This window comes from Ictidomys tridecemlineatus, unplaced genomic scaffold (genome assembly GCF_052094955.1).
Source record: "Ictidomys tridecemlineatus isolate mIctTri1 unplaced genomic scaffold, mIctTri1.hap1 Scaffold_4331, whole genome shotgun sequence".
NCBI classification, from domain to species: domain Eukaryota; kingdom Metazoa; phylum Chordata; class Mammalia; order Rodentia; family Sciuridae; genus Ictidomys; species Ictidomys tridecemlineatus.
Genome location: NW_027522803.1, coordinates 569 through 69,121, shown reverse-complemented (window position 1 = coordinate 69,121; position 68,553 = coordinate 569). Strand labels below are relative to the sequence as shown.

The 68,553-nt window shown below is 63.9% G+C and overlaps 1 protein-coding gene across 1 annotated transcript; it reads left to right on the top strand.

The window, feature by feature from the left end:
* Window positions 1-23,399: 23,399 nt before the first annotated feature.
* LOC144373567 (anoctamin-1-like) lies at window positions 23,400-61,805 on the top strand (the record flags this gene model as incomplete). Its single annotated transcript, XM_078036588.1, has 12 exons — window positions 23,400-23,623; window positions 31,229-31,564; window positions 40,053-40,151; window positions 40,831-40,982; window positions 42,160-42,214; window positions 44,846-44,897; window positions 46,949-47,014; window positions 47,492-47,547; window positions 50,796-50,837; window positions 56,703-56,767; window positions 57,423-57,557; window positions 61,645-61,805. Coding segments are annotated over exons 1-12 (1,327 nt in total), but the record flags the coding sequence as incomplete, so codon positions are not given.
* Between the last annotated feature and the right edge of the window lie 6,748 nt (window positions 61,806-68,553).

Here is a 68,553-nt window from a genome sequence, read left to right as displayed (position 1 = left end):
TCTAGACCCGGAGGAGCAGGACAACAGGATCTGGCGGCCACTCCTTCCTCTGTGACCGGTGGCCTGGTGCCAGGGACCGGGGGACTCGGGGCTGCCACACGCTGCCCTGCTGGGCCCTCGCCGGCTGAGCTCTGCCGTGGGGACCCTGAGCAGGCTGGGTGGGGGAGGGCGGGGTGGCGGAGACGGGAAGGAAACAGGGGCTGCCTTCCGGCGGCGGGGCTGGACCCTGCCCAGCTGCGTGGCAGCTGGATGGACATGGTCTTGGGTTCAGGTCTGCGAGCTGCTCGTGACCACCCACAGCCAGTGGAGGAGAGCCGGGGAGCTCCGCCTGCCGCCTGGTCCTCACCCCAGCCCTGCGCGAGTTTCCTGGGGCTCAGGTAACAAGTGGCCACAAACCGTGGCTTCAGGGGACAGAGGTGTGTCCTCTCGAGGTGGAGGAGCGGGCGGTGCAGGGCCACACTGCGTCAGAAGCTCCGGGGCTGCGCCCGGCCTCCTCCAGCTTCTGGGGCTCAGAGGTCCGCAGCTTGAGGCCCAGCTCTGCAGCCTCCGATTCCGCCTCCCTCGGCCTTTTCCTCTGCTCGGTGTCTCCTCTGTGCGTCTCGCGGGGACATCTGCCATTGATCGAGGGCCCCCTTGGGTGGCCCAGGCTGGTCTCGTGTCAGAGTCCTGAATCACAGTCTCTGCGCCCTGATTCCAAGTGAGCTCCCAGTCACGGGGCCGGGGGCCAGGGCCACCACTCGGCCCCGTGGTAACACAGCTGGTCAGTGACATGGCTCTCAGGGTCATGAAGACACAGAGGCTGGGGACCCTCCTTCTGCTGCCTGGCTCTGGCGGTCCCCTGCGCGAGGCCTCTATTCAGTGAGCAGATGACTACAGATGACTCCTGGGACCTCCCACCGCCGCCCAGGGCCTCAGTCCCAGGCGCCTTCCCACGGAGGCCCCAGGGTCACTGAGACGGAGACCGTGCTCAGAAGTCACCCGCGGAGTCCAGCTCAGGCCCCGGGGGGCTCCTGCCCACGGCACAGCGGGCAGCCTGAGAGGAGCCCGCGGAGGCTCAGGGGCCGCCCGGGGGGGCCTGGGGGACAGAGCTGGGAGCTCGGGGAGAGGAGAGTCCGCGTTTGGGATGACTGAGGCCCGTGCTCCGTGGGGAGACCCGGGGAGAGAGCTGGCCACCGGGACCCCCACACTCAGCGGGAGGCCAGGAGCGAGAGGGGGCGGCAGGGGGGCAGGGGCAGGGGGGCAGGGGCAGAGGGGCAGGGGCAGAGGGCTCCGGGTCCGGCTTCTGGAAAAGCTGAGTGAGGACTCGGGGCGACACCCGGCTGCCGCTGGGTGTGGGGGGTCTAGAAGAGACATGGCTTTGCCCTTTTCCCGCTGAACAGTGTCCTGATTTCACCGCCTTCTCTAAGGTAGTGGCTGAGGCACTAGTGCGTCCAACTTGATCTGTGAGAAGGCATCCGAGGCAGGTGGGGAGAATTCCAGACACACAGACGACCACGATCGAACGAGTGTGAGCTGCTCTTTAAACAGGCGACGACCTTGGGAGACACAGATCCTCAGACCACCCAAAGTCGCAGAGAGAGAGAGATGGGGGGAGAAAGGGCAAAATGTGACTTTTTTCTTAAATTGTAGCGTGAGATCTGCCATCTGACGTTTAAGATGACCATGACAAGTCAGGAGCATTTTTAATTTGGTCAACTTAATGTCCTGGTTATTAACAAGTGAAACCTAAACGCTGTGCTCTTCTTCCATGAGAGGGTGCATCAAGTAGGCCGTCTTGTTGTTTGAGTTTTAAGGAGCTAAAGTGTCACGGGAAGAGGCATTTTGACGACCAAGGCAGGGCGGAGGTCACTGGGGCAGAGCTGCGTAGCGTGAGACATGAAGGGGGTCAGAGGAACGCGGCGCGGTCAAGGGGAAGGTTCGTGGAAAACCTGAAATCTGAGCTCGTCTCAAACAGTGGTCCGGCTTTACTTATGATTTTTGTTGGTGGTTGTGAGACAGACGTGGCCACAGGCTGTACCCTGACAGGACACACACGGGGTCGACCCACTACAATTTGATCCCATTCTGCGTCAAACACGAGGTGGGGTTGCACCGGCCGTGTGTTCACGTACAGCATAGGACCGTTGTGTCCACTCCCCGCACCTCTCAGGACGGCTGTCAGCAAGCCTGGAGCCCACGGGCACTTGCCAAGTGTCCAGGAGACGCTGGCTCCATGTGGACTGTCCTCACGGGCACCTGCCACCGGTCATCCTGGTGAGTGGCACCTGCCACCAGTCATCCTGGTGAGTGGCACCTGCCACCGGTCATCCTGGTGAGTGGCACCTACACTGGTCATCCTGGTGAGTGGCACCTGCACTGGTCATCCTGGTGAGTGGCACCTGCCACCGGTCATCCTGGTGAGTGGCACCTGCCACCGGTCATCCTGGTGAGTGTGGTTGCTCCCACTCGCAGGTGGGGGATGAGGCCATTCAGGAAACGGTCACTTGTCCCTCCCGTGCCCATGGAGAGAGCGGGAACTGTCCCTCCTCGGATGGAGAGGGCGTGACGCAAGGCGGGGAGTGAGGTCTGCCTCTGGGGGCTGGGTCTGGGGTTGGGTCACAGGACATGGACGCGCCTGTTCCAGGAAGCCTGGTCAGTAGAAGGGGCTAGAGCTGTTGAAAAGGTGGACAGGCGGTCACCTGGAGGCCTGTCCTCCCAACGAGGAGCTGCTCATGTCCCACATGGCCTCAGGAGGCACAGCCTGGGAGCAGTGGGCCGAGAAGCCCCATAACCCACGGGTCCCAGGAGTCCGTCGCCTGGATCCAGGGCTCCTCGGGGCTGGGGTGGGGCTCCGTGGTCCAGCCCCTGCCTAGGGTGTGTGAGGCCCTGGATCCCATCCCAGCGCCTCCAATACAAGGAAGGCTCCTCTGGGCCTGTGCAGAACCTGGGAGGATCCAGCCAAGTCCCAGCAACTCAGCCGCACTCCAGCACGGAGGCCGACACCAAGAACAGCAGCACCGACGACCAGCACCCAACTACCCCCAAACACCAACCTGAAACTGCTGGGCAGGTAGGGAACCCCGAAAACCACGGCCCGCGGGGGGAGCAAAGCCAACCAATAAGAACAGGCCCAGAAATAAGTCAGATGATGGTCCCGAAGAGAGAAGTTTGCAATCACCAAAAGCATGCTCCCTCACTCAGGAAGTAGAGGAGGGCTGGGCTGGGGCTCGGGGCAGAGCGCCCGCCTCCTCGCCTGCCTGGGCACTGGGGTCCATCCCCCAGCACCAGAGTTCTTCAGGACAGAGGGACATGGCGACAGAGAGATCCGGATCCACACCAAAGGACGGAAAGCATGAGACACAGGAGGAGGAGAAAAGCAGCAGGGTTAACGGATGACCGTGAGCACAAGATCACACACAGACGTCCTCGCGTGTCCGACCTCCGTGAAAGACAACGGAAGCCAAATAGTAGTCATGTATCACAGGGCTTAAGACACACATGGAAATAAAATGCACGGCAACCCAGGATGAGGGAGAAATGGGAGCACGTTGCTGAAAGATTCTCAGACTCCATGTGAAGTGGCAGGATACTGAGGGCAGCCTGGAGGAGTCAAAGTGCATGGTGCAAACACAGGAGCAGCTACAAATAAAAGTAAAACAAAAAGGTAGAGATAACGACCCAGCAGTGAAGATAAAATGAAATAATCAAAAATATGCATTTGATACAAAGAGTATTTTGCTGGGGCAGCTCAGGAAGCTGAGATATGAGGATCGTGTGTTCAAAGCCAGCCTCGGTAAAAGCGAGGCACTAAGCAACTCAGGGAGACCCTGTCTCTAAATAAAATATAAAGTAGGGCTGGGGATATGGCTCAGTGTCCCCGAATTCAATCCCCAGTATCAAAAAATTAATATATGTTAGATTTATACTCAGCTTTATTAACAATTACACTAAATGTAAATAATCTACATATTCCAACTAAAAGGCAGAGACTATCCATTTGAGTCAAAACGCAAGACCCAATAGTTGTATGCTACCTACAAAAGGGACAGAGAAAGTTGCGTTGTCAGGACTACCAGGAGCCAAGTCTAGAATACCTTGAGCACCAAAATAAATCATGGCAGTAACAGATTGCAACCTGTTGGGTAAAAGCAGTAACCTATGAACCCACATGGAAATAAATCAACAGGAGTGGAAGCAGCATGTGAGGTCATAACGTTCCTCCACAGGGAAATCCTCCGTGGAGCCTACAGCTAGTCTTGAGAGGGAATGCTTCGGGAGGAACAAAATGCCTACCAGGTCATAAAGTTCCTCCCATAAACTTCTTGTTAGTTACAGAGTTCACAAACAGTGGCTGGTCTACAGCCTTAAAACCTGTTAAGTCACAAATGAGGGAGAAAGGCAGAAAGTAAGAAGACGTTCACTCCAGTGTGATGTAACGCTCCGTCCTAGATGGAATCCTGGACCCGGAAAGTCCTGCTGCCAAGGACACCATTGAACCATTCATGGGATTTGAATATAGCCTTCGTATAGACCATGATAGCACATAAGTGTGTGTGTGTGTGTGTGTGTGTGTGGTGCTGGGGACTGAACCCAGGGCCTGTGCATACAAGGTGAGCCCTCTGCCAACTGAGCCATATCCCCGGCCCCTTACTGTATTAACATAAATCTCCTGATTTTGATGATTTTCCTGGGACTAGCTAAGAAAATCAACTCCTAATTCTACTCATGGTTCAGGAGAAAAGAACATGGAGATGCTTACAGGTAGAGGGGTGGGTGAGGCCAGAGAAGATGGACTTTGAAAAGAGCTAGAAAGAAGGCAAGAGGAAGGTTGGGAGTGGGCAGCCAGAGGGAGGGGCGTCACCAGCAGGACCCCTGCCGGCCCAGAGCCCAGGCTTCCCGCGCCCTGCAGGAGCCCTTCCGTCCCCTTGAGCTCACGGCCCAAGGAAAACCACCCCAGACAGCCAGGCGCAGTGGGAAGCCCAGGCCTCGAGAAGCTGCCCCTCCTTTCCCTTTGGTGGAAGTCCAACTCAAACATGCCTGGAGGCTACATTCTGGAACTTTCTGGATGTTAGAAAGCTGCTTATGAAGAAAGAGCTCCAGTGGGAAGCCCCTGCACCAGATCCCGGCCTCAGGATTCCACTGTTGGTGGCCTGAGGGGCACCCACCCAAGAATGAGGGCGCCTTCCAGGCACCAGGGCAAACACCCGCCAATCAGCGGAGCTTCCAGCTGGGCTGGGCGCGACCGAGACCCTGACACCACCTTCAACAGCACAGGGGAAGGGTTCCCAGGGAAGGCCTTTGCTCCCCAGGTCTCGCCCCCACACCGGGGTCACAGGCATCCTGAGATGGACCCTGCAGAGCCAGGACAGGCCTGCGTCCTGGGATGCAGAAGGCCCTCAGGACGCACGAGCAGGACAGCGCGGCTGTGGGAAGCCGAGACCTCTGTTCACTTGGGGACTGGCCTTTGGAGAGCAGGGAGTGCACTTCTCCCGGTCTCCGCTGGCTTGGATCCCTGCATCAGGCTGACTTGGAGGACTGCGTCCAGAGACCAGGCCAGGGAGAGGGGCAGGGAGGGGTGCTCTGTCCCCGGATCAGTGCGACGCCAGCAAGAAACACGGATGCGGGGAAAGACCGGGCGCCTGAGAAGCCTGCGCAAGCCCCTGTGCGGAGCCGGCGGGCTCTCGGGGCTGCCCCCCCTGCTCCTGGGTGAGCGCGGGGATCGCTGCAGAGCTGCGTGGAGCTCTTGTCTGCTGGGCTCCCGGATCAGCGTCCAGGACAGGGATGGACAGACCACCGCTGCCGGGCCTCCACGGGCCCAAGGCTCCGTTGGAATGGAGGGCGGTACTGAACAGCCACCGCAGCTCCGGGACCTCTGGACTTGTGTAGTGGGCCCAGGCGAGAGCTCCGCAGAACTTACCTGGGCAAAGAACACGGAGAAGACACAAGAATGTGGAAGAGCAGCTCAGGCGCTCGGAATCAGGACATAGGACACACCCCTTTGTCGTTCCGAGCTTCTCCCGGATGGTGGCCCTTTAAGGTGGATGAGGCCGTACAGGACGCTTCAAGAAATGGCTGGTGCCAGGTCCCAGGCGAAACCCAAAGGCGCCTGGGCTTCTTGCTGCGCCAGGTCCCCAGGGCTTAGGGGTCAGCTCAGGACGAGATGCCGCCCGAGCGCCAGAAGACAGCGATGCCGAGTGGGATCCCGGTGGGGTCCTGGGGCAAAGGGAGGCTATGAGGCCAAAACCAAGAAAGCCTGAGTGAGGGGCACAGCTCAGGAAGGAGCTCGGGCATGGGGACAGGGACACCACAGCAACCCAAGACCTAGTGATGGGGCAGGGGCCGGGTGAGAGAAACAGGCCCCTCTTTTCTGTGTATCTGAAGCTGATCTAAAAGCAAACCAAAAAAGGCTTTTATTATATGCAGAAATAAGAAGAGTGTTTGCAACAGGTCGGTACTTGCTGAGGATGTGAGACTCTGAAAGTGAGGACAGGCAGGGGCCGGAGGTGGGCAGGGACCAGGCAGGGCTCCTCCGCGGTCGGGTGAGGAAGACCCAGCTTTCCCACAAGGCAAGGCCGTTTGCATTTGACTCTCACTGGAAACAAAGGGCATGACTTTCTGTACAGTTGTTTGGATTATGATGACTTCTGTTTGTCACTTGCCAATCCATGACATTCTTTGAAATAATTCTGATGAGCATGAACAAAATAATAATAATAATAATAATAATAATAAAGGACTGCACAGGAGAGGCAGCCCTACAGCCCTCAGGAGGCCAGGCCGGCCTTTCCCCTGGAGGCCCAAGGGAGACCCACCTGCTCCGCCCACCGATGCCACCAGCCGGGCTCCCAGGCAGCTCCTGGCTGGAAGCACATTTTGGTAACAAAACTGAGTCTTTGTGCAACAAATGTTTAAATAATAACCAAAGCCGGTTCCAGATGCCACCAGCCCCGGCTCAGGAGCCTCCCTTGCAGAAGTTGCATTGAATCTAGGTATCCAAATTAAAAATAAAATGACTTTCCAAATATTTTGGTGCAAATAGAAACTTTCCGTTTTATGAGATATTATTTTTGTCTTCCTTCTGTGCTCGGAGTAAAACAAAATGTTAAGGCTTAATTCCATTTTATTTCAACTGTTTAACTTTGCCCTGAACTTTCACATAAACACTCACCCAGTGGATGACCGGGTGGATTTGAAGTTTTGAAACATAGTAAACATTCTCCTATTTAATAATCTATCTAGTTTCTATAAACTGTATCAATTTATTAGATGTTTCAGCTTCTTCTGAGGTTGAATACAGTTTAAGGGTCACACAGAATTTTCTTAAAATCAGTTGCATCTTTTTCTTCTCGATTTTTCTTCAAAGATCGGGATGGAGACATGACCCGTCCCTGTGCTGCGCCCAGCCGAGCTGGTAGTTAGGCAATGGGGCGGGGGGGCATGGGTTATTGATCAGGCGTTGGATTGAAGGTCAGGAAGCCCAGGCCTGAAGTAAACTTTGCCGAGGTCCCCGCGTCTGTCCCTGCGTCTGTCCCCGTGTCTGTCCCTGCCTCTCTTTTCCTCCTCTTCCGAGGGTCTGGGGAGCGGTTCCCTCTCCCGCCACTGGGTGCCGTTTCCTGCCGGGGACCTCGCCAGCTTGGCGGCTGGTCTCTGCTCATGAGGAAACTGTACCTGGGGGCCTCGCGGACACACAGAAAGTGGACAGACAGGATCCAGTGTTGCCAGCCGAAACAGGTTCTTCTGCCTCCCCGGGCTCCGCCTGGTTCCTCTGGGCTGTGTGCCCTGTGGCCTCTGGGAACCTGCTTCCCGGACAGGCCAGCCCCTGTTTTCTCCCTGAGCCACAGCGGTTCCTACAGCCACACCACCCTGGCGGCCTCTGGTTGACTTCTGGTGGCCTGTGCGGGCAGCTGGCGGTGATGCCTGGGAGGCGAGAAGCTGGGGTTCACAGGGTGCCTGAGGCCGGCGCGGCAGGCAGGCCACGGCCAGGCCACGGCCAGGCACAGCCGGGACCAGATTCAGCCCGCTGCCAGCTCCTTGTCACTGCTTCCCGTCACCCAGCGGAAGCAGCAGGAGTCCTGGGCCCAAGGCCAAGGGCTTTGCCCCCGACAGGCAGAGTTCAAATTCTGGCTCGGAGAAGTGGTTCACCTCTCTGTCCTCGGTTTCTCCTTCCGTCAAAAGGGACCATAAGATCCCCGCCGCAGAGGGTCTCCAGGTCGGCCAAGAGACCCAGCGTGGCGGGCAGGGCCTGTCACCTGGGGCACGTGGCAGAGGCTTGGTTGGTGACGTGAACTGGGTTCCCGGAGCTGCTGCGGTGCTTGGGATGGATCCTAAAATATCGGCCTTGGAGTCGCCTCCCCAGATACACGCTAAGAAGGGATGGTGGGGCCGTGCCAGGGAAGGAGGAACCAGCCGTGCGCTGGCCTCGCGCCCACCTCGGCGGCACTGACTCTTCCTGCGGATCTGGCACCAGGCGTTTAGGAAAGACGTCGCCATCCCTGACCGCGTCTGCAAAAAGCACGGACAAGTGGCCCGGTGGCGACTTCTCCAGAGCAGACCCCCGAGACCCGCCCAGTGCCCAGTGAGCGGACTCCATCCCCATGGTGCGCGGGGCTGGCCAGCTGCAGGGTTGCTCCAGCGTCCTCCTCCCTCGACGGGCAGCACCGTGGGCCACGCCGCCTCAGCACCAAGTGCTGTTGCTCACGGAGCCCTCCCGCTGCACCCAGCCACCCCAGGCCCAGCCTCTGTCTCTGATGGCCTCCACCCCCCACGCACCTGGGCAAGGGTCAGCAGCGTCCTGCCTTGGGCCTGGGCCCTCCCCCCAGCCGCCTAAGGCTCCTCCTCCGTCTTCTGGGACACACAGTCGTGTCCCCTGTAGGCGGCTCACATGCGCTGACACTTTAATCTGTACTTCAAGGTCACCATCCATCTCCCCTGAGGGGTGGGGGGCAGGGTGGACCCTGAAGTTGGATGGCCCTCTCAGGTGGGGACCCAGTCTGAATCCTGCCCTCTGTTTACCAGCTGTGTGGTCAGACAGGTGTCCTCACGTCTCTGACCTTGATTCCTCTGTAAAATGGAGGGGCCACGGGGCTCTGGGGAGTCTGACGGGGGCATGTCGGGCGCTCATCCCCGGAGCTGCACCGGGAGCCCCCCGAGAGGCACCACGTGAAAGGCCACTTCTGCTGCCCCACGGACTGCAGCCGTCTCTACTGGGGTCGGGCAGACATTCATAAAGGTGCCAGAGGGCAGTTCCCACAAACAAAGCAAGTGCCTCTGACAGTGACCAGCAGGTCACATGGGGAGCGTCATCCCGGCTCCGTCTGTGAGACGCCCGGGAGGTGGCTCTCTTTGTGGAGGGCCTGACTGTCCTGTTTGTCCTTAGACACTTAGCATGGCGGAGCGTGTGCGGAGCATGTGCTGAGCACGCGGGCCCTGGGTCCCTTCCCTACGTGTTTGGGGTTCCGTTTGTTCCTGGTCTATAGGACAGTGGCATTTCGAGTATTCGTCTCGCCTTCAGTGACCTGCCCAGCTGTTGGTGGACCCTGGGTGGCCATCAGAAGTGGGGGCCCCACGTGTTTCTCTGGGTGGTTTGTGCCTCCTTCCCGATCCAGGGCTCTTCACTCATTTTTCTTGCTTTATGGCGCGGGGCCCTGCGCAGTGTCCTGGGAGGTCTCTCGTGAGCTCGCCGGCTTGCATCATGAACAGGCGTAAAGTTTTACCAGATGCTTTGTGACGCCTGTCCCGGGGGTGGCTGGTTCCGTCCTGGGCTGTATTGAAATGTCCGGCCAAGCCTGCATTCCTGAGGTCAGCCCATGCGGGAGGTCGCTGCCCACTGCTGGGGTTGGCTGGCTGAGGTGCGTGCCAGGGTGTGACGTGGGCTGGTGACGTGGGCTGGTGAGGACTGAGTGTGTCCTTGATGTCCTGCTTGGGTTACAGTGATGGGGACCTGCTCTGTCCCTGTTCCTGGAAAAGTCTGGCAGGTCATTGTTCTTTCTTCCTGGGATGTTTAGAAATCCCCTTGGGGATCTGGGTCCACCTCGTCCAGCTACATCCTAGCAGACCTAGGTGCCTATGGGGATCCGACCACCTGATGGGCCACCGTGTTTCCATCATGTCCAGTCCAAAATATTGCTGGGATGATTTAGAAGAGTATCACTTAGTCTCCAAACAGTTGAGGGTTCTTTATAGTTGGCTTTTTGTTATTGGTTCTGTTTCTGCCGTCATCAAAGGACATGTTTCAGATTATGGCAATGTGTTGTGCTGGCCTGCTGGCCTGCTGGCCCGCTGGACTGCTGGACCGCCATGAGCTGATGCCACAAAAGGCCTAGGATTTGAAAAGACTGCATATTAGGTTGTTTTCATCTATTTTCTTGCCATTCTACCATGTGACCGACCATCATACTGGGGAACGTGTGCCGATAATTTAGAGTTGTTGCATCTTTCTGTTGAATGCTGTAAAATTATAAAAAGTCCCTTTTGACGTTTAGTAAAACTTCATATTCTGAAGTCTGATTTACTCGCTCTGAGTGTACCTGAACCAGCTTTCTCTGGATCATATTTATTTGCATGTTATGCATCTTTTTCCTCCTTTGACTTTTAATCATTCTGAGTCTTTTTTCTTTTTTTTTTTTTTTTTTGGTACTGGGGATTGAACCACTGAGCCACATCCCCAACCCTTTTGTAATTTTCTTATTTTGAGGCAGGGTCTCACTAAATTGGCTAGGACCTCTCTAAGTTACTGAGGCTGGCTTTGAACCTCCTGCCTCAGCCTGGGATTATAGACGTGCACCACTGTGCCTGGCTTCCTTCTGCGTCTTTATTGATGAGTGTAAATAGTGTATGGTTGAGTATTTACAAACCTTATGTGGTCACTGTCCTTTAATCAGCATATTTAGCCCATTTATATTTATTGTCATCATAGCCCTATGTGGGCTCACGCCCACCACATGGCCTCCTCTGTTTCCAGAGCTCCAACTTTCCCAAGCCTGGTGCCTCTAGTCTGTTCTGTCTTACCTCTCCTTCCCTCTGAGCTTCCATCTTCGTATTTTCTGCTGGCCTGTCCACTCTGTCTAGCCTGCGGCTGTGCCTGTCTTCTGAATGTTCGTTTCTGGCCATAGAATCCCCGTTGGGTTCTGTGTGGTGCCAGTTCTCTGGTGAAACCCCCCACGCGTCCTTGACTTTCTCCAGCAGGTGACTGGGTGTGCGAGGACCCTGACGGAACTGGATCTGCCCTTGGCCTCTGTGGTCCTTCTGTCTGTTTTCCTTGATTCTCAATAATCTGACTTTGCTTCCTGATCTGTGATTTTTAATTGGTGCGTGAAACACAGGGCGGCTGAGTGGTGTCTGCTCCTTCCTGCAGGACTTTGGAGGTGGGGGATCGGGTGGGCAGAGGGGCAGGGAGGGGCAGGGAGAGTGCCCCGGGACGCCTGGTTCCCAGCCCCCCAGGCCCTGCCGCCCAGGGACAGTGGCCTTGCAGCAAGAGCACATTCCAGCAGAGCGGTGCCACCTCTCTGCAAGATAAGCTGAGTTTGTGCTAATGCAGGTCTTCCCACGCGGTTGTGCCCTTGGCGGGAAGTGGAGCCGGGCCCAGGTGTGGCGTTACTGGTGATAAGGAAAACACCCGTCTCCAGAGAGCCCCTTGTGAGTCTCTGAAGAATGGGCTCTGAGTGCCCCCCCCCCTCCTCCTCCTCCTCCTCCTCCTCCTCCTCCTCCTCCTCCTCCTCCGGAACCCTCGTCCTGGAGAAATCCGAGCTGGCGCGCAGACCCAGCCTTTCTTTCCTGTTGGTTACTTTCTATGAGTCAGGACCAGGTCACAGCCTGCACCAAGCTCTGACCCGGGAGAGCCCTGCCGGCCGGGGCGTGTCCAGCCCTCTGTCCCCCAGCTGGGCCTCCCTGTCTGAGCCTCCTTCTCCTGTTTCTCTCAGTTTCTCCTCTTTTCTTTCCCTTGCCCTTTCCTCCCTCGCTCCTCTCTTTGATCCCTCCTCTTCTTTGTCTGGGGGAGGGATCCTCACGCTGCGGGGAGGGCTGCCCCCGCCCATCTTGCCTCCCCACGGGGGGGGGGGGGGGGGGGGGGGAGGCTGTTTCCCAGCACAGCCAGAGGGCTCTCCTGCCCAGGAGGATTTATGGCTCGAGGAGGGAGGAGCGGAAGAGCCAGGCTCCCTGTGTTCTGGGGAAGATGTGCCTGGTGCTGGGGTCTCGCAGCCGTCCCTGGAGCAGCAGAGCAGCGACCCCGGCCAGCCCCACACTCCTGCTCCAGCCCAGCCCCGTCCTCCCCTGCCCCCGTCCCTGTCCCCCAGGGCCGGTTCTCTGGCCCCAGCACAGATGAGAAGGTGACGGCTCCAGAGGCCAGATGCTTATCTCAGGAGCAGGTTCCCAGTCCCTGGGTGGCCCCGGGGCCCTCACCCTGCCCCCCTTTGTTCTCTGTCCTGGTGGTGCTCTGGAGAGACTTTGGCGGGATGTCCTGCTGCCCTGGTCTGACGGCACCAGCCCCCACGCGGTTGTGCTGGCGTCTGTGGCTGGGGTCGAGGTCAGAAGGGCAGGTCAGCCCAGGACAGAGCAGCAGGAGATGAAGGTTCTTCCTTCCTCTTCCTCTAAACCTCTTCCCTCTGCTGTGGGAAGTTCTCCTGCCTCCACTTCCCCAGAGGTCCACGGGCCCGGCGCTGGGTACGTGGCTGGGAGCAGGAAGTCACTCACACTGTAGTGTGAAGAAGGAAGTCACTCACACTGTAGTGAGAAGAAGACCAATCGCTGGCTTTTCTCAGTGGGGAGTGGACGTCTTAGAGCTGTTGACTCTTGTTGGCTCTTGAAGAAACAACAGGATGATGGGAAGCGGTTCCCGGGAGGGGGTCTCCAAAGCCCTGGCCGGCTCTGGCCAGTGCAAGCTGCTGACGCCAAGTGCCTCTTGCTGGGCCTGCTGAGCTCCTCCAGCACAAGGAATTCTGAGAACACATGGCTGAGAGCGGCTTGGGGCTGGGCCAAGGGCAGGGGCGGCAGGAACTGGGCCTGCCCGGCTGGACAAGGAGAAGGTACAGGGAGTTTTATGAGACAGTTGGACTAAACCGTTGATTTATCATCTTATTTTATTTATTTTAATGTGAAGGATGATCCTGTGTGGCTTCAGGGCTGGTCTCCCTTGAAACAGGCAGAGCTGCGCCAGGACCGAGCGGTTCCGGGGAGGTCTCCACCGAGGGCAGCCCTGTGCCTGGCCGGGCTGTGGCCGACCACACGCTCCCTGGGGTCCTCGGCTGCATGCAGACCCTGGGCCCTGCCCTGGCCCCCTGAGGGCCAGCTGCCACCAGCTGGTCCTGTCAAGCCAAGGGGACGCCTCGGAGGCCTCCTCCCACCGCAGGAGGCTGTGCCCTGCCTGCCCTCGAGACCCTGCAGGCCTGGTCCCCTTCCCTCGGGCCCCCTCCCCCACGGCCACCACCCCGGCCACCGGCTCCAGCCTCACCAGCCACCATTGCCCACGGCTCAGGCCTCCCCTGGCCACAGCCTCCACTGAAGGTGTTCCTCCTGCAGCCTTCCCAGGGCCGCCTCCTTCCTCAGCCTCGGGCCCCTCTTGCCCTCCCCTGTCGGCCTGCGTCCTGGGCTCCCCTGTGCCCTGGTCCCCACCAGCGATGATCCTTCTCATGGGCCTGTTGACCCTCGGGTTCTCTTTGGCCGATTCTCCTCCGGAATGTGGGCCTGACTTCCCTGTGGTCCACGGTGGGGGCCTGCCTCTGTTCTGGGCCCGGCCTGTACAGGTATCAGGTGGACCAATGGCCGTCCATGGTATGAATGAATGAGAGCCTGGGGCCAGCTCTGGGTCCCTGGCCCCACAGCCAAGTGTCATCATCGGCTGCTACGACAAGCAGCACCCCCGCCCCGCCCAGCGCTGCGCTCACCTGAGCCCGCTGCCGCGCTCACACCTCGTGGCCCTCACCAACACCCGGCCGCCGTCCCCTGCAGGGCTGAGCTGGAATCGGGTCCCAGAGCCTCCGCAGCTCAGCCAAAGTGGCCTGGGGCATGTGGGGCTCAGGGAGGAGGCCTGTGCCGGCACCCGACATCATGTCTTTGGAAAGTTCCAGGCCCACAGAGGGCCACGCTGCCGACTGAGCAGCTGCTGTGCTCAGGGCCGCCGAGTGCACGGGTCCTCTTGCATTTGGTGACCCACGGGGAGGGAGGTGGCAGCCTGGGCTTTGACTGTGACTCCCCTGTCATGGCACAGCGAGGACCCCTCTCTGCAGTGGGGGTCCTCGCTGTGCCACACATCAGGTCAGAGGTCTGGCCAGGCCCTGCCACTGGGACATGCCACTCCACAGAGAATCAAAACACCCCAGAAGCCACCAGCAGAGCCGCCTGTGGACAGGAGGGACCAAGTGTCAGAGACGAGCCAGCCCTGGGAGATTCTGTCCAGGCCAGGCCACAGGAGCGGTCAGAGCAGCCAAGGACGCAGTGCGAGGGCCCACACCAAGGAGGACACAGCAGACAGCGCCTGACTTCAGGGGTGACGAGGGGAGCCACCCTCCCAGCCCACCCCCTGCCTGCCCGGATGCCATCGCCTCCCAGAGGTGCCCAGCCGTTGGGCGGGGGTGGAGTGCTTGCCTGGCACGAGTGGGTCGGATCTAGGCCCAGCGCCCACACGAGACGGTGCCACCTCCCATCTTCACGATCCTCAGTCACATAAAGACGGAGTCCTGCTTGTCAAAGTCCCAGGCTCCCCTGTCCTGAGAGGTTGGGCATGTCCCCTTGCAGAGAGCCTGCCCTGGCGGGGCCCACATTCTGGGCACTTCTGACCCCACTGCCCTGCTGGGGTCACCTGGTTCGATGCCCACGGTGGTGAGGCCCGCCACTGCCTGTGGACGTCCGTGTGCCCAGCGCTGGGTGTCAGCTCCTAGTGTGAGATTTGCCATGGGCCCCGGGTAGCAGACGCCCCCTGGCCACCCAGGGATGCAGGTCAGCCTGGCTGCCCATCTCGCGCCGGCCACCTGCCCCACGTGCCTGCTCAGTCCCTCCCTGCTGCAGCCATCAACGCCCTCACCCCGCAGCCCGCTTCCCAGGGACCTGCAGGGCTCGGCCGAGGGGCCACCCCCTGCGTGGGCCTTGCCTCTGAACCTGCCCACTTCTGAGGCCTGCTGGCCGGTCTCCGGCTTCCTGGCGGTCTGTCTTCCCTTCTGTGTCCACGGTGGCTCACTGCTCAGTGGTGGCACACAGTAGGACCTTAGTAAGCATGCTGGTGGCCCTGAGAGTGGCCAGTCCTACCAGGAAGCCCGGCAGCCCGGCCTGGCAGAAGCCACCAGGCCGGGAAGGCCCCGTCCACCTGCTGTGAATGGGACTTTTGTGGTGGCTGCCACCAGCGGCCTGCACGGCTTTCCGGGCAGCGCCACCAGCTAAAAATGTTAAGACAACAACCCGGTCCTGCCCCTGGGGAGCCCGCTGGGGAGTAGGAACTGACCTGTGGGGGACGCACTCGCGGGCTGCAGCTTGGGGCTTGGACCAGCACCAGCTCCGTCTGCTCTTCCAACCACCTGCTGCGGCCCAGCCCCGCTGGGTCCTGAGAGCGGGCAGGAAAGGACAAGGCGCCCGCTTCCCAGGGAGAGGAGAGGAGCCTCAGGTAACAGAGGAGGGCCGGAGTGGCCAGAGCCCCCAGGTGGCATGGCCAGCTCGCGGGGTTTTGTGGACCCAGGGAGAGGGCACGGTAGGAGGCGGCGGCAGGCTCCTGTCCACCCGCCTTGTCTGCCCCAGGGCACTGCTCCCGCAGCCTGAGTGGCAGGTGTCCCAGGGGTGACGTAAGGGAACAGGGTCCCCATCCCAGGAGGGGCTGGTGGAGGGGAGCTGCCCTCAGCCAGAGCTCAGCAGACCCTGCCCCGTGCCAGGTGGGGCTCAGCGCCTCTCGGAAAGACCGTCTGGTGTTTGGCTTCTGGCCCTGGGACCCCTTGGTGGCAGGCTGCCCTCCTGGCCACCCCAGGAAGCCCTTGCCCAGTGGCACAGGGGCCTGGGCATCCTCGGCTCTCGGGTCCCTCTTCCCCTGGCTTCCTCTTGGGGAAGAACGGGGCCAGGTCGTCCCTGACCAAGGCGGTGGCTTCCTCTTCTGAATGTGCCTGGGAGGGCCTGCGTGTGTCCGCAGAGGGACAGAGGAGGACACTGTGGCTTGTGAGGGTCAGGGGAGGTTGGGAAGCCGCGCGGTCCCAGGGAAGGAGGCGCCAGCCTAAGTGAACCTCTGGATGCTCTGGCCCAGGGTCCCGCCGGGGTGAAACAAGCCAGCTCCCCGAGGGGCTGGGGAGCAGGGGACGTGGGCTTTCCAGAAAGTCTGGCTCCAGACGTAATGGCTCACGTTCAAGAACAGGGAGGCCGAGTCCCCACAGAGCCCTCGGCAGCCACGGGGCGGGGGCCTGAGCCACAAAGCCTGTGGCCCTCGGTTCCACGTGACTAGGAGTCTCAGAGGTCCAGGCAGTGACCAGACACTCCAACCCCGGCAGGCAGGAGCCTCTGGGCGGATTTGGGATCCACCGTGAGCAGGGAGGGCACAGGCTTTGGTCCATCCTCAGCTGTTTGGGGATGAGCTGGGTGCATGCAGGCCGCGTGCACGCCTTCTCGGGAACTCCGGGGGACCTGGGGTCTGGTCCTGGTGTGGGTGGCCAAGGCACGTGAAGGCAGTGCCAGCTGCCCGTCACCAGTGCGCCGGCCCAGACGCAGTCCTCCACGGCCCCCTCCTCCAACACTGCCCTCCTGTGCGGGGTCCCCGGTTCCAAACACCTGGCTCCGTTCAGAGCGCAGACCCCGAGGCTCCCTTCTGCCATCTTTTGGGGCATGAAAATCTCGAGCCACAAAATCGTGGTGAAGCAGCCCAGGCACCAGCCTGGGAGGGTGAGGCGAGTGGACAGAAGCCCCAGCCACAGAGTGAGTGGCACAGGGCAGAGGAGGACAGCGTCCATGGAGAAAACCAGCGTGGGGAAGGGGAAGGCCAGGGTGGGCCGAGAGGGTGAGCAAGGAGTGAGTGGGTGGGTGGGTGGGTGGGCGGTCAGTGGATGAACAGGTGGACTCTGTGAATGACAGGTGTTGATGGAGTAGCCCCCGCTACTGGATCTCCCGGGGGAGAAGCCTGAGACCCCCCTTCTCCTGGCCCCACCTGGTCCCGACTTGCGCCCAGGACCTCTCTCCTGTCCAGGGATGCAGGCTGCCAGGGGGCCAGGCGTGGAGGTGCCCCCTGCGCGGGCCTTGCCTCCTTCCCTGCACACTTCTGCCGCTGCTGGCGTTTCCTGGCTTCCTGGTGGTCTGTCTTTCCCTCTGTGCCCTCGGTGGCACCTCCACACGGATGGCGCTTGACTCTGGTCTCGGTGTCTTTTCAGCCATGGAGAAGGTCCGTGTCCCAAGCTGGGCCTGGAGGATGCTCTGTGGCACCCAGGAGTGCTCCCCAGGTGTGCTCCCCAGGTGTGCTCCCCAGGTTCTCCCCTTTCGCCATCTGGGCCACCAGCTGTGTCATCGGGCATGTTTCATAATTAATGACGAATCTGTCAAGGTATTTTAGGAACGTGGCTCCAGTTGGCCTTTGAGTCAGGTGGTTTTCTCTGAATTTGGGCGGCACAAGTAAGATCTGCTAAAGTGGCCACCTTTCCCCCGTGTTGGCTGCAAGCCCACAAGTGACACGGTCGGTGGGTGTTCAGCTGCTTGTCACCCTTCCCCTGGTGACCAACCTAAGCCCTAGGCATTGCAGAAACCTTAGAAAACTATACAACAGAAAGAGGAGCCGTTCAAAATCATTTTTTCTCAAATAGTAGTCCCCGGAGAACGGCGGCCTCTGACCACGTGTGGCTCTGAGCCCTGGTGGTCTGAGCCGTGACCTGCGAGGTGAGAGTCAACGCAGGATCCAGAGCCCGGGAGACGAGGAGCGGAGCAGCCTGTTCCCGGCTGTGGCACGGAGGACGCGGCAAACGCTCCTTTCCGTAACAGGTTGTGTCAGGGCGCGATCTCTTGACCTGTGGTTCTACGCAGGATGAAGGGCCGTGGACTCTGGAAGCTGCCGGGGCCGGCCTTGCTGTTGGCCCAGCTGCTCCGCGGGGCCCACAACTTGCTCCTTAGAGCGCAGGCGTGCGCCAGCAGGAGGGCGAACCTGGGGGCTCTGGTTCTGACCCTGTCTTGGGTCCTGGACGTGGTGGGGCAGCTCGGGGCTCATTGTCCTGTTCGCTTCCTCCACACCCATGGGGCCACCAACACAGTGCCCCCTGAGAGCAGCCTGGCTGCAGGACAGAGACCCCCAGACCTGGCAGGGCCCCCTGAGACCACAGAGGCTCATGGCCAAGCAACAGGGACGTGAATGTGCGTGTGATGGAAAGACCCTGCGTGGCCCCGCGGTCACCTGGGGGTCTAGTCTCACTCCCCAGAGAGTTCCAGGATGCCCTGGGGTACAAGCCTGCCAGTCCCACCAGGGGCTGTGCTTCACTTGATCTTTGCCGGGGAGGCCGACGAGGTCACGTGTCGGGGAGATTTCGCTCTGGAGTGAGACTGGCAAGGTGGCACCTGTGGTGTTGGCCGTGGAGATGGTCTTTAGGGAAGCTGAGGGCTTCCTGGCCACCTGCCCAAGAGGCAGAGCAGGGCAGGGACACTCGGCCCCCGGAGGGAGCAGGGAGGTGGCGTGGGTGACAGCGGCTCTCGCGGGTTCACATGCTCTCGACCGTGCCGAGTCCTGAGCCCTGTCCCAGCTCACGGCCTTGAGCCCGGGGCATCCTCAGCCCCTGGAGGGCCAGGGCCATGCCCTTGCAGCGAGCGGTCCTCAGCCAGGGCGGGCAGGCTCAGCGGCAGGTAGGCACGGCCTCTCCAGGGAGGTGCCAACCCAGAGGAAGGGGCCGGCGTGTGTGGCGGGAGACCCTGGCTCTCCTGGAGGGAGTGGTGGAGGGGACGGCAGGCGAATGGCAGGGTTCTATTCTCCCAAGTCCTGGGGACAGTTCCAGGGGGCCGTAGTGTGAGAAAGGCGGGTGGCTTCCCCTGCTGCAGGCAGAGGAGGTGACGCTGAGGACGCTCGAACCTCTCATCCCTCCTCCACGGGAAGGCCCCAGAGGGCCACACGTGTGGCCGTCCCCCAGGCCGTGCTCACCGCCTCGCGACTGTTAGTTAATATTTGCAAAGAGCTTAGCACAGCGCTGGCTGAGGATCCTCTCTCTTCAGCTGCTTGTGAAGTAAATAAACAAACAGAAAAGTACCCGGGCCAAGGCTGGGAAGGGGCTAAGAGTCAGAAACGAAGCAGAAAGATGGCCGGGGCAGATGGCACCAGGTGCCCGCTGGAGCCAGGACCGGGGCTGGCGGAGCCGGGGGCAGTGGGCCTGAGTCCCACCGAGGCTCCCTGAGGGGGAGGGGCCCTGCTGGACTCCCACCTGCCCTGCGCGTGTCCCTAAAGCTCGAGGAACCTCAGGGAGCAGCCTTGGCCTACGGGAGCCCACGGAGACTGCGGAGGAAGCTGCCCCTCCCAGGCAGACGGGACTGGCGCCTTTGGCTGTGTTCCAGGGCTGGGCTGGGGAGGCCCACGGAGCCTCCCGTCCAGCTGCAGCTGGGCAGCCTCTGCTCTGACTCACGCGGGGAAGGAAAGGAGAGTGGCCCAGCGTCCGGCCGCTGAGTCTCAGGGCCGACTCCAGGCCCCCGGGGGATCATCTCCACCTAGGTCGCTTTCAGCCCCTTATGTCATCCACCTGTTGGCACGGTTCCCTCCTGCATGGGATGCCACCAGCAGGAGGGTGTGGGAGCGGAAGGCCGCTGGCGCTCCCTCCGGCCCTGAGTCATGGGCAGCTCCCTCCTCCCGAGCTGCGGTCCCAGCCCTCCGGCTGCTGAGCCCCTCTGAGGACAGGTCTGTGCAGGAGCTGCCCCCTGCAGAGGCGGCAGCCAGGCTCCCCACGTCTGCCCCAGCCTCCACGGCCCGGGGCAGCCTAAGGTCTTGCCCACAGCCAGGAGATCTGCTGGAGCAGCAGGCCTCAGCTGGGGCGGTGCCGCCGGGAACATTCGACAATGTCTGGGGTCCTTCCTCACCCTGGGGCTGGGGGGTAGGTCCTGCTGGCATCTAGTGTGGGGGCGGTGGCCCTGGATGCCCTCCACTGGCCGCCCCCAGGGTCAGAGCTGCCGAGGCCACAGCACCACAGTCCATCTCCACTGGCACTTCCCTGATCTGGGGCTCGCCATGGCCAGGGCCTGACAGGCCTTCACATGCCACTGTACCCAAGAAGACACGGCAGCCAGCCGCGGCCTCGTGATGGGGCCCCAGGAGCTGTTCTTGCTGAGGTCCGTGGCCTTCCCCATAGCCCTGCACCCCGCAGACACAGGGTCCTTCCAGCTCGATTTCTCCAGCCTCCCCGAGTCGCTGAGGCCGGGAGCGCTCAGCTGTGAGCCTGGGCAGGGTGGACAGGGCAGAGGAGGGCTCCCCCCTCCAGGTCCCGACCAACGAGGGCTCTCTGGGGCGGCTCTGTCAGTCTCGGCTCCTGCCTTCCGTGTCACTTCCCGCCTGCCCCACAAGGGCTATTAAAATGCCAGCAAAGACAGGTGTCATTTGGTGCATGGAACCAAATGCCACCAAAGGGCAACATGGCGAACCGGTGGAGTGTGAGAGCCAGAGCGTCCCTTAGGTAAATGCACCCTTATGACAAATCAGACTGTGGTTTTTTTAACAAGTTGGTGAGCGTCCCTTTGGATTTGGGTGGTGGAATACCTGGGTCTGGAAGCAGAGAAGGCAGCGGGCCCACCGCAGGCAGCCAGCGGCCAGAGGGGGGAGAAACCCAGCAAGCTGCAGGCAGCCCCTCCCGAGACCCAGCTCCGAACAGAAGGGGCCCCAGAAACCACCACAAGCAGAGGCGCCGGACGTGGAGGGATTCTCCTCTCCCTTCCTGATTTGGGAGCTATTCTTTGACCTTTTATTGGTCCCCAAGAATCCAGGCCAGGGTCACAGGTGTCCTGGGGTCAGAACTGGTTCTTTCTGGCCTTGCCAGGCAGAGGCCACCGCATTTCCTCTGCATTTGCTGGAGATCACCACCCTGCCCACCTGGGGGCGAGGAAGTGAGGGCAGGGAGAGGATGGGGAAGGGACAGGCTGGAGGCGGACAGGTATGGTCCAGCGAGCAGATGTGGGACGGTGGCAACGAGAGGCCACGGCTTCCTGGCCCGGGGCACAGGCTGGGGAGGGGCAGCCGTGCCCGAGGGACTGGCTCCCAGCTGGCAGCCCCCATGAGGGCCACTCTGGCCCCAGAGTCCTCCCAGGGCCAGCAGTCCAGGGTCACTTTCAAAACACTGGGGCAACGAATGCAGCCAGGGCTGGCCAGGTGCACACATATACAAAATAGATACTGCACACTCACACTCACACTCGTTGTTTGGGTTTGCAGTGTGGGGACAGAACCCAGGCCTCGCACAGGCTAGACAAGCAATGACCACTGCGTGCCACCCCCAGCTCTGGCCAATTGTATTTTTATTCCTTTTTCAAAAATGACTCCTCATAGATTTCTGAGTTTTTTTTCACCTGAACATAAGAGAACAACAGTCCAGTAGAGTTATACAGTGTTGGTTGTTCCCCAACCAGGGGAGGAGGACGCAGTTATATAATCCTGTGTGTGTGTGTGTGTGTGTGTGTGTGTGTGTGTGTGAGAGAGAGAGAGAGAGAGAGAGAGAGAGAGAGAGAGATTCTCTCTTGCCCTGAAAACCTGAACTCCACAGGCCAGTCTCCCTGGCATGGCCAGGGCCACAGAGGACTGCTTCCCATAGGATCTGGCCAGCTCGGGGGCACTCTCCAAACCGGTTGTCCTGCTGTCCAAGATGCAGGCAAAGGGCCCTTCAGGGCCATGCGGCACCCTGGCCTGGCCAGCCTGAGGACCAAGAGGCCTTCTTGCGCCTCTCCAAGTGCAAGGAATTTACAAACTGGGTCTGAACCAGAGCCTCAGAGACAGGAGCAGGTAGTTGGTGATGTGGTGACAGCTGTAGCAGCACCCGCCACGGAAAGCAGGCTGCGGGGCTGCAGCTGGTGCTCATGTGGGGGGCAGGAAGCTCCTGCAAGGCCAGACCCCACCCATCGCCCCACCCCACCCCATCCACCTAGATTCTACCCTGGGAACCTTGGCCCGAGCACTCAAGGCCTTGGAAGGCAACTTTACAATCACTTCTGGGGGCCACACACATTCCTTTTGGCCACTCGACAAGCACTGGTTGACCGTGAGCTGTAGGAGGACAAGATGGAGTCAGGAAGAACTGCAGGCCCGGAGCAGGTGGCTTCTCTGGGTAGTGAGACGGCGAGGCCTGACCGCTGTGGGGGGGACGACAGCCCACGGGAGGCGATGTCTGAGCACACCAAGCCAGTGTGGGCCTGGGCTCCGATGGAGCCTGGCTGCTGTGGGTGGGTCTGCTCCTCCGGGTGCAGGGAGGGAGGCTGGGACACCTGCAGGGCCGGCTGGGTCCCCGGTGAGAGAGGCCCAAGCCACGGTCTCTTCCTCAGGGAGGCAGTAGAGCCCCACGCAAGCAGCCCTGGCGGCCCCAGAGGGTCAGGGTCCCCTCCCTGGCCTGCGTGCGCAAGTCCCCTCTGCAGTGGGGGTGGCACTCTGCCTTAGCAGACTGGGTTTGATGAGAAGGTGACACTTTCAAGTTATGGAAGGGACCGCATGAGCCTGGTCTCAGAATACTAAGAGCTCCATCAGGAGTCCCAGGTACTGCTGGGGGAGGGGGCAGGGGTCCCAGGTACTGCTGGGGACAGGGGTCCCAGGTACTGCTGGAGGCGGGGGCAGGGGTCCCAGGTCCTGCTGGGGACAGGGGGCAGGGGGCACAGGTACTGCAGTGGACAGGGGGCAGGGGGCACAGGTACTGCAGTGGACAGGGGACAGGGGTCACAGGTACCACTGGGGCAGAGAGGATGGTGGTGGGAAGAAACCAGTGAAGGTGTGTGTGGTGGAGGTGAAAAGCCACAGCTGGCAGGCGTTTGCCAGGGGTGGAGAGCAAGGGGCAGGGAGGTGTTCCTGGCCTCAGTCTCAGAACTGTCTCCCCTGCCCAGCGTTTGCAGCTGGCCCGCGCGGGGACTTACATTTAAGGTAGGGCTACAGAAGTTCCCCGCTGGTCTGAAAACCCTTTCCACCCTCAAAAAAAGAAAAAAGAAAAGAAAATCCAAAGGGGCACTTACCCCGGATAAAAATAAAACTTGGAGGGGCCCGCAGGAATGGAATACCTTCTTCCTGTGTTTAAATTTCTACGGAAAATCTGACCCGCGTGGCCGCCGCCCCTGCCCTGAGCGGGCGGAGTGCGCTTATATCTTTAAGGAAAGGAGTCAGGCGGGCGTCCAAGTTCCCGACCAGGCGCGGGCGGCCTCGGCACCAGCAGCCAGGTGGCGGCGCGGTCGGCCCGGGGGAGGGTCGGGCGCGCCCCGCACGGTGCGCGGCCCGGGCGGGCGGGCGGCGGGCGGAGCGGGCGGCGGCCACGTCCCCTGCGGCCGGAGCGCGGGAAGGCCGGCCCCCTGCGAGCGCGCCGCGAACGCTGCCGTCTCCCTTGCAGAGGCCGCCGGGGCCGTGGATGGGGAGGGCGCGCCGCCCGGCGGTCCCAGCGAACAGGCTGCCACGATGAGGGTCAACGAGAAGTACTCGACGCTCCCGGCCGAGGACCGCAGCGTCCACATCATCAACATCTGCGCCATCGAAGACATCGGCTACCTGCCGTCCGAGGGCACGGTGAGTGCGGGCGGCCGCGACCGGGCGGGGCGGGCCGCGCACCTGCGCCGCGCGCCCAGGGCGGCGGCCGGGCAGCGGCGGCGGCGGCGGCGGCGGGGCCTTGCGTGGCTCCCGGGCGCCCTGTCGGTGCCGCGCGGGGGGCGCCCACCTGCGCACGTGCGCCAGCCGGAAAGCCCTTCACGGGCGCGGCGCCCACCCCCGAAACCCAGCGCCCAGGGACCGCGTCCCCACTCGCAGCCCCCAGCCTGAGCGCATGGCCCAGGGCAGGTGCTGGGACCCTCCCCTCCAGGCCCGGGCCAGGGTGCCGTTGGGGGCCGTGGGGGTGGCGTTAGGGGACAAGGGCGGAGGCCGGGTTGGCAGCCGCCAGGCCCCACCGGCGGCCCCACCTGCCAGGACGCGTCCTGCCCGGGACGCTGAGCCCCGCGCGGGAACTCTCAATGCCCACGGCAGCCGGCGGGCACGGAATTGCTTTCTGTGAGCCGTCCGGCGGAGGCAGGAGTCAGGGCGCTGGCGAGAAGCAGGTCACGTGTTTGGGGACCCCTTTGCCGAGCTCCTCTCTAGCCCCATGACACTCCCCAGGGTTGGACCCAGCAGTTCACAGGGATCCTCTGGGGGCAGAATTCTCCCAAGAGGAGTTTGACTTACAGGACTAAAGTTTGCCGGGAGAGGGCTGTGACCGCGGGAGGGGGGGGCGGGGCGCTCGCTGGGACCTAAGAGCAGAATCCCCCTCCCCTCCCGCCCTCTGCAGCCCCCTTCAAGGCTCCTCCCAGACTTTGCCCAGGACCTAGCCGCTGCCGCTGCCGGAGATGGGGGTTGTCCTGGCCTGTCCCTCTAGCCTGGGGGCTGGAGAGCTTGGGGAGGGCCCTGTGCGAGGTGCAGGGCGGGGCATGCGCAATGTCAGGAGTCGCAGTCTTCCCGGGAAGGCCAGACCTGGGCTTTGGTCAGACCTGGCACTGTGGGAGACCCAACCCTGGGCACCAGGTGAGGGAGGAATTCAGGCTCCTCCTGACCTGGGCTTGCAGACAGCAGCAGGGAGCGCCCAGCCGGGAGTGCTGGTGGAGAGCTGCTCCGCTCACCTTAGAAGCTTTTGAACAGAGCTGTGCAGGCTGCACAGGCCCCTGGGCACCACAGAGTGAGATGGGGAGGGCTCTGCCCTTCCGGAGCCTGAGGAGTACAGATGGAATGTTACCCATTTCCCGGGACAGTGACAAAGGACAATTCTGTAGTGCTGGGCCAGCGCTGTGTCTTGGCTTGTTTAACTCACAACAAATGTGTGGGGTAGGTGCTGTTACCATACCAGGACACTGAGGCCCAGAGGGGACGATGACCTACTCTCTCACCAGCTGGGCAGCAGCTAGGGAGGGCCTCAGAGACAGGCAGGTGGCACAGGAGGGCTGGCTGGGCGCGGACATCCTGGTGGGGACTCCAGGCAGCCAGCGCAGGATGATGAACAGACCAAGGTGTTGGGAGTGTGGACGCACACGGCTTGATGGGGACTTGGTGTGGCTGAGAAGTGGAGTCTGAGACAGTGGCCCCTGGCTGGCGGTTCAGCTCAGGGACCACTTGCTTATCCCCACCCAGCAAGCATCTGTCTCCCGGACCAGGTGAGGTTCCCCACGTCCAGAGAGGCCGCTCAGCCCTGTGCTCGGGATTCACAGTCCAGAAACATGAGGGTGGGCTCGGGCCAGACCAGCGAGCCTTTCTTGCACTTACTGTCTTCACTGGGCTTGGAGGACTGTGGACGGGCAGCAGCTCTGGGGCCAGGGACTTGTTGGGGCAGGGCAGGCGGGATGATAGGAGAAGCCTCCGGGGTGCCCAGCACAGCTCCGTCTAGCCAGTGCTGCTCAGTCCTACCCAGAGCTGCTCAGCAAAGGGGGCTCTGTACAGGCACCCATGAGTGGGCATGGGATGCATTCCCATGGCTCCTGTCCTGTCCCCCATGTGCATCCCAAATGTGCACATGTAGGCCACAGAATAAGTCCCTCCCCTCCAGGCTAAGGTTTCCCAGACCCTGTGTGTCTGCCTTCCTCCCCGCGATCAAGGGTGGAAAGCCCGCGTGTCCACACAGAGGCAGGAGTAAGAAGGAATAGCGCTAAGGCCCGAGGCAGGTGGAAGCAGCGACGTCATTAAGTTTGCTTTACATCAATCCTTGAATGTCTTCACCTTCCAACCACTGGCCACCAGCAGCCTGGGATCTGTGTGCTCCAGTGAGCCATTCGCCCAGAGACACCTGGCGCAGGTGTCTGCCCACCTGCTGAGATGAGCGCTCTCACTGCTTCTCTGCCACGGGGTGGCCTGTTACCAGGTGTGCCCAGAGGTATAAGTCCATACGCGGTGCTGATGACCTCATCTAAAAAACTTCCTTGAAATCAAAGTGGAGTTGAAACCCACGTTCCACTCCAGGCTGAAATTCCAAGAGCCTCAAAACCAAAAGCCGACCGCGGGTCTCTGGTTTCATTGCTCTTCGTTTTCCAAGACGGAGAACACGGCGGACTCCCTCGGAATGGCCTTCCTTTCCCAGCTGCATGAGCTCAGCTCCGGGGCCCAGCGGCAGGGACAGTTGACCGGGAGGACCCGGGGGTCGAGCTGCGGACAGGGCTCCCTGGTCTGCCCTTTCCCCACCTTTCTGGAAGTGGCCGGTGGGCGAGGTGGGCCAGCTGCGGCCGCCCTTTCTGCCTGGTTGTGCTGCCTGGGACGGGGCTGTCAGGATGTGCCTGCTGTGAGGGGACCTTTGTCCTCCTTGCCCAGCTCCTCTGCTCCGCTCTTTTCCTGTCTTTTCTGGGGAGCTCTGCGCTCAGGAGCACTGCCCGCCCCAAGTACCCAGCAGTGACCCTGGGACGTCTTCAGGCCCCACAAGCATCCTGGGACCTGGTCAGGAGACGTTTTCAGCCCCTCCCACACATCAGAACGGAGGCTCCTGGTGGGGGGTGTCCGTCAGCCGCCCAGCCTGGCATCTGCTGGCCCCAGACCCAGCGCCTGCAGTTCGTCAGGCTCCCTGCATCCTGCATTCCACAACCTCGTCTTCAGTCCCAACCATGAGGAAGTCCCCAAAAGGTGTCCCAAGGGCACCTGCCTGTTCCTAGGGGCAGGGATGAGAGATTCGGAGCCTCTCCCAAGCTTCAGACCCCTGTTCCTCTCACTGCAGTGTTCCTCTGCCTTCTTGTCCTGGTCTCCCCACAGCCACACGGCGCTGGGCATCTTCCCTGGACCCTGCCTGTGCCTGGCTCCCCGACTCCCCGAGCCAGCTTAGAGTGGCCCCAGGGGCCACCCAGGCTCTAGAGAGCCCACACTTTCTGTCTAGTGGTTGCTGTCCACTAACCCTAACTGAAGTAGGCTTTTTCCTGTTTTATAAAACTAAAGACCTAAACAGACAAAGCAACTTACCCAGGACCACATAGCAAATCAAGGATGAGGTCCAGCCCCGGGGTTCCCCAACAGGGCTTAGTCACTGCTCCACCTTTCACTTGTGGTCCACTCTGACCATGAGATTATTTTCTCCTGTCTCCCCCTGGTTCGTTTTTTGGGCATGTGACTCAGTTCCCAGCGAGACCAAACTTCTGTTGAGGATTCACTCGCTGCAGGGCCTATTGTAAATTCTAAAATGAAAAGTAAGACATGGGGGCTGGGGAGGTGGCTCAAGCGGTAGCGCGCTCGCCTAGCATGCGTGCGGCCCGGGTTCGATCCTCAGCAGCACCATATACCAACAAAGATGTTGTGTCCGCCGAGAACTAAGAAAAAATAAATAAATGTTAAAATTCTCTCTCTCTCTCTCTGTCCCTCTCTCTCACTCTCTCTTTAAAAAAAAAAAAAAAAAAAAAAAAAAAAAAAAAAAAAAAAAAAAAAAAAAAAAAGAAAAGTAAGACATGGAATCCTCCCAACACCCCTGGGGGAGGGTCCTATCAAATGTGGGAGGTCTTAGGAATGTGGAAGCACAAAGAGGTTGAGCCCCGTGTCTGGGGCAGCACAGCTCCTGACAAAGCTGGTCTTTGAGCACAGGAGGGTGATGTCATCCTTGGTCAGGCCTCTGGCTCCCTCTCCCTCCCCAGGCTGGGAAGTGCCCCTGCGGTGGGCAGCGTGCTCCTCTCTGCGGCCCCTATGGACAGGCAGTGCTGTCTATACTGAGCCAGGGGTCCTGGCGGCTCCTAGGGACTGTCCCTGCTCTGCTTCGATGGCTGTCTGCACTTCCCCCTTTCCCTGCGAGCTGTTTGCTGACTAGTTCAGTGTCCACCACCACCTCTGCTGACCAGGAGTGTCCCATGGGCCCCGTAGGCACCGAGCTGATTGGTAGCTGGGTTCTGGGTGCAAGTGTGTCAGGGCAGGGCTCAGGGGCCTCTGTGGGTCGAGAATGTGCAGCTGGTGGTTCCCAGGTGGCCCCGGCACAGCAGGCCTGCGTTGGTCCTCCCTGGGTCCCGGACACAGGAGGCCCCACAGGGGCCCTAGCTGGCCCCACAAGGCTGAGAGGGAGGGGGCACGGGGCGGGTACACGTGGGGCCAGCACAGGGCCTGGGAAGGGTGGGAAGAAGGAGAGGTGGGCAGGGGGACAGAAAGCACAGGCCAGACCCCAGCCGAGCCCCGGGGGGCCACAGCGGGTGCCCTCAGCGTCCACACTGCCCTCTTGCCCTGCTGGGTGTGCCCCTTCCCATGCACCATGCCCACATCTGGCAGGGCCTGGCATTGGGGTGGCCTTGTGCCCACTGCACAGGGAGGAGGGGACAGCGACTCCCAGGCCGGCTTGGTGACTGTGCCCTGACCTTCATGTTGAGAAGGCGCCTCTGCCCTGGGCCTTGGATGGAGCAGGTGACAGGGATAGCCCCCAGGCACTGTCCCGGCACGTTTTGGACCTGCTCCTGCTGAGCTCTGCAGGGTGGCCGGGTGGTCATCAGTTCAGCTGTCCCTCCTGGCCGGGGAGGCAGCTTGGGTACCCTCCCCGTCCTGCAGAGCCAGACCTGGGGCTCAGAGGGACCTGGCGCCTCACCCAGGCCTTGGAGCTGGAGAGGAACCAAGTCCAGCCTGGGCCTGGGCCTGGGCCTGGGCCTGCCCAGAGGGACCCGCAGCCCAGGGTTGCCTCAGCCTCCCTGGCCTGCACCTGCCTGCTGTGGGTCCTGCCCCCACTTAGCCATTGCCTTCTGGCCCCAGCAGCAGGGGACGGAGGTCAGTGCAGAGCTGGGCACTGGGTGGCCAGTGGGGCTTCAGCACCTGGGGCCACCAGGTGGGCAGCCGGGCTGACTGCATTTCCTGCGTGAGCCTCAGTTCCCTGCCGGTCAGCAGCAGGACCTGATCATGGTGCCCTCCGGTGGCTTGAGGGGACTGGGTGGGATGGCAGGCCCGTGCTGGGAGGTGACCCCGAATCCTGCTCCATCAAGGGCTGGAATGCCCCGTGGGGACGGTTTTGAGGCTGAGCTCAGTCCTCCCCTGCCCCATCCCCTTGGGGCCTCCTCGCCTGCTGGCCTGGGCCTCGGGCCCCAGCGTGAGCTCCAGTGCCCCTTGCTGGTGGCAGGTGTGAGGCACTGTGGTCTCCCAGGTGCACAGTCTGTCCCTGGGCTGGGGCTTATCTCCTGTCCTCAACCCCCCCCCAAGCCACCTGCCCACACAGGTGTGGTCCTGGCCATGGACCACATGAGCACCTGGGAGGGTCCCCCACAGGAGCAGGGTGGAGGGTCCCATGCTGTTGCCGGGTCCTCTGAAGGTGACTCTGAGTTACGTAGAGCAGACGTGACGGACAGTTCCAGCCTCCTGCTGGCTTCAGGTGGTGGTGAGGCCCAGCCTCCCCTGGAGGCAGCACCTGGACCAGGGAAACTGAGATGCTGGGGGCCCGGGGCCACCTGCCCCAAGGAGGCAGGAGGCACAAGAGCCTGCCATCAACCCGACTGGAGGCTGGGCAGACCGGGCCTCCACCTGCCCACCACCCCTTCTCCGCGCCCTGCAGCCCAGCAGGCAAGGTCCTCAGGCCCAGTCTGTCCTCCCTCTCCCTGTGGCCCCACCCGTGCCCAGTGAGCCAGGTTCTGGAGACTGTGCGGACCCCTGTGCCCTGGGCCTGCCGCCCTCCGGCTGCAGCCAGGTCCCCAGCCCTCCACCCGGCCAAGAGCTGTGCAGCGTCGTGCACGGCGGGGAGCCGTTCCGGGGTCCAGGGGCCTGTACCTGAGGACTCCCCTCATTCCCAGGGAGGCCTCCTAGGTGCTGTGTGGCCAGTCAGGGCCAGGGCCAGGGCCGCCTGCTGGGCCGTGGCAGAGGCTGAGCTCTGTGAGGAGGCAGCCTGGGGCCTTCCCAGCCTCCTGCCTGGAGCAGCGGGGGCCTGGGATGGGATGGGGGGCCCTCAGGGGGGACGGGGGGCAGAGGGGGCTGGGGGCTGTGGTGGGGAGCACGGCAGCATGGCGGGATGGGGTACAGTGGCCAGTGGGTCCCAGAGGGGAGCAGAGGCTGCAGGCTCATCCTGGACAAGGGTCTGCTCACTTCTCCTCCAGCTGCTCTGTGCCCTGGGGAAGGGACGGCTGGGTCTCATGCAAGCTCAGGGGCACTCCAGGGCACTGGTCAGCGCAGGCTTCCTGGAGGAGGAGGCCAGCTGAGTGGGGGGCACTGGCAGCACCCCTGCTGGCCGCTGTGCTGGGAGGCCTGCGTCCACCCTGCGCGGCCCTGGCCCTCGTGGTGCCGAGAGCTCTGCAGGCTGCACCAGCTGGCCTCACCCCGAGGTCCTGAGCCCAGCGCGGCGCGCAGCTGGCCTGTGCTGACGCCAGCAGAACCCGAGGGCCCGGGCGTCGCGGTCCTGAGACCACGGCTCCCAGCCCGCCTGGCGCTTCCACCTAGCTCTGCCCGACGCCCTCAGGTCTTCGGACCAGGCGTCTGCAGGAGGCACAAGAGCCCTTGCTTCTCCCCGAGGGCAGCCTCTGGGCTGGGCATGGGTGGGGGCCTCGACGCCCCAGGAGCAGCAGAGACCCAGCGTCTTCCCCTCCCTCTGGGTACCGTGCCCCAGACGAGCCGCTGCCCACCGCAGGCCTGTCCTCTGGGCCCCTCCTGCCGCCTGCTCTGCCGTCCATCTGGGGACAGCCTCCTCGGAGCCGGCCAGCGCCTCCCCTTGACCTGATGGCGCGGTGTCGGGGGTCAGAGGCTGAGATGGCGCCTGCAGTTACCTGAGGGCCGCTGCCCTGCCTGACCTCGCTGGCCTGTGCCAGGTCCTTCCTAGAAGGTGGCCCTCTGCAGCTTTTTCCGTCTGGCCGCGCCGTGTCCCCAGGGACCCGAGGACAGGGTGTGGCTGGCAGCCAGCGGGCCTTCTAGAATGTCACCCCGCCCCTGTCCTGGTGTGGCAGCCCCAGGACAGAACCTGGCTCTCAGCAGGGGTCTTCTCTGTGTCCAGGGGGGTGGGCCCCGAGTCCCTGAGGTCGAGTCCCACGGCTGGCAGCCCTCCTAGGGGCCGGACCACCCAGCACGGCATTCCGTCTCGTGGGGCTGCTCTGCGCTGTCATTTTGGAAATGACGAGGAGACACTGTCCGAGTTGGGGACAGACACTGGCCCTTCCTGACCCTTTCCCGTCTGGGGGCCGTGGGCGGTGGCCCCCGAGGGCCCGGCCCCGGCCAGCCAGGTGACGGCCGCCTCCTCTCCTCCCCCCGCAGCTGCTGAACTCGCTCTCCGTGGACCCCGACGCCGGGTGCAGGTTCGGGCAGTACTTCCGGGATGGCCGGCGCAAGGTGGACTACATCCTGGTGTACCACCACAAGAGGCCTGCGGGCGCCAGGGGCCTGACCCGGAGGGCCCCGGCCAGCGACACGGCGCTGGGTGCTCGCCGCGTGAAGCAGGACCACCCGCTGCCCGGCCAGGGGGCCCCGGTGGAGGTGGACGCAGCGCCCGAGCCCCCTGTGGACTACCAGGAGGACGACAAGCGGTTCCGAAGGGACGAGTATGAGGGCCACCTGCTGGAGGCCGGCCTGGAGCTGGAGCGCGACGAGGACGTAAGGACCCTCCTGGACGGGGCGTGGGTGGGCTCTCCCGGCCCTGGGCAAGGGCCAGATGACAGTGCCACTGTCGCCACCCAGGAGGGCAAGGAAGAGTGTCTGTCAGCGCTGGAGAGCCCCGGGCCACCGGCCCAGGCGCCTCTGCTCTGTGCCTGCGCTGGCCTCAGAGCCGTGACCCGCGGGGGCCAAGCATTTCCTGTGTCTGTCGCTGCCCAGGGAAGGTTGTCCAGTCAGAGGGACAGAGGATGAAGCTGTCCTGGTGGTTTTCCTGGGTGACCTTGACCTTTCTCTGGGCCTCGGTTTCTGAGGTTGTCAACTGAGGAGTCTGGGTCCCTGCTCTGAGACCCATGATCGGGTAACTCTGTGCCCTGGATACCCCCCACCCCGGCCCAGCCAGGCCTGGCTGCTGTGGCCGCTGCAAATGCAACCACGTGCAGAGGGTGGCCTGGCAGCTGCTGCCTTCAGTGGTGATGACTGTGTGCTCCTCGGCTGATGTCTTAACCTCTCTGTGCCTCCCTGTGTGTGGGTGCCCTTGATGACCTGAGCGGGGGACGGGAAGCCCCTGCCCGGCTGAGCTGTCCCTGTGCAGATTAACCAGAAACGAGCAGAAGTCTCCAGCCCAGGCCAGGGGTGGGCCAGGAGTCCACAGCTGACGTGGGGAGCGGCCGAGGCAGCGTGGGTGTTGAAAACAAGGTTGGCTTGGGGTTAAGGGTCCTCGGCAGGAACTGCGTGTCCTCGAGTGACGAGTGCTTTTGGTTTGGTGACAGAAAGCCTTCAGAGCATCTCCACCCAGGGCTGTCCACCGGGGAGCCAGGGAGCCTGCCGGACACTGGGTCTCTCTGGGTCCACTCCTCCCGGGCCCGGCTGCCTGCAGGTGTGTGCGGGGTCCTCTCCGGGAGGCGTCCAGGTGTGTGAGGGCCTTGAACCGTTTGCCTGGCTCCGGCCCCGATCTGAGCTAATGAAGTTCAGGGAGCTCCTCCTGATGCTGAGGACTGTGGCCAGCACAGGTGAGCGCTGGTCCTCGGTCCCGAGCACCTGGGGAAGAGCCCCGTCTCCCCATCAGGACTCGGGGCCTCTGTGTACTTCCGTAGAGAAACCCACAGGGTGGGCCAGTTTCCAAACCCCCGAGGACCCCAGGCTCAGACCCCAGGCTGGAGTCCTCGACCCCGGCTGCTGGCATTCAGCATTTGGCAGCACCCCTGGGCTCTGCCTGGCCAGCTGACACTCCCAGGTGGGAGAGCCAGAGTGTCCCCGACATGGCCAAGTGTCCCTGGGGGCCAGAATCCCGCCCCCACCAGTTGAAGGAACCTGGCTTCGAAGGCAAGGAGAAAGAAGACCCAGAGGGGCCCAATGGTGGCCTGGCTCAGTGGCCTGGGGGGGGTGTCTCCAGGTGCAGGAGCAGCCTGGCCTCGCTCTCTGTGGGGTGCCTGTGTGTGACGACAGTGTGGCCCTGGATACAGCGGGCTGAGAGGTCACAGGGACAGGGCTCGCCTTCTCATTGGGGCCCCCACGACTCAGCATGTGATTCTGCCAGAAGGTGATCTGGCTGAAGGGACAATGGGGGTGGCTCTCAGGGACCAGATAACAGCTGAGTCGTCTCTTGCGGTGACAGACGGGTCTCCCCCCAGCTCTGGGGTTCTGTAGTCTAAAGTCTAGGAGTCGGGGCCCCAGGCTGCAGGGAGCCCTTCCCACCGTGCCAGCTCCTAGTGGCCTCACAGTCCTTGGCTGCTGGCCCCATCTCTCCTGTCCCTGCCTGGTCTTCACAGGGCCTCCCTCTGCTGGGTCTCCTGTGCGCCCTCTCCTCGTTCTGTTCAGGGCCACACTAGTCCAGTGTGACTTTGTCTTACCTTGGCCACATCCGCAAAGACCCTGCTTCCAATGAAGGGCACGGTCACAGGTGCCAGGGTCAGGGTATCTATGGGGGATACCGTGCAACCCCCCACCAGCTGAGCACCGTGGGATGGGGGCGTGGCTGGGGTGGCCCAGGCACAGAGGTGGCAGCCAGCCTGGGGGAGGCGTGGCCCCAGCAGGGCAGGGGAGATGGGTGGCCTGGGGCAGCAGCGGGGCCAGCTTGGCCTGGTGGCTTCCCTGCAGGGCCAGAGCGTGCACCAGAGGCCCTGGGGCCTGTCCCAGTGCCGGCTCTGACCAGGCCCCGAGGTCCTCCAAGGCCCCCACGTCCTCCAAAGCCCCCGCGCTGTTCAGTTCTCCACGGAGACCCCACTGCCTCCTGTGAGCCAGGAGCCCGCTGAGGGCTGGTGGCAAGTCCCAGACAGAAGTCCCAAATGCCTTGAAGAGGGAGGGGCCTTGGGTGGGCAGGAAAGGGCTGGCCACTCGTACCCGCAGGGTGGCTCTTAAAGTCAGCTGGAGAGGTGGGGGAGCTCTGGGACAGCCGAGGAAATGGCAGGGGGCCAGGAGGCCCGACTGAGGGGGCTTCCCGCCCCCTCCCCTGCCCTCCCTTTCTCGTTCTCTTGTCGTCCCCCCACTCCCCTCGTTCTCTGCCTCTCCCCCACTCTCCCCCACTCTGCCTCCCCTCTCCCTCCCCCAATCCCCTTTCCTCCCCCTCCCCCTCCCCCACCTCCCTGCGGGGTCAGCTTACGGCAGGAGTTGGTGGCCAACACGTCTCCTTGCAGTGAAAATCCATTACACTGTCAAGTCCAGCCTCAAAGCCTTGGACATGAAGAATGTCCAGGGTCATTGCAGAGCAGGCCACTGGCTGAAATCCCAGCAGTGTGGCGGGTGGCCGGGGCCCACACTGCCCTGACGTGGACTTGACCTGGCTTTGGAGGATTCTGTTGAGGACATGGACCCTCCGAGTCTTTTGCTCTGGGGGCTGTTGGGCCCCTGTGCCCGCTGGCCTGCTGCCGTCTCTGGGCGGGCTTCCCTGGGGCTGGTGGGCTAGCCGGCTGTCGGTCACTGGGGGCATCTGCTCCCCATCTTTGAGATGCTGCCCCTGAACAGCTAGTGGCTGTGGTTCTGTGGTAGGAAGGGGGCTGCTGTCACCCCACGCTGTGGGACATCACCCCACGCTGCAGGAGGTCACAGCCCCGGGCAGCTGCTCCCCGAGTTAAGAGGCACCCTCTCTGGGCCTCGGAGTCCCCGTTTGTAACGAGGAGCCGGGCGGCCAGTCCCCTGGACTGGAGGCCAGGGTGAGGGGCTGGCGTGGGCCTGGGGCTGGCCACAGGGCGGTAGGTACCTGCCCCCGCGAGGCCAACGCCTCTCTTCTCCACTCCCAGGGCACAGGAGAGAGCAGCAGCCGGGCCCCGCTTCCTGCCAGATGGGTCAGACTCAAGCCTGTGGGGGTCCCCCTGTTCAGGGGCTCCCACCCAGCCTCCTCCAGGGGACCGGGAGGACAGGGGCAGGATGCCCTGGTCACGGGAAGGGGAGGGGCCCTCTGATCCTTGCTGCTTACAGCAGGTTTTGAGGCAGGTCTGGGCTCGGTGGGCTGGGCCCTGGGGCGGGGTCACTCCTCACAGCCCTGGACGTGGAGGAGGCGGGGCTGGGGTCCTTGACGGCCAGTGGCAGGTCTCTCTGGCTTCTGAGGACAGAGAATAGGGCTTGGGGGTCTGGAAGCTAGCTGCCCAGGCCCATGGCTGCCCAGCCCCGAGTGAGGGGCCAGGCCGGGATGCCACCTGGACTGGGGTGCGGGGGACAGAGCTCCTGGTCCAGGGCTGGCGCAGAAGGCTGGCTCCTGACCCCCCGCCCCAGCTCCTCCACGGCCCTGTCCAGCCGCCTGTGGGAAGAGCAGGCGCGTCAGGGCCTCTCCTGGTCCCGGTGGTGCCTCTGCCACCCCCGTCACCGCAGGCTTTGTCTCCCGAGTCTTCTGCTAGGGCCAGAGCTGTGCGTGACGCTCCTGGTGGCTCCTTTGGTGACTTGGTGCCGTGGAAACGTTTCTGTGGCAGCGGATTCTGGACTTTTCTTTTTCAGCCGTATCTTCAAAGTCCCCGTGGATGGTGTCCAGGGGCCGCGGTGGTGTTGGGGGACCTTTGCCATCTGGCCGCTGTCCTGAGAGCCTTGGTGTCCATGCCCCGCGGGGAGGCGGCAGCCCTTAGGTTAGGAATCCCGTGGCCGCTGTGCGGGAGCCAAGCTGGCGGGAGCCGAGCTGGCGGGAGCGCCTGCACCAGGGACGGGGGGCGCCTGCGGCCCCAGGAGGCTCCGGTTCTCCTCAGGCTCCATTGATTCCTGGGAGTTCGGCTCGGTTCCTCTCCAAGCCGCAGCCGTCTGTCACCTCCCGCCCTTTAGCTTCTCTCCTCCTTGAGGTGGGGGGAGCTGACCCAGGGCCCGACTCCCAGGCACAGGTGCAGTATGGGTGGGGCTCCCGACCCTGCCCAGCCTGGGTCCCATCCTGGTCACCCACCCTGGAACCCTGCAGGGCTCCCAGGCCTGGGATGAAGGTGCCCTGTCCAGAGGGTGGCCCCGGGGCTGTGGTGAAGCCTCGTGCCCTCTCGGTGGCTCTCCCCCTCCCCTTCTGCCCCCGTCTCCTCTCTCTGTCAGGACAAACGAGATGACGAGCCTGTGTTTGGGAGGGTCAGGCGGATGGTAGCCTTGACGGTTCCACAGAGTGGACAGGCCACCACTGTCTAGCAAGAGCCACACCCGGCCTGCCCTCCTGCTCAGCCCCTGGGGTTACGGGAGGACGCTGTTCCTTGGTGGGGCACCTGACAGTGACCTCCAGGGCCCACATGTGGGGAGGTCTCCTTACCCCCGACCCCGTGGTTGGGCTCTGCCCCAGGTGACCACGTCAGTAGCTGCCCCAGGAGGACTCGGTGCTCCTTCACATTGTCACCTTGGAGGCCATGGTACCTGGCGCTCTTCTCACCCGCACCTTGTCCTGTTCTCCCGGGGGCTGACCCGGCCTCCCCGCCCACAGCGAGGCACGGATGCCAAGGCCTTTGATTGACAGGTCTGTCTTGCAGCGCCAGCTGTGGTCTGGCGGGCCTGGGCCAGAGCCCAGGTCGAGGGCTGAGGATGAAGGTGTCACAGCCTGTCCCTGCGTGGAGACCAGCAGCGCACCTGGTCCACCCCTGAGACCATGTCCACTGGTCTCCGCAGCCCTGAGACTGAGACTGGACACGGGGTCAAAAGGGGTTAGAAGGAGTCCTTCTCCTGAGGGAGGTGACACAGGACCCGGTGGCTCTGTCCCAAGCCTTGCCAGGTCTCCCTGTGCAGCGTGGACATGGCCAGTCATGACTGAGACGGGGAGTGTCCAGTTAGCGGGGGCTCTGCCTCACGTAGGCCCGAGCCCCGTGTTGAGGGCCTCCCTAGCCTGTAGGCCGGGCCCTGCCCTCGGGGACCGTGAGTGGAGGGCAGGAGAAGCCCAGCTGGAGTTCCTGTGGACACCCCTGCGGGCCCTCCCAGCCCCTGGACCTAGGTACCAGCGGGGGCTGGGGGCGGGGGAGGGCTGAGAGCCGGGCGACCAGCTGGGGCCCAGAGGGCACTCTGTCAAGGTGGCCCCTGCCCGCTCCCCTGGCTCAGCAGACGCCGCCCTCCAGCCCAGGGCACCGCCTGCCCCAGCTCACATCTCACCCGAGGCCGGTGCCCGCAGAAGGGCAGGCGATGCCAGGCCAGCCAGCCAGCCATGGGAGCCCTCCACGGGCCCCCGATGGACGTGCAGGCCACAGGCAGCAGGAGGGCTGGGGGAGGGGCGCCTTGGCGTCCCTGGCCACCACAAGTCTCCCGCAGGGAACTCTGCGTTTCTGTTTGTGATCTTCTGAGGGCCCTGGGACCGGAACGGCTCTGGGGAGCTCAGAGCTGGTGTGCGCTGGGCTCGGGATGGCAGTGTCCACTCTGCTCTGCTCAGCCTGCCCACGCCCCCCACCTCCTGTGGCTGGGGACTCGGGGTCCTGGTGCTGTCCCGCACAGAGCCTGGTGACCGGCCAGGCGTGGTGCCCTCTCCCCCGACCCCAGGCCTGACTCTCCGCACTGGTGGACCTGTGGCCTCAGACACCCCCAGGCCAGGGGCCAAGCCAGACAGAACCTGCCCGCCTGGGGTCTCGGGGCTGGGGATGGGGGCCCGGCTGTCCCCGGGTCTTCCTGCCGTGGGGGGCTGTGCCGTGCTGGGTACCACGCTTCAAAACGTGTTTTTTTCTGAATCGGTCCCAGGACCTCTCCCCCAAATCTCACCAGATGTTTCCCTGGAGGGACCCCCCTCAACAGGCAGGGAGCGCGCTCCCCCGGGGGAGAGGGGAGCAGACGCTGGCCTGGTCACCCCCACAGACCCCGCGGGGACTCTGGGGGCAGGGTTCAGGTCTCTGCCTGCGGTGAGCGGTGCACAGAAACCCATCTGGGCTTGTAACAGAAGCAGACTCTGCCACATGTGGGCTGGGGACACTCCTCTCCCCTGACTCGGGTGTCCCATGATGTCAGCCCATGAGTCACCAGTACCGGGGACCCTTTGTGGCTGGGGAAATGCTTTGAACTTCTCAGCAGGGCAGGCGTGGTCTCAGCTGCCTTGTGGTCAGGGGGAGGCGGTCCTGAGCTCGGCCTGCCCCTGCCGGTCGGGCCACTGCGTTGGGCCTGCTATGGGCACCCGAGGCCCCTGGCTCTGTCAGTTGGTTTTTTATTGCTCCGTTTACAGATGAGGAAATGGGCACAGAGAGGTTAAGCCACTTGCCAGAGACCACACAGGGGCAGAGCAGGAATCGAACCAGGGCAGCTGGAGGACGGAGGCCTCTACCCCTGAGGGCCCTGGAGGCCCCCTCCAGCCCCTGCCAAGAACCACGCATGGTCCCCAGAGGGCGTCCAGGGCAGTGCCTGCTACCTTCCAGCCTTGGGCTCCAGGCTCCCCAGGAGTGCCCCACCCTGCACACCTCTGAGCCAGGCCATCCGCCTGCACCTGGAGTGCCCTGGTCCTTCCGTGCCCTTGAAGCGGCTCAGCCCCCTGCCAGGCCTGTGCTTCTGCACACTGGCCCTGACCGTTCAGGCAGGCTCCTGCACAAGTCTCTACGGGGCCTGCAGCTGCCAGGCCTCTGAGGGGTGGGCGGAGGGGTGCGCGTGTCTCGGGCCCACGCACACGTGCCCTTGTTTGGAAGAAAGGTCTTTCGGAGGGAAGTAGAGAGGCATTTCTGGAAGCAATAGGCCCACCCAATCCAGTAGGAGAGAGACCCTAAACCCAGTGGAGGGAGGAACAGAGGGGACAAGTCACAGAGGGCAGACGGCCAGGAGATGGCAGAGCCAGGGTTGGAGTGACATGGTCACTAGCCAGGGAACATCTGGAGGCCCCAAGGCCTGGGGAGGCAGGAAGCACGTGCCCCGGCCTTGGACAGGGCTCAGCTCTGCGCACTCCTGAAGTTTGGGTGGTGGCCTCGGGGACTGGGCTTGTGTTTCTGTTGCTTCTGAGCCCCATGGCTCGGGTCACAGCGGTCCCAGGACACTAATGCGACAAGCTGGCCTGCTCGGTACCTCTGTGCCTCAGTTTCCCTTCTGCACCGTGAGCCCAGCCGCAGGCCTACCTCACCTGCCACGATGCATGAGAGGCGGGGCTGGCCACAGGCACCTGGCGGTCGTCCATGGCAGTGGCCGCTTACTCCCCGTCCTTCTTCTCTTTCATGCACCCCATACATGGGTGGTCCCTGCTGTGGGGGGCCAGCTCCTGTCGGCAGAGCAGGCCACGTCCAGGTGCACCCAGGCCTGTGCTGGTGCGGGGGGGGCATGGGGTGTGGCAGTGAGTCTCATCACCAACACTCATGCCTGCCGGTGGGCGGTCAGCAGAGGCAGGAGAGAGAAGCAGAGAGGGGCCTGGTGTCAGGAGGGGTCCCCTTCCCCCGAAGGGCTGGTGCGGGGTCCCAGGGCCGCGTGGCTCCTCAGGACCTCTGCGCCAGGCCAGAAGCTGTGAGGCCCCTGGGCACGCGCCCTGGGTCTGCTCTCGCTGGGGGCGTGAACTCTGAGATGCCTTGCTCTCGGACGTCCCCCACCCAGGCTTTGGCTCCGCCGCGGCGGGCTGTGGCTGTGGTGCCCTGTGGCCTGTGCGTCACCGTTATTCAGGACCAGGGACATGAGACTTGTCCCAGCTTCAGTGGGGGCTGGGACATGCGCCTGGGCCTGCACCCGGTGGCTCGCGGGAGAAAGAGGCCTGAGCAGACCAGGACCCCAGGAGGTGGCTGTGAGCGGGCAGAGGTGGCCCCGGCTGTGGAGGGAAGGTGCCCAGAGGATGGGCAGAGACCTAGGGGCCCTGAGTGTCCTGGTCCATGGCCTGGGCTGCTTTGGGGGCCCTCGACTCAATTTCCCTGAAAACTCCCTTTGGGTTTCGGAGCCTCTGACCCCAGTGCTGCCCACTGGGCCCTCCCCTGGGGGAGTCCCTGTAGCCCTGTGCTGTCACCGACTGCAGGGAGGACACCCCTGCAGGAGCCTCGAGCTGTGTCCAGGGTGAAGTGGGTGATGGGCGCCGACGCCCGCGCAGGAGCTGCCCCGCAGTCCCCGGACCCCAGAAGTACCCGGGGCTCTTGGCGGGCGAAGCCCACCCTGACCGAGACCCTTCTTCTCTCTCTAGACTAAAATCCACGGGGTGGGCTTCGTCAAGATCCACGCCCCCTGGAGTGTGCTCTGCAGAGAGGCTGAGTTTCTGAAATTGAAGATGCCAACAAAGAAGGTCGGTGGTGACGCTTCTCCTCCAAGATACGCCGCGGGTTGAGTGTCACCCAGACGCCTGGCCACGGGGTGTCTCCCCACGAGGCTCTGAGTTGTTCAGAAAAGTCAGGGTCAATTGCCACCCCCAGAAGGGCAGCGAGGCTCAGGGGTGACGGAGCCTCCTGGGGGTCCACGTCCTGATGGTGGAGAACGTGACCCAGCGCTGGGTGGTGTCCAGAGACCCCAGACCACATCCCACCCGAAGGCCGGCGCACAGAAGCCGCCTCCCGCCGTGGGGCTGGGTCACGAGCTCAGACGCAGCACGCTGAGCCGGGGTCTTTAATGCCTGGAGGTCTCGGCTGTTTATCAAATCCAGTGTGATTACGTGTCCTGCCCCGGCTTGTCCTCGTGGTGGCCGAAGGGCAGCTGGACAGTGAGGCTGAGCCTGGCGTCACTGGCGGGGGGCTGACGCGGGGTCAGCGGCGAGTCGGCCCGGCTTCTCCTGCCCACCGAGGCCCTCGGATCCCCTCCTTGGAAACGAAAAACAAGTCCGAGAGGTTTCCTGGAGTGTGGCCCACCGAGCCCCTGCCCGAAGCTCCTGAATCGTGGAGGGTTGGTTCAGAAGGGAGCCCAGCCCTGTGCCGTCCCAGGAGAGGCCCCGGGTCAGGGCTCCGCCGCGTGACGCCTGTCCCCCTCTGCAGATGTACCGCATGAGCGAGACGCGCGGCCTCCTGAAGACCCTCAGCTCCGTCCTGCAGAAGATCACCGACCCCATCCAGCCCAGGGTGGCCGAGCACAGGCCCCAGACCATGAAGAGACTCTCCTACCCCTTCTCCCGGGAGAAGCAGCACCTGTAAGTGGCCCCTCCCCGCGGGACCCGCTCTTTGACCCCAGCCTCCAGCGTGACTCCCGCAGGTGACGCTGATGCTCCTCTCCCAAGGGAAGGGGGCCTGGGGCCTCGGAGGGCTCGCGGCCCGAGGGGGACCTGTTGAGCCCAGAAGTGGCCGCGGACGTGGGTTCTGAGCTCACCGAGAAGCTGAGGGAGGGGCTCGCTGGGGTGTGGCTCTGGGAAAACCACATGGGCCCTGGCCTGGGCCCCAGAGCAGAGACCCCGGCGTCCTCCTCCTGCCCCGCTCGGGCCCTTGGGGGGCAGGTCAGTAACCACCCCTGCTGTGGCCCGGGCAGCCAGAAGCCAAGCAGCTCAGGGAGGAAGGGATCAGAAGGTGTCCCCAGCGTAGTCCCCTGGCCCTGGGGACCCATGGCCACGCCGTGTTGCCTGGCAGTGCTGCGCCCCTTCTGGAACCTCCTGCCTCCTCTGCTCCCCAGGGCAGTGGGCGTGGCCACCTGGGTCAGCAGCAGCTGCTTGGCCTCTGCCCGGCCTGCTGGGTGCAGCAGGAGCGGGGGCAGAGGAGGAGCGCCACCCCTGGGCCTGGGGACCCAGGGGCACATGTAAGGTGCGTCCCAGGGCAGGGGCCACCTCAGGCCTCATGGGTGGACAAAGGGGCAGGGCAGGCATGAGCCTCGCCCAGGACTGGGCTTGCTGCCCTGGGACACGTACGTAGCTGGGCCATCCTGCCTGGTGGAGGCTACCCAGAGAGAAGGAAGCCACCCCACCAGCCCAGGGCAGGGCACCAGAGGTGGTGCCCCCTCCCTGCCTGGCCCCGTCCCTCCCAGGGCCCCTCTGCTCTCGGGAAGCCTCAGACAGTCTCCGTGCTACCCATGATGTTGAGACCCCAACTGCTGGTTTTCTAAACCGGACCTGGCTCACAGTAGGATGATACTGTCCCTGTCCCCCAGGGCTGAAGCAGAGACTTTAAGTGCTACCAACTCAGGATGTCACCGAGGGCGAGCAGCATCCTCAGGGAGGCCTCAGGCCGCTCCTGCCCCTGTGGCCACTTCCCACTAACCTGGGTCTCAGAGCCATGTCCAGGGCAGAGCCTGCCCTGGTGCCCCAGGTGGACAGACCATGCCTGGCATGTGACAGTCTCACATCTAACAAACGGCCCGTCTCCTTCCCTGTCTTTCAACAGATTCGACCTCTCTGATAAGGATTCCTTTTTCGACAGCAAAACCCGGAGCTCCATAGTAAGTGGCGCGCCGTGGAACGGCCTCTCCAGCAGGGTGGCCCTGGGGACGGCAGTGATAATTTCATTTCAGTGAAACTCCTCTGGGTGGGAGCCGCCTCTAATTGTCTGTGACAGAGATAATTAGGATAATGAACTGAGAGGGCAGCAAGTGACCCAGGGGATGGCCAACAGGAGGAGGAGCCTGAGGCAGGACAGAGCAGCAGGAGGGCAGGGAGGGAGACCTGTGCAGTCCCACACCTGGGGGGGCCTCTGGGCGGCTCCCGAGTTCCCCAGGCCTAGCTGTGGGTCCCTGGCACGGCTGTCCGAGCAGGAGGAATGGGCCGTGGGAGCCAAGTTCATGCGCTTGGATATATTTCCAGGCCTTTGCCAGAGAAGCAAACCCAGTTTGAAATCCGAGCAGGCCACCCTGCTCTGCTCAAGGTACAGCCTGCTGTTTATCCATCGGCCGCCAACTGTGCCCCCGCCAAGCTGGGCTGTGCGTGGCTCAGGCCCCAATTTCTATCTAAACAAGAAATTAGCCTTGCAGCCAAGTCACGGCCGCTCTCTCCTCCCTGCCCAGACGCCCAGCCTGCTGGCCAGGCAGAGGCCAAGGGCCGAGAGGACACTGCCTAGTTGACCTGGGGCAGATAACCAGCCCTCGCCACTGTCATCCCCAGACTGGCCGGCGGCCAACTGCTGGCCCGTGGCACAGGTCACGTTGGGGCGGCCCAGGTCCTGTCCACCCTCTTCCCGTCCCCAGCCCTGTGCCCTCGGGCGGGTCCTGGAGCCTGCTTCGGTCCAGGTGAGGCTTGCTCTGCCTGCTCCCTGGGGCAGCCGGCAGGACAGTCACGCGGGCACCGCGCTGGGGACTAAGGCACCGCCGTGGTTCCTGTTACTAATGGAGCTGCTGATGGAGTTTTGCAATTACATCTCCTGATAATAAGCAGCAAGGGGCTGGAGCGAGGGCATCGCCCCCACGGGCTCGGGGCTGGCACGTCCCTCGGATGTCAGCCGCTTGGGAGAACCACCACGCTTCTCCATCACGGTGACAGGGAAATTGGAACAGCCACCTGGGTGAGCGGAGTCCCAGGTCTCTGCACCCTGACCTCTGCCATCTCTAGGCGCCTAGCGCTCCCGGGAGCTCGGGGCAGGTGCACATGTGTGGACCCGGCCTTGCTGACAGGGAGGGGCAGAGATGACAGCAGCTCCCTGGCACCTGCTGAATCCAGTTCAGGCTGTGGTCCCTGGGTGATGGCTACTGCGAGCACCCTGTGGGCACCCGTGGGCTGCATCCACTTCTGGGCGGGCAGAGGGCCACTGTCTGCTCCCTACAGACCCCAGTGTGCTCCAGGGCACCCCTGACAGCCAGGGTGTGGGGTTCACGCCCGCCCTCCAGCCATTCGGAGCCTGTAGGTAGAAGTCAGCGAGCAGCAGCACCCAACAGGGAGGGGCCCGATGTGCTGATCTTGGGAAGGCACTGGGGAGCCATAGAGAGTTGCAGAGCAGGGTTTTGGATGTGGTAAGAACTGTTCTAGAGTTTCCAGGGGATGACGGTGGGAGAGCAGATGAAAGGCTGACATGGGATCATGGTGACAGCTGCGAATGGGGGCCGTGACTGTGCAGAAGGGAGGAGGTGGTCACAGGAGAACTGGGTCAGGGCAAGGCAATCTGCTGTCGACAGGGATGTGAGGAGCATCCGATCAAAGTGGTTGCCTCATTTGGCAGGTATTTATTGAGCACCTGCTGTGTGCCTGCAGCTGGGTGTTGAGCCCATGAGCACCGGGCAGAAGGGGAGGTGCAGGGGGAGGGGACAGTGGGGGAGGGAGCTGCCCCGTGGGCCTGTGTGGGACAGGGAAGACCCTGCAGGGGCAGGAGAGACGGCGGGAGGCCGAGCCGCTGCACAGCGGGCGACAGAGACAGGAGCAGGTGGCGGCCAGGTCGGGGGCGCAGGCTGGTGGCCACTGGAGGGGCTCTGGCTTGCCTGAGGGAGGGGAGCAGAGGGGCGGGCGCAGAGCCCCAGTACGCTCCAGGTGTGCCCCGCGGGTCCGGCGACGTCCTTCCCCACTCTGCACATGGGACCCAGGCAGGTGGGAGCCAGCTGCCTGATGTCCCACAGCTCATAGGGCAGCGGGCACTCAGATCCGGCAGGCGGACTCCCAGCCAGGCTCTTGAGGCCACTGGTCGGTTGCATTGTCTGGGGGTAGAGGGCTCCGCTGGGTGCCTTGGTGCCCGTCAGACCTACCTGCCACCCTTGGCCCCTCCCCAGCCTTAGGGACACCTGGGGCTGTGTCCAGGAGGGCACCTGCTCCAGTTCACCTCTCAGCCAGAAGGGATGGTGACCGTGCCACACAGGGCTGGGGGCAGCTATGGTGCCAGGAGGGGTCCTGCTGGGTGTGGCCAGTGCTGTGCTGTGGCTGGCCAAGGGATGCCATGGATGGGAGTTCTCCAGGGTCACTCACTGGTCCCCAGGAGCCTCAGACCTTTGACCCTGTGGCATCCTGAGCCCGGTGGACGTCCCTTAGCAAGGGCCACCACCTCCCCTGGGACATGCTCTGTCCCTTGTGACATCTGACCGGTTCCTTCCAGCGAAGCTGGTGCTGCTGGCCAAGGAGCCTATGGTAACTGCCCTCCCTCTCTGTCCCCGCCACAGGTCTATGAAATTCTGAAGAGGACAACGTGTACCAAGGCCAAGTACAGCATGGGTAGGCGCTCGCTGGGACTCGGGAGGCGGTCTCCGAGGGGCCAGTCACCCCGGGGTGTTCAGGGTTTGATTTACGCCTGTGTGACCGGTAGACTGGAGGGCTGGGCAGGAGGGCCGGGCAGCTTGGGGGACAGATTTACAGCCGGTGTTTTTAAACAATGAGGGCCCTCCAGTCCACATGGTTCATGAGCGTCGGGTTGAGACCCGCGGGGCGGGCGGGCGGGGAGCCGGCTAGAGCAGTCCAGGTTCCGAGGCCTCCCTGACCCTCGAGGTCCAGCAGGAAGCAGCCCGGGAGCCCCCAGGGGGCCACGGCCCAGGCAGCTCTTCGGGGCTGTTGGAAGCTGCAGCCCGGCTGGGCGTAGCTGGCTGAGGCCCTGGCCTCCAGCCCCAGGGGCTCGGATGCAGCCCACCCCCAGGCACCGAAGCGCTGCCCTGGCCAGAGGCCACGTGTGCAGATGCCCCGAGTCCACTGGGCTCCTCCAGGACCTGTTCACAGAACCCCCAAAAAGCCCCAGCTGAGAAGCCGACCGTGTCCCTGGCCCCCTGCGGGCTCCGTCGCTAATCCAGCACGCCCTGGGCCCCCGTGCCCCTCCAGCCTCCTTGCTGCCCCTCACCAGCACACAAGTCCTCTGCAGGGGCCAGGCACGGGTCACGGGGGACAGAGCCGTCTGGGAAGAGCAGAGTGTCACCCAGGCATCCCAAGAAGGGACGGGTGCCACAGGAAGTAAAACAGGGCCAGAAAAGGGGCAGGGCTCGGCAGGGGCCTCCTGGGGACAGCAGGGAGACGCCCCTCGGGGCTCAGGCTGGCCGCTGTGTCCTGACCATCATGGCCAAGGTCACCCACAAAGACAATCTTCTAGGCCTCAAGTCTCAAAGCCGTGTCCTCTCTCTGAGCACCGGGGCCCTGCACAGTCAGGAGGAGCCGGAAACTGTCCCCACTGCCATGGCAAGGGTCTCCAGAGGGGCAGGTCCTGCTGGGCGGGTGGGAAGCGGGCGCCTTGGGAGCTCAGGGCTGCCAGAGGGAAGCTGAGCACAGCACCAGAGGCAGAGGGACGCACTGCTCCAGTCCCGGCTGGGCCTGGGACTTTGTCCCCATGGTGTCCCCCAGAAACACATGTGGCTGCTGGAAGGTCTGTAAAGAGCCTGGGGTCAGAGCCACTGGGCAGAGCTGGTGTCCGGCTCGGGTGGCCTGGGGTGGAGGATCTGTGATTCCCGCCAGACTCCTGGGGGGCTGGTCCCCTGCCCCTGGGAGGGACAGACAGGTCCGGTGCCTCCTCCACAATCCCGCCTCACGTGGGGCTCTGCCCACCTCCAAGCTCGTCCCCTCAGCTCTCAAGAGTAGCAGTGGACCCTGTCCCTGCCGGGCTCCGTCCCCAGGGCTGCGCTGCCCACCCGGCAGCTTCTACCCCAGGGGAAGCAGGTGAGCAGAGCGCAGTGCTGCGGGCAGGGAGCCGCAGCAGCGGGGTCAGGGGGCTTCCCCGCGACAGGACATCTGGGCAAGGACGAGGAGCGCCCGGGCCGGGCGGTTAATGGCAGGCGACCTTTTCACTCATGTTTGTGGCTCTAGCCATGTGCTCCCTGTCCTCTGGTTTGGTCCCTAAGTGTCCCTCAGGCCCACTGGCACTCTGGATCACGGACCCAGGGGACAGTCCATCTCTAAGGGGATTTCAGGAAGTGCCTTTCCCACCTGTGTCTCCTGGGGTTATAGAGGGTGGCCGCCCAGGCCACCGTGAAAACTCGGACACACATACACCTCGAGAGCCTCTGCCAGCCAGGGGTCTCGGGGACAGCCAAGGGCCTCATGGCGGCTCCTCGGCAGGGCCAGTCCTTGGCGTCGGAGCCAATCAGGTCCCCAGGAGCCTCCCCACCACGGCCCCCCGTCCCCTCTTCCCACGCAGGTGTGGTGTGTCGGCCTTGCGCCTGGCATGGCCCGAGCATTGTCCCTCCCCGGCCCCCGGCCCACGTCCCCCGCAGACCCCTCCCCCAGCACCTCCCCGAGCCGCTGGGCGCCTCCAGGCCCTTCCGTGTCACTAATGGCCGATGTACAAACAGGGCAAGGAGAGGGAAGAAGGAAGGACTCTGCCCTTCTAAGTAAAAGGCGGAAGTGTGGGGAGCACGGTAAGTGGGGAGCCCCCGCCTTCCAATCAGCCTCCGCCCGACTCCAAATTGTATGTGTGTTTCCGACACCATCAATTGCTCCACGGGGCCGTGATTCAGCTTCTCTAGCCGTCAGCCGCCTTTCCCGTCTGCGGGCTTGCCCTCCATCCGCCAGGGGCGCGGTGAGCGGCAGGTCTGGGGGTGCCTGAGCCGAGTGGGGGGCTGCTGGCGCCTCCTCCTCCCGGACGAGCTTCCTCGTGGGGCTTCCTCTGCCTTCCTGGTCCCGCCAATCGAGCATGTCGTGACCACGGCCGCGCGGACGGGCAGCCGGCCACCGCGGCCACCTGGGGAAGAGCCCAGGACGCGGCCGGGCTGCGCAGCCGGGTGCACTGGGTTCGAGAAAGCTCCGCATGGCTGAGTGGGCCCGGGGGCCTCTGGCTGCGCAGACGTGGGAGGGGGCCCGCCTGACCCGTGACCCCGCTCTGCTCTGTTTTTAAGGCATCACCAGCCTGCTGGCCAACGGCGTGTACTCGGCCGCGTACCCGCTGCACGACGTGAGTAGCCTTGACACGCGGTCGGTCCCTGCGTCATTCGCTCCCCAGTCCCAGAGGGCCGCGCCCCGGGGAGCGCCAATTATCCTGTGGTCACGGCTTCCTGCTTGGCTCCCTCCATAAATGTCAGCCGCACACAGGCCTGCCCTGTTCCCCTGGGAGCCAGCAGGCACACACGGCATCTCCTCCGGCAGAACCGTCCCCCCGCAGGGCATCTGTGGCCGAGGCTGCGCGGGCTGTACCTGCTCCTCGCGGCCAGTAGGCCCGCAGAAGGTCTTCCCTGGCTCCGGTCCCCACCGGCCCCCGCCAGGGCTCCTGCGGGGACCAGAGCTCAGTGTCTATTTCTGCAGAGGAGATGGCCGGCTTCCTGGGCCGAATCTCCAAATCCCACTGGTATCCCCCGATAAATATAGCCCGTGACCGTGGCTGGGGGTGGAGAGAGATGGTCCTCGTCTTGTGGTCTCTATGGAGACGGGGACTGGAGTTCAACAGGGCGCTGGGATCAGACCGCGGGCCGAGCAGTGTGGGAACCCCAGGCAGAGCATCTCTGCACGTTCCCAGGGTGAGGCCCAGAGCCCAGAAGCAGGAGGAAGGAGGATGGGCCTGGGAGTCAGGAGGCCGGATCCCCGTCCTGGCTGCTCACTCTCATCGGCCTTGAGTGAGGTCAGCCCCGAGGTGTCCAGGAGCCTTGAGGTCTGGTGGCCAGGGCCCAGTGGGCACCAGAACAGGGACAGGTACCAGAGGGCTTTGAGGATGAGACACCAGCTGGGACCCCCACAGGTGCCAGAATAGTGCAGGACAGCATGCCCAGCGGATGGGTCAGGGCAGGAGAGACACTCGGCTGACCTGCTGCCCATGCCCCCCCCCGCCCCCAGGCCCTGCTCTGCACAGTAGGCCAGGACCTGGGGCCCCTGACCCAGCTCCTCACCTTATGCACATGCTGTTCCACCTACTCACCATGCCTTTCCCTGCTCCCCTCCACGGCAGACGGAGGGTCCACACCACGCCTCCCTTTTCTTTTCTCCTGGCACGGCTGATTTCTTCCTCCCCCTGAGCTTCTGATGTCCCTTGTCCCACAAAGACACCATTGCCCGGCCACTCTGTTGGGTTCCTGACTCAGGAAGCCTCAGCACATAGCACTTAGTAAGTGCTCAGTAAACGTGCTGTGGCTTTGGAGTGGCTGAGTCAGGCTGCCTTGGTGAAGGCCCGGTGCTCTCCAGAGGTTCTGAGGGCAGGGCTCAGACCTCACGGACCCGGGGGGCGGGGGGGGGGGGGTCCTGTGCAGCTGGTCAGCCCCATGCTCTGCAGGGTCCAGCTGGCCCATGGGATGCAGCCCTGCCAGGCCGGCCCCTCGGCCTTTCAGCTGGTCAGCCCTGGCCAGAAGCGGGACACGGGAGCCGAATGCTCAGGCCTCCTGCCTGCTTTGCGTAAACCCCAAGTCTTTAAAAAGGAAAGGGGAGAGATCGGCATTTCTGAGAACTACTGTGGGTCGTAGGGACTTTATCTCCTCTAATCTGTTGCGGACAGACTCAGTGAGGTCTAGCAGTTTGCTCGAGGCCACACAGCTGCTCTGGGTGACATGGGGACAAAAGCCTTTGCTACTGTGTCCCCTGGAAGTACCATGCCCTCTTCCTTCGCTGGAGGCTAAGTGGCCCATCTCCCTGGTCTTCAGTCCTGCGTTTGACCTGGGGACGGATCCCACCTGCACAAGGCTTCGGCCACCAGGCCGATTGACAGAGGCCAGCCCTCAGAGAGCACCTCCGAGCCCACACGGGGACCAGGAGCCCCGGCTTGCAGTCACTGTCACATCACACCAGACACAGGGCACCATTGGTGGGGTCTGACCCCACTCTGCAGACAGGGAAACTGAGGCTCGCCACGCCCAGGAACCTGCCAGGGGCCCACAGCCAGGAAGCTCCGGACCGTGGCGCAGTGTCCTTAGGGAGCAAGGAGGCACCCACCCGTCGGCTCCAGTGCTGGCCCCCTCGTCCTGCCCTGAGCCACGCAGACCCCGCCTGCCCTTAGGCAGAGCGTGGACGGGGTGCTCAGACTGCGGCAGGAAGGGCAGCCAGCTCGGGCCTGGCCTGTGGTTTCCAGATCCTTCTGCCTCCCCAGGAAGTTGTCCCACAGGGGGGCTGGCTCGCTGCCTCTGGGCCTGCCCACAGTGTCCTCACCCGCTCTGCCGGGCTCCCTGTGTGGGCCCATTCATCCACCCGCTCCGTGGACTCTCCCGCAGGGGCCGGTCCGTTCCCAGGCAGTTCAGCCAGGTGCAGGGCTGGCGTCCAGTGACAGTCACGGGGCCCAGAGACCCTGGGGAAGTCTCCTGGAACCGAGGGTGTCACTGAACCCAGGGACGCTGACATTTACGTTGGCTGCTTGGTGGCTTTGGCTTCCTTCCGGGTTGGCAGCTGCCTGCCTGGAGGTCACAGCACGGGCCTCTGGTGAACGCGAGGCTCTCCTGGAACCCCAGGGCCGGCTCATTCATGGAGCGGAGGCCGGGAAACGCCCAGGGAGGAGTGGCCAGGGGGGCGGGGGGCGGGGCCAGGGGGCCTGGCGCACCCTCTCTGTTTCACTTAAGGACCCCCGAGCTGGGCTGCTGGCCTGGGCACATGACGTCGTCTTCCCACCTGGCCGGGGGTGGCAGAGGTCGCGACAGTGGCTGGTCAGGGAGGGACAGGAGGCTGGCCGCGTCCCCGGCCGCCTAGGGCCTCCCTCTTGCTCCCCTTAGCTACTGTGTCAGCCGCTGACCTTGGGGCTCAGCTGCTGACCTTGGGGCTCACTCTTGACTTCTAGACCTTTTCTTCCCGGAATTGGAGGCCTGGATGTGAGTCCCAGGTGACCCCTGGTGGCTCTCAGATACGGCAGGTTACCTCTGTGAAATGGACGTGCTGGGCTCCCTGGCCTAGGTGACGGGGCACATGTCACTTGTCCCCCTGGGGTTGTGGGAGAGGAAGGGGGGTCTTCCAGCAGACAGGACACATTCACCTGTTGATGCCTTCCTCTGTCCCCAGAGCCCCCGTTCTCTTGTGCTGCCAGGTCCAAGGCAGGGACACGGGACTAGTGCTGCCCTCGGGGAGACTCACGGGGTCCCGGTGCCGGAGGCTGGCCGGCTGCACTCCTTCCCGCAGAGGGACACCGCCCAGGACGCCCTCGGCGGCTGTCAGCGAGGGTCGCGGGAGTTCTGTTTCGAAATTTGGCAAGTGTGACCTCAGCCTGTGCCTCGTGGTGAGACTCCCTCCTCTCTCTTACAGGGGGACTATGAAGGGGACAACGTCCAGCCGAATGACCGAAAAGTGAGTTGAGGCGGAGCGTGGCGGACAGCGGCTGTCGGGGCCGCGGGCTCTGGCATCGGGCGGGCTGTGTGGGACCAGGGAGGTTGGGGACCGAGTGACGCGCAGGGCCTCAGGGGCCCTCGAGTGTGCCTGGCGAGCCGGCCAGCCTGGCCGCCAAGGAAGCTGCGCCTCCCCTCCTCCCCTCCCACTTTCTGGAGAATCTTAACCTCCATCCTTGGCAGGTGGCTGAGAGGTGGGGGAGGAAGGGTGTCCTCCGAGCCTGCCCCTGCCGACGGTCACCCCACCTGGCCGGGGTTAAGGCTCAGCCTTGGGGAACTGCCTGCTGAGGGATGCCATGGCCTGGGCGGGCCGTGGAGGCATTTGGCCTCCTTCCAGCCTCTCCTGGGCCAATAAGTGGGCAGTGAAGTGGCCGGCTGCACAGAGCCAGGCCCTGGGGCATACCGAGAGCCGCCGGGCCTTCCCCGGTGTGTCAGGCTGACCTCCCGGAGCCCTTCTGAGTGGAGACGGTGCTGAGCGGTGGTCCACGGAGCCCTCTCTGGGGCCCACTGAGGGACCCTCTGTTCTGTGGTGGCTGTCCAGGGCCTCCGTCCACTCTCCAGGCCCTCTCTGTGCAGGGGATATCCGCTCCTTGCCCCGGGCTCCCCAGGAAGCCTTGCCCCTGCCCCGTCCACGCCCAGGCTGGCACAGCCTCTCACCTGGCACCCACCTCAGCCTCTCCCCCTCCCCCAAACAACCCTGCTGCCCCCCCATTCTGATCCTTGTGCGGGTGGTGGGCGGAGAGGCTTCCTTGAGAACCTCACAATGGTGGCCTTGTCCCAAACCCCAGGGCCCGGGAACCTCTGTGGACGGAATGTCCCTCCTCTCAGCTCCCCGCCCCGTGTGTGTTTAAGGCTTGGGGACTTGAGGCAGCTTGCCTCCCGAAGACGCTATCTGATCCAGCACAAAATGACATATTTGGTTATTTTTAGTGTAACATCTGGCATTTGTCTGGGACCCTGTGGCTTGTAGAACTCCCCTGTCCAATCCCGTTGGAGAGCGCCGTCCCCTCGGCCGGCCTGCCCTGACCCACTGGCCTGAGTCCAGTTCCCTCGCACCCCTGCCACTTGGCTGAGCCCTTCCTCCATCCAAAAATGCTTCCTCTGTGGACCCTGCCACCCTCTTCTGGCCAAACGCCGTCCTTGGGGCCGCAGGTTCCTGTACCAACCCCCAAGCCCCAGCCACTGTCTCATCTCAAGATCACGTGGCCGATGGTCACATCAGTGCCAGGACCAGCGCAGGAGGGCGCTGCTCCAGAAGTGCTCTGGGCTCCATCACGTGCTAGGCCCAGCTGAAACACTCAGGTTGCCCCCCACAGACATGTCCTCTGCCAGAATGTCCCCTCACCCCAGTAACGTTGGGTCCCAGCAAAGGGTGCAAGGCCTGGCCCCTGGGGTGATCAGAGTATGGATGGGTGGGTGATGGAGGGTGGATGGATGGAGGGCGGGTGATGGAGGGCGGGTGATGGAGGGTAGGTGATGGAGGGTGGGTGATGGAGGGTGGGTGATGGAGGGTGGATGGATGGAGGGCGGGTGATGGAGGGCGGGTGATGGAGGGCGGGTGATGGAGGGTGGGTGATCAGAGTGTGGATGATGGAGGGTGGGTGATGGAGGGTGGGTGATGGAGGGCGGGTGATGGAGGGTGGGTGATGGAGGGCGGGTGATGGAGGGTGGGTGATGGAGGGTGGGTGATGGAGGGTGGGTGATGGAGGGTGGATGAATGGAGGGCGGGTGATGGAGGGCGGGTGATGGAGGGTGGGTGATCAGAGTGTGGATGATGGAGGGTGGGTGATGGAGGGTGGGTGATGGAGGGCGGGTGATGGAGGGCGGGTGATGGAGGGTGGGTGATGGAGGGTGGGTGATGGAGGGTGGGTGATGGAGGGTGGATGGATGGATGAGTGGATGGATAGAGGGCAGATGGATGGGTGGGTGGGTGGATGGATGGATGGATGGATGGGTGGGTGATGGAGGGTGGATGGATGGAGGGTGGGTGATGGAGGGTGGATGGATGGAGGGTGGGTGATGGAGGGTAGGTGATGGAGGGTGGGTGATGGAGGGTGGATGGATGGATGAGTGGATGGATAGAGGGCGGATGGATGGGTGGGTGGATGGATAGAGGGCGGATGGATGGATGGATGGGTGGGTGGATGGATGGATGGAGGTGGATGAGTGGATGGAGGGTAGGTGATGGGTACCTGGATGGATGGATAGGAGGGGGAGGAGGGATGGGTGGGTGAGCGATAGACAGGTAGTGGTGGTGAGAGGGAGGGAAGGAGGGGGACATAGGAGTCCCAGCTCAGAGTCCTGGAGAACTTCTCACGCTCTGTGGGTTCCGTTTTAAGTGGCTTGGTTCTGAGTCTTTTGCCTTTTCTCTGAAGACTCTGGAGCTTCTCCACTCACACTGCCCTGGGCCCAGGTATCTTGCAGGACAGAAGGAAAGCTGGGGTGGGGCAGCCATGTTTCAGCAAAGTCCCCACCGAGGTGGTCATAGCCTTGGGCCTGGTCCCGGCCGTGGACGGTGGGGCCCTCAGGCCGTGCACCTTCCTGCGGGCCTCCCGCGAGTTCCTGTTGTGTGACTGACCTGGTTGCACAGGGAACACCCAAGGCTGTGTGTGTGCAGAAGGGTGTCCTCTGGCCAGCACTCGGAAGGCCAGGCCAGCAGGAGCCCCATGGAGCAGAGGACAGCTGACACCTCTAGGAAGGCTTACTGGGCGGATGGATGAGGTCCACTCCACCCCGGCTCGGCCTGTCGTCCCGCCCGTCATCAGCTGCTCTCTGGGAACCTGCCAGTGGCCCGGCCCTGTTTCGCTGAGGATGAGGAGGATCACTTAAACCTGGCCCCCCTTTGAGGGGACCAGCAAGGGCCATTGACACACAGCAATTCAGGCCGGTGTCAGTGCTGTGCAGGGCCAGCTCTGGACGCAGGAGGGAGGCCCTGGCCAGAGAGAGGCCCAAGGGTGGAGCCAGGACCCCTTCAGGCCCACAGCTAGAAGGTCCTGGCCACTGGACGGAGGAGCCGGGGCCCAGGGCCCTGGTCCTCAGCCTGCATGGCCAGCTTCTCCCCGTGCTGTTGGTGACGACGGTGCAGCCTCCTTGCCCTTCTTCCAGTGGTGACAGGGCAATCCCCGTGTGGTTCCTTGGCCGTGACAGTCCAGGGAGATGGGCAGGACTTCTCTTCTTGGCAGGAAGAGAGGCCACGGAGGCTAGTGGCCTCGTGGGAAGCTGGTGGGGGCTCCTTCCGCCATCTGAGCGTGGCGGTGAGCTGCTGTGCGCCGTGTGGGCCCCACGGCCCGCCCTCCCCGCTGTCTCAGGTGCTTCTCTTCCTGAGCTTGTGCCTGCCCCGGGTCTCTGTGCCTGTGCCTCTGCCCCGACTCTCCTTCTCCCTCCCTCTTCCTTCCCACACCCCCATCTCTGTCGTCCGTCTCTCTGGCTCCCTCTCTCTCCTTCCCCCTCTCGTGACCTGGCTGCAGGGGACGGTGCTGTAGAGCAGGCCACTCTCCCTCCCCAGAGGCCCAGCCCGGCTCCAGTGGGGCCTGCTCACGTCCCAGCTTGCACAGGGACGCCCCTTGTCATCTGCACAGGGACGCCCCTTGTCATCTGCACGGGGACGCCCCTTGTCATCTGCACGGGGACGCCCCTTGTCATCTGCACGGCCCGACTCAGGGTGCCTCACAGGGGCCACTTGTGCACCTCAGGCCTCTGTGCTGAGCCCCTCGGTTCCTGCAGTGACCTGGGAGGGGGTACCGCACCCTCATCCTCTGTACAGCACAGGGGCCCTCCCGCTGCCCAGGCCCAGTGGAGCTCACACCCACATCAGAGCCGGCTCCGACTCCCCGCAGACCGCTGGGCAGGGTAGGGACGCCTGCGTGTCCCAATGCTTCCCGATAGCCACGGGGGGTGCACGGCAGGGCTCTGTGGAACCCAAGACCACCCTGGCTCTGCCCAGGGCTCCCGTCCCTGCCTCTCAGAGCCGTGCGCACTGACTGGACGGAGCCTTCTCAGAGCTGCAGAGCCCCAGAGGGAGAAATCCCCCGGAGGACAGCTCCCCAGGCCGGACCCCCAACCCGAGGGCCACATTTCATTCTCCAAGACGTGCTTGGAGGAATCTTGACCGTCAGCTCTGGGCCTCTGGGTCAGTGGGCAGGACTTCTCAGCTTGAGATGCCACAGCCGCAGCCACCAACTGGGCAGCTGGCCAACACTCACTGCCTCAGTTCTGGAGGCCAGAGGCCGAAGGCCAGGGTGCTGCCCCTCGGCCGGCTCCCTGTGGGGACTCTCTCTTCCTGGCTTGCAGCCAGCCCCTCTGGTGGCACCTCCTCCTGGTAGCACGGTCCCTCATGGTAAGGGCACTAGTCCCAGCAGCAGGGACTCATGACCTCACTTAACCCCGATGGCTTCGGGGAGCCTCAGCCTCAAGTACAGTCTCCAGAGGTTCTGCGTCCACAGGTGAATCTGAGGTCCCTAGTAGAGGGACGGTGGTCTCACGTCTCCAGGGCAGAATCGGGCAGGACTGCCCCCTCCACTCCAGCTTTTACACAAACGTCAGGAAGAGGGTGAGAGTAGGAGCAGCACAGAGCCCCAGCCCTGCCCTCCTCCCCGCTGCAGGCAGAGGTGGTCCCGGCCCACGGTGGGAGGACTCTGAGGGTTCCTGGGACTGTCCCCACACACCTTTCACAGACCTGGAGGCCTCTTGCTGCCCGTGGTGGCCCCTGAGACACCTGGACCTCCTTCCCTTCTGGTGGGTCGGATCGCCCATCTCTGAGGGTGAATCCAGCCCTCACCTACCCCCCGGCCCTGCTCAAGACGGCTGTGGGGTCCAGAGGCCTCACAGCCACCTGACCCCCTCCTGCCAGCTGGGTGACACTGGGCACAGTGCCAGGCCTCTGGCCTCGGGGCCACCGGTGAGGCCTGCAGCTCTGAGCACTGTGTGGCGGCCGGTGGGCCCTTTGGGGGTTACAGAACCTGGCCTTCCTGGGCCGGTTGGGCCCGGGCCGATGGGTGCAGGGCACAGAGGTCTCCTCCCCGATTGTCAGGTGGGCGCAGTGGGACCTCAGCCCAACAGGGAGCCCGACACACTAGTTACGGACCACCTCCCGCCCCCGCCCCTGCCCTCCAGGGACTGTGGGAAGTCACTGAGGCTCAGAGTGTCCCTTGGCCAGCACTGTGACCTGGGACTCTGTTTGGGAGGTGGCTTGGCCTAGGGAACAGGCCTGAGCGAGGAGAGAGGCAGCCGCTCTGCTCCCTGCAGCTGGAGGGTGCGGCCTGGCGCGGGCGGGGGTGAAGGTGGGCGAGGGCTGCCCACACCGTGGGAGTCGGCCTTGGCCAGCCTTCCCAGCGCGTCCTGGGGCCTCCTCCCTGGGCACGAGAGGCTTCCCATCCACCAGGCTCATTACCGTCCCTGCCTGAGCCTGGGGGAGGCAGGGCGTGCCCGTCTCGTTTATTGCAATTCACTCTGTTAATCGAGGGCCCATCTCTGGAGACAGACCTGAGCTATTTTTGCACCCGTGAGGATTTTTTTCTTTTTTCTTTTTCTTTTTTTAATTTGCCATTGACATTTCTCTGCTGGAAACCCTGGCGGGTTTGTGACTTCTATAGAGAAGGTCTGGTGCGTGACGGGTGAGCCCACGCGGAGAGGCCGCGTGGTGCCGGCACCGTGGGTCAGTTCCACGTCGGGCGGCCAGGTGGGGGATGCCAAAGCCTGCCAGGGTCGGCCGGTGCTCAGCGAGTGCTGACGGTGAGGTGACGTGACGGGGGCCAAGGCCAGCAGCTCCGAGCACTCGGTGGGAGGCAGCCTTGGGGTGCCAGCTTCACCTGCCCCCCTCTTCCTGCAGCTCCTGTACGAGGAGTGGGCGAGCTATGGGGTCTTCTACAAGTACCAGCCCATCGACCTGGTCAGGTAAGCGGGCTCCGCGGGCCTGGCCCTGGCTGTGGGAAGCGGTGGCTGGCTGGATGTCGTGGGGGGAAGTCCCCGAGGTGAATATTCAGTCACCTGGGAACCTGTTGGGACTCGAAGCTGCGTGGGAGGCTCGGCGTGTGACCAGCCAGCGCTGGGGCAGCAGCTTCTTTACTCGCTGGAGGATGGACGTCCTGTGTCACATCCAGTCTCTGCTGCCCCCCTGGCCGCGCCCAAGGACCTCTGTCCCTGCAAGGCAGGAAGGGACCCGTCGGCTCAGGCAGCGTGTCCTGTGGGGACGTGACAGAGTGTGGCCGGTGGAGACTGACTCAGCCACCAGGAGCCCCCGGGCGATGGGTGTGGCAGGTCTTCTCCCCTCCAGGCCCACGTCCACTCCAGGGCTCAAGGCTCGGGGAACACCGTGTGCCCACCAGTGTGGCCTGCACAAGCACAGTGCCCCTTCCCAGGGCCCAAAAGAGGCGGGTGATACCCACCGAGAGCGGCCCCCCACACACACCTGGGGAGGTTTTTTGAGCCCCATGCTGCCTGCGGGACGAGAAGTGGCCCGGGAGAGCTTTCCCTCTGGGGAGGGACGCGCCTTCTTTCCGGGCGGTGGGCGGAGGAGGAGCTGCGGCCTCTGTCTGTCTGCTCTGGGCAGGAAGTACTTCGGGGAGAAGATCGGCCTGTACTTCGCCTGGCTGGGCGCCTACACCCAGATGCTCATCCCGGCCTCCGTCGTGGGCGTCATCGTGTTCCTCTACGGCTGCGCCACCATGGACGAGAACATCCCCAGGTGGGCACAGCCCCGCCCAGGAGCAGGGTCCAGTGGGAGGCTGGCCTCACAGCCTCCCGCGCTCAGCCCCCGGGGACCTCAAGGGCGCCTGGGCGGCCGCCATCTACAGACTCAGAGCTGCGTCCGTGTGTGGGCACCTTCCTGGGCACCCTCGCTGAGTCGGGGCGTGAGGTCAACGCCAGGCCCGCTCTCGTGTTTGGAAGGACTTGTCATTTGGGGTCAGGAAGGGATTCCGGCCTTGGTGCCGCCCGGAGAGCACCCTGACCCCACGGCCGCCTCTGAGCGGTGCCTGCGCTGTCACCCCCAGGGCCCAGCCACAGCCGAGTTCAGCCCACGCAGGTCTCTGGGTGGACCCCCGTGCCTCCCTGGGCACCGAGGACTGTGCCAGGCCTGGGGAGCCCTGGGAAGGCGGCCAGGACCCCAGAGACACCAGCCTGGCTGGGGGGCCGTTCTCCCGGCACCTCCGCCTCCCCTGTGTCGCTGGACTGGCCACAGCCACCCCTGTGCCCGGCAGTGGTGCGCCCAGGCCCCCGCTGTCAGGGCGCCAGGCCCGGGCCCTCTGTTCTCAGGCCTCTGTGTGCAGCCCTCGCGGGGACCCAGGTCCTCATGGGGCCCGACTCGCTGGCCTCGCAGGACCCTGTGTCTCAGCCAGTCCTGATGCCAGCTGGTGGCTTCCTGGTGACTCTGCCAGGTTCCTCTGACACAGCCGTGGGCTGGAGAGCCACCGAGTCGTCCAGCCCATGAACAGGCTGGCTCTCGGAAGCCCAGAGAGGCCACAGCCCACCGGCTGTGCTTCAGGAGGTTTTGATCCATGAACGACACCTGAACTATTCCACCCGCCCGGCGGAGCTCGCGGGCGCTCGGCCCAGGCCCTCGGTGCTGTCCTGACCCTGGGCAGGGGGCGCTTGACCTTTCTTTTTGAGGACGGTGTGAGGCCCCTGCACCCGTTTGGCCATGGTGACCATCTCTGAAGCCCAGCCCCGGGGGATGCTGGGGCTGGCCTCGGGCAGCAAGGACAGGGCAGGGAGAGAGTGTCCGCGGGCGCCCTGGAGCAGGCCAGGTGAGTCTCCGGCTCCTTCCTTCCTGCGGGCGGAGACTGCCAGCTCGGGCGTGGACTGCCCAGGAAAGGGTCCAAGATCCCCTGGCTGTGCCAGCTCGGCCGCCATCACGTGGTCAGAAACGCGGTGACTCAGGGGGGTTGGCAAGCGGGGCCAGAAGTCCCCACCCAGCCTCTCCTGGTGCTGTGCCCGGAAGGGGAGGCCCCGCAGGCTCCCCAGGCTGCCTGCAGGGAAGCCCAGACTCCAGCCTCCCTGGGAACACCTCCACCCTCCACCTCCACCTCCAACCTCCACCCTCCACCTCCACCTCCAACCTCCACCCTCCACCTCCACCTCCAACCTCCACCTCCAACCTCCACCTCCACCTCCACCTCCGACCTCCACCCTCCACCTCCACCCTCCACCTCCACCTCCGACCTCCACCTCCACCTCCGACCTCCGACCTCCACCTCCACCTCCGACCTCCACCTTCCACCTCCACCTCCCACCTCCGACCTCTGACCTCCAACCTCCACCTCCGACCTCCACCTCCACCTCCGACCTCCACTCTCCACCTCCGACCTCCACTCTCCACCTCCGACCTCCACCTCCACCTCCAACCTCCACCCTCCACCTCCCACCTCCGACCTCCGACCTCTGACCTCCAACCTCCGACCTCCACTCCAACCTCCGACCTCCCCCTCCACCTCCACCTCCGACCTCCAACCTCCAACCTACACCTCCAACCTCTGACCTCCAACCTCCAACCTCCACCTCCAACCTCCGACCTCCCCCTCCACCTCCACCTCCGACCTCCAACCTCCAACCTCCACCTCCAACCTCTGACCTCCAACCTCCACCTCCGACCTCTGAGCTCCTTGTCCTTATCTCGGCTGGGTTCAGAACCAGCAGGAGCAGGCTCTGTGTCTGGCTGGTGGCATTTGCCAGGAGCTGAGGCTGGCAGGGAGGAGACCAGGCTGGGCAAGGTCAGCCCTCCCTGACCCCTCCAGCCAGTGGCCACTATGGCCCTGGGTCAGTGAAGACGGTCGGGCGGCCTGCCACCCACCTCCCTGCCCGAGGGGCTCAGGTCAGGCACAGCTGGGCATGTGCTGCCCCCTGCGTCCCCGCTGCCTCCCTAAGAGGCCCTGGATGAGGGGAAGCTCAGTAAGGGCACTAGGTGCCCCACGAGGCCGTCCCTGGGCTTCTGTCGGGATCACCCCAGCTCCCAGGGGTGGCCACGGTGACCACAGCAGTCACATGCCAGCCCCGATGCAGAGGTCCTCCCGACAATCCAGTGACACATTATCAGACCCACGTCACATATGGGGACCCTGGGACACAGGAGGTAGAGTGACCTTCCCAGGGCCAGGCGGATCTCAGAGATCCATCCCAGAGTGTCCGGCTCCAGAGCACAGTTCCTCCCCCTGCCTGCGCGCCAGTCGGCCCAGCACCCCAGCCTCCACGTCCCCGCGCCCAGCCCCCACGTCCCCACGCCCAGCCTCCACGTCCCCACAGGCACACACTCTTCCCCAGATGCCCCCGGGCAGCTGCCACGCCCTCTCCTGCCCCTCCCACCTCCCTGCCCGTCGGGCCTGGGTGCAGCATGGGATGGAGGTCCAGTGACTGTAGCTGAAGGAAGTGAGCCAGATGTCCCCTGACTGGCACGGGAAAGGTCCCCAGAGCTGGTGGCCGCGGTGGGCCAGGTGTGCGTCTGTGCCCAGGTTCTGTGTCTCCAGGAACCTAACGAGAGGAAACCAAGCCAAGACCTCAGCTCAGCCCCAGGTTCCCTCCGACCTCTGGGGACGAGGGCTCCAGCCGGGGGTCTGTTCGTAGATGAGGGTCTGGGCCAGGTTCACGGGGAGGAGGGGTCGGGGAGGCCACAGCCGGAAGGGCCTTATTCTTGCCCCTCCTGGTGTTCATAAAGAAAACAGATCTGAAGCTAGAGGGCTTGGCCAGGGTCCCAGAAGGCAGGACGGCAGAGCAAGGACCCAGCCTAGCGCCCCACCTCGGCGGAGCCCCACCCCCATGGCCCCTGAGAAGACTTTGAAGACTCAAAGACCAAGGTCCAAGTCCACTGTGCTGTGTGGCTCTGAGGAACTTATTCCCCTCTCTGGGCTCCTTTCCCATCTGTGAAGGTGGGATCGATTCTGTAATCCCCAGTGCTGATCCCAGCCAGGTGGACACTCCACGCAGGCCAGTGCTGAGGCTCTTGCTACCAGCGGGTGGCCTCTCGGAGTCAGTGGAGGGGGAGAGCCTGGCTGGTGGTCTCGCCGCCCCTCGAGCCTGTCTGCACAGCAGATCAGAGGCCTCACCCACCAGGGCCACCATCCCAGGTGGAGCCCCTTGGGGACGTGTTCCTTGTAACCCAGCCTCCTGGGGAGCATTCCGGGTGCCTCCTCTACCCCCCTTGGTGTTGGGGACAGGGGCCCCGCAAGCACTTGGCGGCCTGCTTCCCAGGGACTGAGTGGGGTGCTCCCCCCAGCTCCCTCCCCAGCCCTTTTAGCTTTTTGAGACAGGGTCTCCCTAAATTGCCCAGGCTGGCCTCGAACGTGGGATCCTCCCGCCTCAGCCTCCCGAGTGGCTGGAATTCCAGGGGTGGCCACTGTGCCCAGCTACCCTGGTCCTCCTTCAGTTCCAAGGCCTGGCCTGGGCTCCATTCCCAACCGACTTGCCCTGGCACTGCCCGGCCACAGGGAGAGGCTCGCCAAGACCCAAGACTTCTGGAGGTGCGGAGGTGGCTGGCGTGCAGGCTGCTGCCCGAGGGCCACCCAGGGGACCGTCCTGCCCCAAGCCAGTCTGAGGGGGGCCTCATGGGGCCAGCTGCAGTTCAAGACCCCTTGCAAAATGAAATGTGACACCCTGGTTCAGAATTCCTAGGGATTCTAAGACGGGAACGGCAGGGGCCCTGCCGACTCCAGGTTGGGCTGGCCCTGGGTGGCAGGGAGGGACAGGGGACAGCTGCCACCAGCTGTTGCTCCTCACAGTGCCCCTGTGGTCCAGGAGCAGGGGCCCCCAGGAGGGGCCTCGTCCAAGCGGCCCCTCTCTTGCAGCATGGAGATGTGTGACCAGAGACACAACATCACCATGTGCCCGCTCTGTGACAAGACCTGCAGCTACTGGAAGATGAGCTCGGCCTGCGCCACGGCCCGCGCCAGCCACCTCTTTGACAACCCGGCCACCGTCTTCTTCTCCGTCTTCATGGCCCTCTGGGGTAAGTGGAGCCTGCAGGGCGGCCACCCACGCACCCGGGGTCCCTGCTCCTGGGTTCTCCGTCTCGGAGCCTCCGCAGGTGGGGTTTCCCAGGAGGGCACCAGGTCGGCGCTGCCGGGGTGCAGAGGGGCGGTTCTGACCCGTTGGGGCCCTGGAAGGCCCAGGAGGGCACCAGGCTGGCCAGGCTGGGAGTGGCCCTTCTGAGGACCACAGCTGCCCCTCGTGGGGGAGGCGGACCTGGGCTGGCTGGGGCGTGGGCTCCCCTTGGAGCCTCCTGGTCTCCCTGCAGGTGTCCTGTGCCCATTTTAAGGAAGAGAAGCTGAGGCCCCGAGAGAGGGCGGGAGGGGCCCGGGGTCCCCGCTCCCAAGCAGCCGTCCTGCGCCCTGCCCACTGGCCTGCACGGCCACCAGAGCCAGACGGGTTCCTCCTCCAGGAGTCCGATCCCCGCCCAGCTGCTTCCTGGGCGCAGGGGGTGGGCCCTGCCCGTGTCCTTGGTCAGCAGAGTGCCGTCCGTTCCCTTCTCTGCAGACTGGGCTGACCACGGCCTGGCCAGCTGGGTGTCTGGGACGTGTGCAGCGGCAGGCTGTGACCCCCACACTGGACACCAGGCCCGTCATCTCCAGGGGCTCACGTCCATAGGAGCTGGGGCCGGGCACAGAGGGCAGTCCCCCCCAGGGAGGGGACTCAGGAGAACGTCCCAGGAGAGCTGGAGGCCTGGGTGGACTGAGGGCGGCACCCGGCCACCTGGCTGACCAGGAAAGGAGGCCCTGAGGGACCTAGTTCTGAGGATGTGGCCGGGCAGCGTTTGTGGCAGAGGGGCCACGTGGAGGACAGAGGTGTGTCCGCCAGTGACCAAAGGACCGATGAGCCGTTAGAGGGGAGCTAACCGGGCTGCGGTGTCCCATCAGAGCCCCCTCCAGCTGGGCCACCAGCCAGCTCGCTGTCCCTTGGGGCCCCTGGGGCTGTGTGGCTGCTGGCCAGCACCCTCTAGTGGCACATAGGGTGACCCTCCTGGTGATGGCTGCCCAGGCCACCAGAGCCCTCAGGGCCTCCTTTCCTGGTCAGCCAGGTGGCCGGGTGCCGCCCTCAGTCCACCCTCTCCCTGGCCCCAGAGGCCCCGACTGTGCCCCACTAGGGCCCTGGCAGAGCCAGACTCTGTGCCCTCCCTGACCCTGCCCTGTCGGTGGCCCCTGGTGACGGCCCTGTCCCAGTGAGCCTGCAGACTCGTCCACTTTCACGGACTCGACAGTCACTGTCAGGTGGCCGCCAGGCATGTGGGTCTGGGCCTCCCAGGCCTGCAGAGAGCCCCAGGTGCCCGGGTGTCCTCTCCTTCTCCTGGCCAGCGCTGGCCACCCTGGTGGCCTGGGGAGGAAGGGAAGGAGGGTGAAGGAGGAACCTTGGGCTGTGACTGTGTTCCCAGCTCCTTGTGCCGGAAGAGGGACTGTGACAGCCTTGGGGCGGGGCGGGCTCCAGGGGCCCGCGCTGGTGCTTCCTGGTCACTGAGAGGTCACCTCTTTTAAGTCCCAGCAGGTCACCCCTGCACCTTCCCCGCCGCCGCAGGAAGAACTGCAGGCCGCACAGGGGCTGCCACACCCTGTGTGTGCACTGACCACGGCCTTCTCCTCAGGGTCCCTGCCTGGTCAGCCCCGAGTGGACGCAGGCAGCGCCTGCCCCTGAAGAGGGCAGATGGGTTAAGCTGTGTTTGGAGAGGGACCTGGGAGAGTGAGGTCCCCCTGTGCTGGGCTCAGCAGCACCCCGAGCCCCCCGGCCTGGGGGTCCCCTGGTGACAGAGGCCCAGGACCAGCCCTTTATAGGAGCAGAGAGTCTGGCCTCAGTGTCTGAAAACCCATCGTCACCCCTTGGTTCTCAAACTGGGTCCTACAGGCCGCCGCTGGGTTCCCAACTAGACAAGCGCCTTGGGCCAGAAGAGGGTCAGCGGGCAAGTGCCCGGGCAAGCCCTGAACCAGTGCCACCTGCAGGGCTCTTCTGCCAACCCTGGGAACCAGGGCCGTGACTCTCCAAGTGTGGGCCCTCGACTCCCCTGTCCAGCCCTGACCTAGGCGGACACCAGTCCTTGACCACCTTGACCTCCTGATTGGGGACCATGGGGACCCTCCTCTGAGGTCTGAGACTTCAGCTGCAGCTGGCCCTCGTGGTGGGCCAGGCCCCTGGGCACGAGAGGAGGTTCCAGTGGGCCCCTCGGGTCCTGTGGCCTCAGACCAGGGGACGTCAGCCCTGGCTGCAGCCCGCCACACGGGGTCCCCGGTCACAGCAGGAGACAGACGGGGGCAGGGTGAGCCCAGCCTTGGGGTCAGCGGTCATCCCCCTCAGTGGGCAAAAAAGGACTCGGAGAAGCTCAGCCCAAGAGGCCACCTCACGGGCCTCGGGCGGGGGGCCGGGCGGGGGGCCGGGCGGGGTGGCCCGGGTGCTGAGCTGCCCGTGCTGGGCAGCATTCCAGCCGAGGTGGGCGTCTCGGTGGCCCTGGGCCACTGAGCCGAGGTGTGTGGGCCACAGCACCCCATCCTCCGCATCCCCCAGGCAATGCCTCACCCCCCTCACAGCTGAGGACAGTGAGGCTGTGGGCAGGGACAGGAGCCCACCCCCTGCCCACCCCCTGCGCCCCCTTCCTGCCTCCTGGGCCCTGGGCAATCATCTCTGACGTCCTCTCACCCGCTGCTCCTCGCTGCAGACCCCCGCCCCTCCTGGGGACCTCAGCAGTGGTCAGCCCTGCCTTTCCTCCCTCCTCCAGGCCCCGCCCAGGCAGGACCCCTCCTGGCTGGACACCAGCCTCCCGATCCCCCTGCCCAGGCTGGAAGTGGGCCACGGTGGGCTCGGCCTGTGTGGCCACCGCCCAGTGCTTTGGGCAGCCTCCGTCTCTGACTCACCCGCGTGACTGGAGCGTGGCTGGTAGGGTCGGGCGGGCAGGGGGCCCACGACTGGCTCTGTCCCCTGCCAGCCTTGTGGCAGTGGGAACAGACTCCCCCATGTGCCGTGTCCGTCTGCCACATCTTGGAGGCCCCAGAGAAGCCGGCCAGCAGGGGCTGGGCTGCGGCTCAGGCAGAGCCTTCTGAGGCCCCGAGTTCAACCCGACAACAGGCTGCAGATCCAGGCACCGTCCTGCTCTGCCCAGTCTGCACCGGGGCCCCGGGACCTGCTGCTGAGCAGCCCTGTGGGGTGCCCGCTGTTGAGAGCCTGCCCACTGCCCTGGCCCCCGACACGCGCTCCCCTCCCCCTCTCCCTCGTCTTCATCTCCTCAGAGAAGAGCTGGGGGGGTGGCGAGCCCTCCAGTGGCAGGTGCCCACGGAGCCTGTGGTGGGCGGAGACCCCTCCCCAGTGACCGGACAGGCAGGTGGCTCCGTGGCCCCTCTTAGCCCATGAGCCTTTGTGACCCTACACCAGGCCGAGCAGCAGAGGAAGACCCGAACCCCAGCCTCACGGGGCCTGAGCCCGGGGCCTGACCGCTAGCCCTTGGCCCTCCCACGTCACCAGCCAACTTGGCCAACAGGGTGTGTCACACGACTCTCCCTTACTCCTGACCAACCTCAGAGTTTTGTCTGAAATAGCTTCTCCCCGATGGCCTGCCGTGGGGACCGGCCACACCAGGTCCTGCCTGTGCTCTCTGCACGAGCTGTCTCAGGGACCCCGCAGCAGCCGTAGGGAGGTCTGTGATCTCTGATGAGGATGCTGAGGCACAGAAAGGTCAAGTGACTTGCCCAAGGTCACACAGCTAACCGGTTAATCACAGATCCACAGCCTGGCCCATTAATATCCAAGGTCCAAGTGAGTGCCCTGGTCACACCTCTCCATCCCGATGTTCTCCGAGCCCCCATTAGGTGTCCTCTTGGGGGTGCAGATGTCAGATCTTGGCCTGGATGGTCCAGGCAGTAAGGCTGCCTGGTCAGCCGGGGCCCACAGGGATGAGATGGCGTTTGTTAACCCACAGCGCCATGGACAGGGCTGCACTGTCCACCCAGCTGCTCTGCGCTGGGTACCTACTACTTTTCTCCCTCAAAGACAGTGGCCAGCCCTGCTCCAGGGAGGAATGTGGGCAGGGGGCCTGTCCTCCTGAGCCTGGCCGACCCTGGCCTCCCCAGCTGCCCCCCCCCCATGGCAGGGAGACCAGGTGAGCCCGTCTGGAGTGGGGAATCCAGTGCGAGCTCAGTGGGCACCTGCCACTCTGCAGAGGCCACCCGCGCTCTGCAGTGGGGAGCTCACTCCTTCCGGGCGAAGCCGCAGGGCAGAGCAGAGCCTGGTGAGCCCGGGAGATGGGGAGCTGCGCCCTGCCCACTCACCCACCCGCAGTGAGAAGACAAGCTGGCCCTGGCCCGCTGCCCGGCTGCCAAGTGCAATTAGCAGGGCGCAGGGGCGTGGATCCTCATTCAGCCACCCTCTCCTGGCCTCGGCGGATCGGCTTTCCTCTCCTGGCTCGGTGCCCTCCTCGTGCCCTCGGCTGGCCTCACTACGGCACGCACAGACGGGGAGAGCCCCAGACCTGTCCCGCCTGGACGCGGGGCCCCTGGCCGTGGCCGCCCACGGGGAGTGGGCTCCCTGTGCAGCAGCCCCCCCAGAACAGCCCTGTGCTCCTGGGGAGCTGGGCTTTCCCAGCTGCCCGCCGGTCCTGGAGGCTCCGTGGTGGCTCCTGCTGGTGCGGGTGACATTTCAGAGCCTCAGGTGGGTTGTCACGTTAGGCAGCTCCGAGCCCCATTTAGCTGTCTGCTTGGATCAATTTTCTGAAATCATAGCGTGATGGTGGATTTCAGCCGCGTGTCCACTTCGTGCAGAACAAAGCGGGTTATTTGCTCCCAGCCCAGCTGCTGGGACCGAGCTCGATGCTCAGTGTGACAGTGTGAGCGAGGTGACAGTGGAGCTGGAGCCTCTGCGCCCGAGGTCCTGGTGGCTTTGACAGTTGGGGGAGGGGGCTGTTCCCTGGAGCTAGGGGGGGGTCATCTGCTGGGATTAAAAGGCCAGCAGATGGGGCTCTGGGGATGCAGAGGTGGGTGCAGGACCCCGTGCAAAGCAAAGCCAGAGGCCGCACCCGCGTCCACTGCTGGTGCCGGACGAGGGCGCTGCCCTGCCGTTCCTGGGCCACCCGGCTCTGCTCTCCAGCTCCTGAAGGCGGAGTCTGCGCTGAGCACAAGTCCCTGGCTGGGACACAGATGCAGGGGGCGCCACCTCGGCCCTGCAGTCTGAGCCCGGAAGTCCGAGATCACGCAGGGCCCAGCTGTGCCGGTGAGGCCCGTCTCCTGGTGCAGAGATGTCCTCACGGGGCCAGGGGACAGGCGGCTGTCTGTCAGGGTGCTCACCAGGGCATGAGGTCCACCCTCGGGACCTCACCCTCCCAGAGCCCTGCCTCCCGGCAGCACCACAGGGGGCCGAGGACCTCGAGGTGGGGACTCGGGACACAGTGTGGGGAGAGTGGGTGCAGTGCCCAGCGTCCGTGCAGCCAGCTCAGCTGCTGCTTTAAAACAGACCTGGCAGCTTCCACGGCAGACATTGGTGGCTCACGGGCCTGGGGGCGAGGACGCAGGAGCGAGGTGCGGGGGTCTGGCTCTGGTAAAGGCCACGTACTGGCTTTCCAACTGCCGCCCGCCCTCGGGGCCCTCACGGGGTGGCTGGACAGAGACAGCGCCCGCTCCCTGGTGTCTCTTCTTGTCCAGCCAGTCCTGCCACAGGCCCCTCCAGATGCCTCCCCTTGGCCCCAGGAAGCGGTCACTCCACCCCGCCCAGCCCCCACTCTGCCTTGAGGACTGCTGTGGAGCCTCACGTAACCATGCGGACACCGCAGCCTTGCTCCGTCCGAGCAGCCTCCTGGCGGACACGGGGCCCCTGTGAGGGGGCTGGGCAGTGAGAGCCGTTGGGGCGACTCGGAGCCCACCCTAGGGACTGCTGGGACCAGCTCAGGACACTCCTGCAGAGACCAGGCAGCAGGCAAGTCCTGCCCCACACCCCACTTGGGTCCAGTGCAGACCCAGGGCCAGCCCCACATGCTGCCCACGCCCCTGAGTGCTGCTGACGTTGTGTCGCTCACACAGACGTTGAAGGAAAGAGGGACGTAGCTCCTGCCCAGCGGCTCCTGCCCTGGCCTGGATTCCCTCTGGCCACCTCTTCCACACTGTGCTGGCCTTCAGGCCCAGGTTCCGGGGGAGTGTGGTCTCTGGTCACCTGGCAGCGTGGCCCAGTGGTGGGAAGCGGCCCCCTGGCCCAGGCTGGTCTTGACATTCAAAGTCGGGGGCCAGGTGTCCTCCATTTGGGAACGGGCCCACTGCCCCAGGGACCTCAGTGTGTGGGTCTCTGAAATGGAGCATGTTATCCCGGCCTCGAGGGGCCGTAGTGGTGGACCTGGGGGGAGGGCACCGCACCCAGTGCTGCTGCAGGCGGGTGCTGTGTCCCACGTGGCACCCCCAGGACCAGGACCCACGGACCCACTGCTGCCCACGCTTGGCACCAGGAGGGCCGGTGGCAGGAGTGTCCCTGCCAGGCATACCCATGATAACTGGACTTACAATCGGGGCTGTGGTCACTACTGCCTGCTCATCCAGCACGGTGCTCTCGGGCCGACCCTGGAGTGTCACAGGACGAGGTTCAGGTCCCACTCTGCCTGGCCCCTAGCGTGTGCCCTCTGCACTCAGCGCTGATTTGCCCGGGAGTGGGGCCTGGGCGTGAGGGTAGCCAGTGTCCCCCACGTGCTGGCCCGAAGCCTGACACGTGACCAGGCCACATCAGACACCAGTGCTGAGGCCACAGGCGGG